The following is a 72,089-nucleotide window of genomic DNA, read 5'->3' as shown; positions in this document are numbered from 1 at the left end:
CATACATACATATATATGTTTATATTTTTTTACATGTATAGATCTAGGTGTTTATGTATTTACTTATGTATAACAAGTTTATAATATGAATATGAATTAATTATCTATATGTTACGCCTACACTTTATAGATCTAGTAGAACTCATCGGCTTATGAGGTTTAATTATCTGATTAATTCAGATAAACCTCAACTAAGGGATTATGATGAACCTTCTAGCTGCGTGAGGCCATATCAGATCCTGAATTTGAAAATGACTAGATTCTATGAATACAGATATGCAGTCCATGAAGGATAATCAAGTATGAGACTTGATTGATCTTCTACCCAATTATAAGACAATGAGGTAAAAATGGGTCTTCAAAGGAAGACTGATATGGACGGTAATGTAAACACTTTTAAAGCTCAATTGGTGACAAAAGGTTATGATGAAAGTTTTTTGCCAGTCGCGAGCCTTAAAACAATTATGATACTTATTGTCATGGTTACTTTTCATGATAATAAAATATGGCTAATGGATGTCAAAATCGCTTTCCTAAAAGGTGACCTAAGCGAGGACGTATATATGGTTCAGCCGGAAGGGTTTATGAATCCTAAGCATCCTAATAAAGTATGCAAGCTTCTAAAATCCATTTATGGATTAAAGCAAGCATCCAGGAGCTAGAATCTTAAGTTTAATGAGAAAATCAAAGTGTTTAATTTTTCTCAAAACCAAGATAAGCCCTGAGTTTACATTAGAGCTAGTGGGAGCAGAGTAGTCTTCTTGATCTTATATGTTGATGACATATTACTTATTAGAAATAACATTCCAACTTGCAAGATGTCAAGTCTTGGTTTGGAGAATGTATTTCCATAAAGAATCTTGATGAAGCTACTTATATTATTAAAATGAGGATCTATACAATAGATCCAATTGGCTTATTGGTTTGAATCAAAGTACATACATGATCTTGCAGAGATTTAGCATGCAAAACTCCAAGCATGGAGCTTTGCCAATGCAAAAAGGCATAATCATGAGAAAGTCTCAAAAGTCCTATCATAGCAGATGAGATGAGACAAATGAAATGTATAACATATCCTTCGGGTATATGATCCATTATGTATGCCATGATATGTACTATACTCGATGTTTCGTTAGTTTTGAGTTTGACGAGTCATTGTCAACATAATCCAGGTGAAGTACATTGGATTATTGTTAAGAATATTCTTTAGTATTTGCAGAGTACTAATGATATGTTCTTTATTTACGGTGGTTTAGAAGAAGAGTTAAGTATTAAGTTTTATACTGATTCTAGTTTCCAAACTGATCAAGATGATTCTCGATCCAGTCACGTTGTTTCTTTGTCATGATGGGCATGACAGTTGATTGGAAGAGCTCTAGGCAGAGCACTATTGAACAATCTACAACAAAAGCAGAATACATTGTTGACTGAGAAGCTGCTCAGAAAGCTGTCTGGATAAGGAAATTTGTAGTTATACTCAGAGTAGTACACAATATTTAATCTTCTATAATATGTACTGTAATAGTTCGAGTGTTAATATACTTTTGAAAGAATCACATGTACATTTAAGTATCCGGCACATTCTTCAAAAGTTTGACTACATTTCATTAAGTCATTAAGAGGAATGATATTAGTATGCTTAAAGGCTCATACAAATGATAATGTGGCTGACTCGTTCATGAAGCCCATGATGCACAACAAGCATGATGATCATTCTAGTAATACTGGACTTCGTTATGCTGCTGATCTTTTTCATTTGTAATTTTAGTATTTGGATATTCTTGGAACATTAAGCAGTTTTATATTAATGAATTGATATGTAGTTGGTATGATCGTTTTCATTTATATCACTGTGTTCTATATTAGCATGTTTAATCCATGAATAATTGTTGATTATTCAAAATCTCCATAATCGGTCTAGTTATGGAAATAACATGAATTAAGATTAATGTAAAATTTTGGTTATATTCATTGATGATGAATAGTTAACTTGTTGAGACCAAAATTCATATGTATTCATTGATGATGAATATTGGAATGACCCAACCATGAGATGTCACTACATGGATCGTAGTCAGTAGTAAATCTTTTAGTGATTATGTTTTTGTGTCCTTAGACTTGAGATGCACACCCGTCTTGATGAGTGTAGCATTGTACTTTGATATGGTTAAACGCTGTCCTGAATAAGGGTGTTATAAAGTCCAATATTGGGTATAATGTAAAGCTCGTGATAGACATGTGTATGCAATATAGGATTTGTTCCTCTAAAATGTTTGGAGTTAGATACTTTTTGAGCTCCTCGATGAATGAATAAGATATTTGTGTGGCCGCACCCAGATGTAATTAAGATGATACTTAATTAATTTGGTGATCTAATTCAGTTCTAATATCGAGAAACAAAATTGTTAAACAAATGAGAATGACCGATGATCCATATCTCGAGTTTAACTAAAGTATCTGAAATAAAAGGACGAATGACATTTAAAACTTACCACAAACAGTTTCGAGAAACTACCCTCACATGAATTTGGGGATAATGACTTGTTGCTAGACGCTTACCATTATTTGTATAGTTACTTGGTGTTGTGCCATGCACAAGTGGGAGTCTGTAGGATTAATGTGCAAGGTACAACATATAACTATATAGCCAACTTCATTTGAGCCTTCGGGGTCACACATATATACACCGAGACATCAAATAATATATATATATATATATATATATATATATATATATATATATATATATATATATATATATATATTACTCAAGTAACAAAATAGTAAATCGAAATTAATTCATTTACATGAATAGTAAATGAAACGAAATTAATTAATTTACTATTCACATGAAAGCGACATGATAGAAATTATTAATTATAAGTTACATAATATACCCCTAAAGTATTTGAGAAATACGACTTTAGAAATGATCTTGATTCATTTTGTTTTGCTACAAAACAAAAGGAGATTTGGATTGATTTTATCATATCTTAAAAGTAGATTTACTTATTTAAAATTAGATTTGAAAATCTAATTGTTGCACATGTGATTTCTTTCTGTAAAAGATATACGAAAGGTGACAAAACAAATATATAGCAACTAACCCACTAATAATATATATATCCATTCATGCACATTCTATTTGGTGAATGAGTAATACTCGGTCTACTGGACTACCATTTTTCCATGCCAAAGTAAAGCCTTATGAAAAATCTCCGCATTTTTTTTTTGACAAAGCAAACAAATTGATTTGTAATTGTTTCACAAAATTAATCAAGAGTTGATTAATTTATTACTTGGGTTTGGACTAGCATCCATTGATGGTCGTTTGAAGTGTAGTGTGGACTATCCAAAGAGACGGTCATACTTTTGATCGTAAGTTTCTCTATGTCTCATCAATTTCTCCAAGAAAGGTATATCGTTTACTCACTTTGGGAATTACATATTTTGACAATTATTAATGGTGTAACTGGATCTTTGAGATCGATAATCATGTGCATGTTTTATTAAATTTAAATATATGAATATTTAATTTTGTAAATGGTTTATAAAATAATAATTGATTATTATTTTAACTATCCACTGCTTTAATCTGATTTAACAGTACACACGATTTTCCAACATAATCAAGTTCGTTTCTACCATTATGGCCTTTCGAGTGTCAAGAGTATTTTCCTGTTTCGTTTTTCCTTTCATCTTTCCGTGGTGTTCTAAACTTACTGTATATTACCAATAGGTTAGGATGTATATCTCGTGAGCCCAAGTGGCATTCTCTTGTAATGTTTTTTATAATTTAATAAAATTTTGCCTTTTTTAAAAAAAAGGAAAAAAAAGAAAATAGGGGTAAACTAATCAAGCGTGTAAATAATGCAGTAAATACTCCGTACTACATATATAAAGTAGATGAATTTACATAATTTTTTCATTATTTTGATATATCAACTAGGTAGTTTATTTCTTTTAACTTTTACATATCATGTTATCACATTTATCATCAAATCCTTAGGTATTATTAAAGAATTACAACCTACACATTTATAACACGAATGTTTTATTAGAATGCGCTTCGGGATGATTTGATGGTTTCGCTAAAACATGTAGTCGAACTATCCAGTTACCAAGAGGAGCGGGGTCGACTTTTTAACTCTCATTCAAAAGGTACAGAATTCTTCTGTTATTAAAGGTTATTGTCCTATTTCCTTAGTTGGTGTGCAATACAAGATTATTACAAAGATCTTGTTTATTAATAAAATCTTTAGGTATTATTAAAAAATTACAACTTACACGCTTATAACATAAATGTTTTATTGGGATGCGCTTCGGGCTGATTTGGTGGTTTCAGTCAAACATGAATTCGAACAGTTTCGGTTACCGAGAGGAGCGGAGTCGGCTTTTATAACTCTCATTCCAAAGGTATCGAATCCTTCTGTTATTAAAGAGTATCATCATAATTCCTTAGTCGGTGTGCAATACAATATTATTACAAAGATCTTGCCTAATCGCCTTGCAAAGGTGATTATTTCAGTTATTTGTTAGGAGCAGTCTTCCTTCATTGCGGGAAGACAAATTTTGGATGGACTGCTGATTTTATCAGAGACTGAAATGTCCCGTTCATATTGATTATAAACATTCCATATTAATTGATTTTGTCGCGAGGTTTTGACCTCTATATGAGACGTTTTTCAAAGACTGCATTCATTTTTAAAATAACCATAACCTTTATTTTATCTATAAAAGTTTAAAAAGCATTACGTAGATTATCAAATAATGATAATCTAAAATATACCGTTTACACACAACCATTACATAATGGTTTACAATAAGAATATATTACATCAAAAATAAGTTTCTTGAATGCAGTTTTTACATAATATCATACAAGCATGGACTCCAAATCTTGTCCTTATTTTAGTATGCAACAGCGGAAGCTCTTAATAATCACCTGAGAATAAACATGCTTAAAACGTCAACAAAAATGTTGGTGAGTTATAGGTTTAACCTATATATTATCAAATCATAATAATAGACCACAAGATTTCATATTTCAATATACATCTCATACATAGAGATAAAAATCATTCATATGGTGAACACCTGGTAACCGACATTAACAAGATGCATATAAGAATATCCCCTATCATTCCGGGAAATCCTTCGGACATGATAAAAACGAATTCGAAGTACTAAAGCATCCGGTACTTTGGATGAGGTTCGTTAGGCTCAATTGATCTATCTTTAGGATTCTCGTCAATTAGTAGATCGGTTTACAAATTCTTAGGTTACCAAGCAAAAGGGGCATATTCGGCTTCGATCATTCACCCATATAATGTAGTTTCATTTACTTGTGTCTATTTCGTAAAACATTTATAAAACTGCATGTATTCTCATCCCAAAATATTAGATTTTAAAAGTGGGACTATAACTCACTTTCACAGATTTTTACTTCGTCGGGAAGTAAGACTTGGCCACTGGTCGATTCACGAACCTATAACAAATATGTACATATATATCAAAGTATGTTCAAAATACATTTACAACATTTTTAATACATTTTACTGTTTTAAGTTTATTAAGTCAGCTGTCCTCGTTAGTAACCTACAACTAGTTGTCCACAGTTAGATGTACAGAAATAAATCGATATATATTATCTTGAATCAATCCACGACCCAGTGTATACACGTCTCAGGCTAGATCACAACTCAAAGTATATATATTTTTGGAATCAACCTCAACCCTGTATAGCTAACTCCAACATTACTGCATATAGAGTGTCTATGGTTGTTCCAAATAATATATATACATGAGTCGATATGATATGTCAAAACATTTGCATACGTGTCTATGGTATCCCAATATTATATAATATATTAGACTACATGTATAATACAATATAAGTTAGCTAGGATATGATATGTATAGAATTGTTACAATATTTCCCGTAGCTACAACAATCAAAAAATATCCAATCTTGTTTTACCCATAACTTCTTCGTTTTAAATCCGTTTTGAGTGAATCAAATTGCTATGGTTTCATATTGAACTCTATTTTTTGAATCTAAACAGAAAAAGTATAGGTTTACAGTCATAAATATAAGTTACAAGTCATTTTTGTAAAGGTAGTCATTTCAGTCGAAAAAATGACGTCTAGATGACCATTTTAGAAAACATACTTCCACTTTGAGTTTAACCATGATTTTTGGATATAGTTTCATGTTCATAAGAAAAATAATTTTCCCAGAAGAACAACTTTTAAATCAAAGTTTAACATAGTTTTTAATTAACTAACCCAAAACAACCCGCGGTGTTACTACGACGGCGTATATCCGATTTTACGGTGTTTTTCGTGTTTTCAGGTTTTAAATCATTAAGTTAGCATATCATATAGATATAGAACATGTGTTTAGTTGATTTTAAAAGTCAAGTTAGAAGGATTAACTTTTGTTTGCGAACAAGTTTAGAATTAACTAAACTATGTTCTAGTGATTTCAAGTTTAAACCTTCAAATAAGGTAGTTTTATATATATGAATCGAATGATGTTATGAACATCATTACTACCTCAGGTCTTGAAGCAGAATCATGACACGAAAATAAGTTCAAGTAAGATTTCCACTCGAAATAAGATTGTTATAGTTATAGAAATTGAATCAAAGTTTGAATATGAGTATTACCTTGTATTAGAAAGATATCTTACTGTAAATAAGAAAGATTTCTTGAGGTTGGATGATAACTTTACAAGATTGAAAGTAAGCTAGCAAACTTGGAAGTATTCTTGATTTTATGAAACTAGAACTTATAGAATTTATGAAGAACACTTAGAACTTGAAGATAGAACTTGAGAGAGATCAATTAGATGAAGAAAAATGAAGAATGAAAGTGTTTGTAGGTGTTTTTGGTCATTGGTATATGGATTAGATATAAAGGATGTGTAATTTTGTTTACATGTAAATAAGTCATGAATGATTACTCATATTTTTGTAATTTTATGAGATATTTCATGCTAGTTGCCAAATGATGGTTCCCACATGTGTTAGGTGACTGAAATGGGCTGCTAAGAGCTAATCATTAGAGTGTATATACCAATAGTACATACATCTAAAAGCTATGTATTGTACGAGTACGAATACGGGTGCATACGAGTAGAATTATTGATGAAACTGAACGAGGATGTAATTGTAAGCATTTTTGTTAAGTAGAAGTATTTTGATAAGTGTCTTGAAGCCTTTCAAAAGTGTATGAATACATATTAAAACACTACATGTAAGTACATTTTAACTGAGACGTTAAGTCATCGTTAGTCGTTACATGTATATGTTGTTTTGAAACCTTTAGGTTAACGGTCTTGTTAAATATTTTTAACCCATTGTTTATTATATCTAAAGAGATGTTAAATTGTTACATTCTCATGATATTATCATATATAATATATCTTAGTATGATATATATACAGTTAAATGTCGTTACAACGATAATCGTTACATATATGTCTCGTTTCGAAACCAATAAGTTAGTAGTATTATTTTTACATATGTAGTTCATTGTTAATACACTTAATGATATATTTACTTATCATTTAACATAATTAACCAAGTATATCAATATCTTAATATGATTCATATGTACTTAGTAAGACGTTGTTATAACGATAATCGTTATATATATCGTTTTCGAGTTTGTTAATTTAATAGTCTCATTTTTATGTATATAACTCTTTGTTAAAATACTTAATGAGATACTTACTTATCATAAAATCATGTTAACTATATATATAACCATATATATGTCATCATATAGTTTTTACAAGTTTTAACGTTCGTGAATCACCGGTCAACTTGGGTGGTCAAATGTCTATATGAAACCTATTTCAATTAATCAAGTCTTAACAAGTTTGATTGCTTAACATGTTGGAAATACTTAATCATGTAAATAAAAATTTCATTTAATATGTATATAAACATGGAAAAGTTCGGGTCACTACAGTACCTACCCGTTAAATAAATTTCCTCCCGAAATTTTAAGCAGTTGGAAGTGTTGACGTATCTTATGGAAATAAGTGCGGATATTTCTTCTTCATCTAATCTTCTCGTTCCCAGGTGAACTCGGGTCCTCTACGAGCATTCCATCGAACCTTAACAATTGGTATCTTATTTTGCTTAAGTCTTTTAACCTCACAATCCATTATTTCGACGGGTTCTTCGATGAATTGAAGTTTTTCGTTGATTTGGATTTCATCTAATGGAATAGTGAGATCTTCTTTAGCAAAACATTTCTTCAAATTCGATACGTGGAAAGTGTTATGTACAGCTGCGAGTTGTTGAGGTAACTCAAGTCGGTAAGCTACTGGTCTGACACGATCAATAATCTTGAATGGTCCAATATACCTTGGATTTAATTTTCCTCGTTTACCAAATCGAACAACGCCTTTCCAAGGTGCAACTTTAAGCATGACCATCTCTCCAATTTCAAATTCTATATCTTTTCTTTTAATGTCAACGTAGCTCTTTTGTCGACTTTGGGCGGTTTTCAACCGTTGTTGAATTTGGATGATCTTCTCGGTAGTTTCTTGTATTATCTCCGAACCCGTAATCTGTCTATCCCCCACTTCACTCCAACAAATCAGAGACCTGCACTTTCTACCATAAAGTACTTCAAATGGGGCCATCTCAATGCTTGAATGGTAGCTGTTGTTATAGGAAAATTCTGCTAACGGTAGATGTCGATCCCAACTGTTTTCGAAATCAATAACACATGCTCGTAGCATGTCTTCAAGCGTTTGTATTATCCTTTCGCTCTGCCCATCAGTTTGTGGATGATAGGCAGTACTCATGTCTAGACGAGTTCCTAATGCTTGCTGTAATGTCTGCCAGAATCTTGAAATAAATCTGCCATCCCTATTAGCGATAATAGAGATTGGTATTCCATGTTTGGAGACGACTTCCTTCAAATACAGTCGTGCTAACTTCTCCATCTTGTCATCTTCTCTTATTGGCAGGAAGTGTGCTGATTTGGTGAGACGATCAACTATTACCCAAATAGTATCAAAACCACTTGCAGTCCTTAGCAATTTAGTGATGAAATCCATGGTAATGTTTTCCCATTTCCATTTCGGGATTTCGGGTTGTTGAAGTTGACCTGATGGTTTCTGATGCTCAGCTTTGACCTTAGAACACGTCAAACATTCTCCTACGTATTTAGCAACATCGGCTTTCATACCCGGCCACCAAAATTGTTTCTTGAGATCCTTGTACATCTTCCCCGTTCCAGGATGTATTGAGTATCTGGTTTTATGAGCTTCTCTAAGTACCATTTCTCTCATATCTCCAAATTTTGGTACCCAAATCCTTTCAGCCCTATACCGGGTTCTGTCTTCCCGAATATTAAGATGCTTCTCCGATCCTTTGGGTATTTCATCCTTTAAATTTCCCTCTTTTAAAACTCCTTGTTGCGCCTCCTTTATTTGAGTAGTAAGGTTATTGTGAATCATTATATTCATAGATTTTACTCGAATGGGTTCTCTGTCTTTTCTGCTCAAGGCGTCAGCTACCACATTTGCCTTCCCCGGGTGGTAACGAATCTCAAAGTCGTAATCATTCAACAATTCAATCCACCTACGCTGCCTCATGTTCAGTTGTTTCTGATAAAATATGTGTTGAAGACTTTTTTGGTCGGTATATATAATACTTTTGACCCCATATAAGTAGTGCCTCCAAGTCTTTAATGCAAAAACAACCGCGCCTAATTCCAAATCATGCGTCGTATAATTCTGCTCGTGAATCTTCAATTGTCTAGACGCATAAGTAATTACCTTCGTTCGTTGCATTAATACACAACCGAGACCTTGCTTTGAGGCGTCACAATATATCACAAAATCATCATTCCCTTCGGGTAATGACAATATAGGTGTCGTAGTTAACTTTTTCTTCAACAATTGAAACGCTTTTTCTTGTTCATCCTTCCATTCAAATTTCCTCCCTTTATGCGTTAATGCAGTCAAGGGTTTTGCTATTTTGGAAAAATCTTAGATGAATCTCCTGTAATAACCAGCTAGCCCTAAAAATTGGCGTATGTGTTTTGGAATTTTTTGGGGTTTCCCACTTTTCAACGGTTTCAATCTTTGCTGGATCCACCTGAATACCTAATTTGTTCACTATGTGACCGAGGAATTGAACTTCTTCCAACCAAAATGCACACTTTGAAAACTTAGCGTACAGTTTTTCTTTCCTTAACAACTCTAGCACTTTTCTCAAGTGTTCTTCATGCTCTTGGTCATTCTTTGAGTAAATAAGTATGTCATCGATGAAAAAAATGACAAACTTGTCAATGTATGGTCCACACACTCGGTTCATGAGGTCCATGAACACGGCTGGTGCGTTAGTCAACCCAAAGGGCATAACCATAAACTCGTAATGACCGTAACGCGTCCTAAAAGCAGTCTTTGTAGTATCATCCTCCTTCACCCGTATTTGATGATACCCAGAACGTAAATCAATCTTCGAATAAACCGACGAGCCTTGTAGTTGATCAAATAAGTTGTCGATTCTCGGTAGCGGGTAGCGGTTCTTGATGGTAAGTTTGTTCAACTCTCAGTAGTCGATACACAACCTAAATGTACCATCCTTCTTCTTGACAAACAAAATAGGAGCTCCCCACGGTGATGTGCTTAGTCGAATGAAACCACGCTCTAAAAGTTCTTGTAATTGGCTCTGAAGTTCCTTCATTTCGCTAGGTGCGAGTCTGTATGGAGCACGAGCTATTGGTGCAGCTCCCGGTACAAGGTCTATTTGAAATTCAACGGATCGGTGTGGAGGTAGTCCCGGTAATTCTTTCGAAAATACATCGGGAAATTCTTTTGCGATGGTAACATCATTGATGTTCTTTTCTTCGGAATTGACTTTCTCGACGTGTGCTAGCACAGCATAGCAACCTTTTCTTATTAGTTTTTGTGCCTTCAGGTTACTAATTAGATTTAACTTCGCGTTGCTCTTTTCTCCGTACACCATTAAGGGTTTTCCTTTTTCTCGTATAATGCGAATTGCATTTTTGTAACAAACGTTCTCTGCTTTCACTTCTTTCAACCAGTCCATACCAATTATCACATCAAAACTCCCTAACTCTACTGGTATCAAGTCAATCTTAAATATTTCGCTAACCAGTTTAATTTCTCGATTCCGACATATATTATCTGCTGAAATTAATTTACCATTTGCTAATTCGAGTAAAAATTTACTATCTAAAGGCGTCAATGGGCAACTTAATTTAGCACAAAATTCTCTACTCATATAGCTTCTATCTGCACCCTAATCAAATAAAACATAAGCAGATTTATCGTCAATAAGAAACGTACCCGTAACAAGCTCCGGGTCTTCCTGTGCTTCTGTTGCATTAATATTGAAAACTATTCCACGGCCCTGCCCATTAGTATTCCCCTGATTCGGGCAATTTCTAATAATGTGGCCCGGTTTTCCACATTTATAACAAACAGCGTTGGTAATACTTGCTCCGACACTATTCGTTTTGGCATTACTTGTTCTTACATTATTTGTTCCTTTAGTTCTGTTAAACTTTGGTCCGTAGACCTCACACTTTGTCGCGCTATAACCATTTCTTTTACACCTGTTGCAAAATGTCGTGCAAAACCCCTGATGATTTTCTTCACACCTATGACATGGCTGTTTTTGGTTTTTGTTGCCGTTGTTGTTATTGAGGTTATTGTTGGGATTTTTATTGTTGTTGAAACGGTTGTTGTAGTTGTTGTTGTTGTTGAGATGTTTGTTGTAGTTGTTGTTAGGATTGTGGTTATTGTTGCGATTATTGTTGCGGTTGTTGGGATAGTTGTTGCGATTGTGGTTGTAATTGTTGTTGTTGTTGTTGTACTGGTGACTCTTGTCACCGTTTTCCTCCCACTTCCTCTTGAGTTGTTTCGTGTTGGCTTCTTCGGCCGCCTGCTCTTTAATTCTTCCCTCAATCTGATTTATGAGTTTATGAGCCATTCGACTTGCCTTCTGTATAGAAGCGGGCTCGTGTGAACTCACATCTTCTTGAATCCTTACTGGTAACCCTTTTACAAACGCGCCGATCTTCTCTTCTTCATCTTCGAATGCTCCTGGACACAATAGGCACAACTCTGTGAATCGTCGTTCATATGTGGTAACGTCGAACCCTTGTGTTCGTAACTATCTAAGTTCTGCCTTAAGTTTATTGACTTCGTTTCTAGGATGGTACTGTTCGTTCATCAATTGCTTGAATGCCGACCACGGTAGTGCGTAAGCAGCATTTTGTCCTACCTGTTCAAGATAGGTGTTCCACCACGTTAACGCAGTACCTGTGAAGGTATGCGTAGCGTACTTAACTTTGTCTTCTTCAGTACACTTACTTATGGCAAACACCAATTCGACTTTCTCGGTCCACCGTTTCAATCCAATTGGTCCTTCGGTTCCATCAAATTCCAATGGTTTGCAGGCAGTGAATTCCTTGTAGGAGCATCCTACACGATTTCTTGCGCCGTTAGCTGCATTGCTAGATTCAGAGTTATTGTTGATATGTAGCGCAACCTGTACTGCGGCTATGTTTGCAGCAAGAAAGGTACGAAATTCCTCTTCGCTCATATTCATGGTGTGTCGAGTAGTCGGTGCCATTTCCTTCAAAATAGCCAACTGAATCGAGTTAATCATACAGAATATTAAGAGTAGTCAATAGTATTTCGTAGCATAATATGAACTCATTTATAAAAGCTTTTTCTTCATATTAGCGTTTTATAAGTTTAAATTCGGGTACTACTTGATGTTATGCGAGGTGTATATGAAATAGCTTATATTTTACTAGGAAATACTATTAAATACGATACAATTTTACACAAGATATTTATTTATTTATAGAATGGATATACCTAAACGTTGCTACAACACTTATAGGCAGTGTACCTAATCGTACAGTAGTGTAGTTTTTAGTAAGTCCGGTTCGTTCCACAGGGAATCTTTTAAACAAAGCTTAACGCTATATTAGTTTTAATTTATAAAAATACAAATATATATAAGTAATATTATTATTATAAAAGGGGGTTTTTACCATTTAATGACCGGTTTGTCGATTTTAAGAACTTTAGTCGCAGTTAAAACTTAATGTAAAATATTAAATAAATAAAAGACTTAATTTAAAGCGTAAAGTAAATAGTGATAATGAAATTGCAATAAATAAAAGTGCGATAATATAAACTTGCGATAATTAAAAAGTACAATAAATAAAAGTGCAATTAAATACAATAACAATAAATAAAAGTGCAATAATTAGAAGTGCAATTAAATATGAAAATAAAGGAATTATGCTTATTTAAAACTTTCGTAATCATGATGTTTGACGTGTTGATTTTAGTTTATTCTCATGGGTTAATTGTCCTTTGTCCTGGATTATTTAATATGTCCGTCTAGTTTTTGTCCATAACAGTCCATCAGTCATAAATATAAAGTACGAGTATCCTCGTCAAATTATCCTTATATCCGAAGTTAAATATTCCAACTAATTGGGGACTTAAACTGTAACAAGATCTTAATACTTTGTTTAATAATTACACCGGGATATCGACTGCGTGTAACCCAAGGTTTTAATACTTTGTTATCAATTATGCCAAGTGTCCTCGTACATAATTTCACCCCTGTTTTAATAATTCCATAGACTATTAATCCATTCCCGTGTCCGGTTAAATGAACGATTATTCGTACATATAAATATCCCGCCCATCGTGTCCGATCGAGTGTATATGGTTACTTATAGGTATGTCCAATTGTAAATCTTTATATTAAAATTAACAAACTATCATTTAGTTAAACAAATATAAAGCCCACTAATAGCCCATAGTCTAATTTCCACAAGTGTCGTTCTTTTGTCCAAACCCCAATTATGGTACAAAGCCCAATTACCCAATTTTAGTATTTTTAGCCCAACATCATGATTACTTCGGCTTAAATAAGCATAATAATAACTTAGCTATGAGACATTAATGTAAAAAGGTTGAACATAACTTACAATGATTAAAAATAGCGTAGCGTTACACGGACAGAATTTCGACTTACACCCTTACAATATTCACTAACATACCCTTATTATTAGGATTTAAAATTAAAATTAAAATTAAAATATATATATATATATATATATATATATATATATATATATATATATATTTTACGTATGATGAATGAGAAAAAGATATGTTAAATGATGCACCAAAGCTCGATTTTTATAGGCATGTGGGCTGAAAAAGTTAGCCATGCGATCGCATGGGATTTCTTCCTCCAGGCCATGCGATCGCATGGCCGTCGGTGACAGCTCAAAGTTCCTTGTTTTCTTGTTTGTCGACGTTTTAATTAAATAAATATAATATATAAATAATTATAAGAATTATTTAAATATTATATTATATTTATGTGCATAGTTGACTTGTAATTTTTAGTCCGTTGCGTCGAGCGTTGAGAGTTGACTCTGGTTCCGGTTCCGGATTTTCGAACGTCTTTGCGTATAATTTAATATCTTGTACTTTGTGTTTTGCTTCTTGTACTCTTGTAATTTTGAGACGTTTCTTATCAATAATTGGAACCACTTTGATTGTATTTTGTACTTTTGAGCTTTTTGGTCGTTTGCGTCTTCAATTCGTCGAATCTGTGTTTTGTCTTCACCTTTTATTATTTAAACGAATATCACTTGTAAATAGGACAATTGCAACTAAAAGCTTGTCTTTCTTGAGGGATAATGTGATGAAATATATGTTCGTTTTTAGCATTATCAAATATTCCCACAGTTGAGCGTTGCTTGTCCTCAAGCAATATAGTCTTGAATAAAAACATACTAGAATCACTTCTTTATTCTTCACACTTTGTACATCAGTGATTTCATTACGGTGGTATAAACAATGGTAGTAACGATGTGGTTTACAGTCTCACATGACTATAAAAGTTTAGATCCATTAAGGAAATTGGATCTTTATGAAAACATTTGATCTTTTGAAAATTAAATCTAGCTTTTACCCTAGATAAGTTTTCCGGGATAACCCTTCACCGGTGTTTGCAAATTGTTTTTGTGGATTTTGTGGATTTCAGATTTGAAAATTTTAGCTCAAAACTTATGGTTTTGTGTCACCCACTTGCTAACCTTGTATTAGGAAAGCAACACATCCAGTTTACTTGTCCCATATATTACCTTTCGGTAAACTACCGTCTGGTTGTAAAGGAAAGCGTTGAACAAGCAACTCTTAAGGCAATGTCTAATGACATGCAGATGTTCATGGTCTACAACGTGTCGGATGCAATTACTATCCTTTGTAGGAGCAATAGTAAAGATCACCCTTATAATTTTTCGGTCTAGCACAAGGTCCTGTCTTTGACCTTGCTATGCAACCACCGTTCTTACGGTTGACACCCAATTTGGTTCAGGTGACCTAATGAATTCTAGGTGAATTCCTAGGATTTTACGTTCAATGGTAATGAACGCATTGAAAATGGGTTTTCAAAAAACAAATCGGTTTGTAATTTTGATCAAAATATTTTCTCGTTCAAGCTCGAGTTTAGATATCATCGAATTCCATGAGTTTGTAATTCTCAATCTTTAAGGTCAATCTCTAGGATTGAGTAATATCAGTCTTAAAAGCTGATTTTTGATTCATTAGTCTTATCCAGCTAATTTGCACGGCGTCCTCCCCATTTTACAAGACAGATCCTCTCATGGCTAGGATAAGTCTGACCACTTGGCGACCCTGTTTGATGCTGAGGTCCGTGGATTTCCTGCTGATTTTAGAGATGACTTTTCTAGATTTTTCGTCAACCTATAGCTGGTCTGGACGACAACTTCATGACCTAAATCAAGAAGCGCGTTTCTTTTTCGGAAGACTTTACTTCCTTTTAAGAATGGAATTGATTCATCGTGTAGATCCATCTTTCTTACAGTAAATCGGGTAAAACTTTTTATTTTAGTCCAAAGCAAAAGTATCTTCAATTATTTGTTACAGAAATATGTGACATTTGTTTAAGATAACTTGGTAATTTTTCCCACACTTGGCTTTTATTTTCCTTTTTATTGTCCTCTATTCCATTTTAAATGAATTCTAACATTTTGGTTTGTTTCTCAATTTATGTCCTTTCCGAGGTAACAATAATTTCGGTGTTAACACCTAGTTTTATCGTTCATAAATATGTATAAACATGATTTTGAGTTCATTTAATTGAAAATTTTAAAATTTTTTACTAGAATTGGGTAGTCAGTATATAAGACTAGGGCTGTTCTTTATTATCAGAGAGCACTAGATTCTAATACAACTACTGCGTTACTAGTATTTTTAATGGTAACCAAGTGTTTAAATCAAAAAAATTTTTAAAATCCGAAATAATTTAACCCCTTCCCACACTTAAGATCTTGCAATGCCCTCATTTGCAAGAAATCAGTAACAATTTAAATTATTGAGGGAGATTAGCGTAGAAAACTGATTAAATTTTACCAAAGTTTCCAAACATATTGGCGTTTGTTTGCTAAATGATAAATAGTGCACATCATTTGTTCATTCCATCTTGTTGTTACATCACATTTGTTTTTCGTTTTGTCGTCTAAAGTACTAGCTTTTGCTGAACTTAATGCCAGTCTTTGAAAATGTGCTGTTTTACCCTATTTTGTACAATCGACAATATACATGCATGGCAATTTGAAATGGGACTTAATATCCCACTTTCAAATCCTAAAGGTAAAATATTAGTACACAATAATAATAAAAATGATAAAAATTACATAAATATATCCAATAACATAAGTTTAAACATGAATAATTAAAAAGATAAAAATATAAAAATCATAAAAATAACCAAATGGAACTAAATCAGTCTGGATAGGGGTTCTAGTTCATCTCGTCAGGTGGGTTCCATTGTTGGTTATAGGTGTTCTGATAGGCTTGTTCTGATAGGCTTGGTTATAGTCATATCGGTTAAAGGGTGGTCGGATGTCGGGGCTGTGTGGCAGAAAATGAGCAGGTCGAGTAGGCACGTAATTATTTGGTACCTGATATGATAGCTGGCTCATGATTTGGTGCTGATGAACTAACCAGCTATCGTGTTGGCGTCGCCTATAATCCTCGTATACTCGCTCGGAGTTCTACTGCTCATACATACTATGTCTGGTCGCGCTCGTCATTGATTCCTCATCTATACGAACGTGGACGTCAAGAATAGCATCTCGAAAGACATCCCTAATGTCGTCCGCTTCCTCCATTTCCTCGTCTGAGCCCCTTTCTACCTGTGGATGAGGGCCCTCATAGGGTACTGTCTGGTTGCGTCTACTTTTCAATACTTTAGCACCCACATAAACTTTCAATCCTAAAGGCTCAACCTGTTCTCTACAAAGCTGTAATGGACCCCCTTGGTTCCTATCAACACCTAAATACTCTCCAATGAGAGTAACAAAAATACCTCCTCCTATTATACTCCCGTCCTGCATTCCTTCTACCATTTTAGATAAATAAAAACCAACACAGTAAGGGATATTGACAAAGCTTCTAGGATCCCGAATACACTTTAGGTAGAATAAATCATGTAAGGTTATTTTTTCTTTATTGTTACCTCTTTGTGTAATCGAGTTAGCCAAAAATCTATGAATGATACGAAGCTCGGCTCTGTCAATATGTGTATAGGAGTGTCCTCCCACTCATGTAAAAACATCAAAATGTGACATACGCCTCCAAATGGCGTCAGTGTCAAAGTTGCTATCTACCCTTTCACCCTGATAAATCAAACTCATACAATCGGGTAGTAGCAATTCACTAGGAGTGTAAATCTGTAATGCCCTGGCCATGTCCATCATGGACATTCTGTACATCCTACCACCAAGGATAAATCTAAGAAAACTTCTATCATCTAACCTATCTACATCTACATTTAACGCTATAGTACTCATCAACTCAACACACCATTCCTTATATACAGGTCTACGAATGGTGAAGGCGTATCCAATCTGTAAAAGAAGAACTGCCATACCTTTGAATCATTTGCTGTCTAACATGGTCAGCCAGATGGACCGTTTCCAAAGGATTCCAATCAATTACCCTCGGTACCTCTACCTCTTTTGTTACCAATTTAAATTTATTACTTTGATATGCCGGGTAATCTCTCCATCGTCTATCGAATCTCAGATTAGGATGTAACGTGTGTTCCGAAATTGTTGGGTATTCGACAGGCGGATGCGGGGGAAATACTGTGAATTCATTAGGTAACTGTAGCGGATCATAATAAGGTACGTGCTGATCAGGCTCTTGTTGTGGTTCATGTTGTGGTTATTGTTCAGGTTCATATTGCATTTCTGGTTCTGGTTCTGGAGCTGGAGTAGGCTGTCTAGATGATGATGCTCCTGAACCTCCAGTATCGGCTTTCTGCAAAACACATTAAACACAAAATTTGTGCATCCAAATATGCATTAGTGTTAGCAAAATAACAGCTTAAAACAATCACAATAACATGTTAAATCAAAATTAAACTTATACACATTTTCACAATTTTTACAAGTCTATACTTTTTCAAATAAGCACATATGAAAATGTAGACAAAGTTCATAGGAATTTAACTCAAATAACATGTCAAAATAGTCATTACTAACAATTAAACAAGTCTCAAATGGCAACTATATCAAATTAATCAAGTTCATGAATTTTCGCCTAAAAAGTCCACTTTAATCTTTAAAAATCATGTTTAGGATCAATGTTTGGATCATTTAACTACCTAAACATGTTACACTACTCAATTTAGCAATAATTCATGACAAAAATCGGCCATAACCTGTTTATATCAAAAAGCCCCAAATTGCTCAAGAACACAAACCCTAGATTTCTAAAAATTTTGAAGTTTTTTGTCTTCAAATCATGTTAAATAGCATCAATCTAGGTTATACATGCATAAAATACTAACAATTTAACACTAATTACACTAGAAATCAACAAAATTGCATTAGGTAAAATATTGGTAATTATCACAAAAACTAGGAATTTATAGAGTTTAGGGGTGTAATTTTTACCTTTTTGCTGAAGAATGAGAATCTAGGCATGATTAGAGCAAAAAATTTGATGAATTACAGTGAATTTTGGTGAAATTTGGTGAGATTTTGAGAGAGTTTCTTGTATGTGTGTGTGTTGTGGTGTGAGGCAGAACAGGCGACTGCCTTATGATCCTGGCCAAATTTCCAGCTCCATGCGATCGCATGGAGTTGGAGTGCAATACCCATGCGATCGCATGGGGCTCCGGCTACAGTATTTTTGGCTTTATTTTTTTTATTTTTTTTAAAAACCTTATACTTTATAAAACTTATAATTAATTAAATTCTAAAAATTATGTTTTCCTTTAGGAGCGAGGGTGTTTCGGATCGTTGTCCTTGTCCGTCCCTCGACAAAATTTTAAAATTTCGTCAATTCAAAGCGCGGTTTTAAAAGTAAAGATTTTTGGGTTTTTTAAATGTTTTTGGCATACTTTAGTTCAATAAGATTAAAAATAATGATAATAAAAGTTCTCGTTCCTCCCTTGGGTAAAGCAATTTCGGTTCAACGACCTAGTCTTCAACTCACGACGAATTTTAAAAATCATATTTTTAAATTACGAAATAAAGTAAATTTTTGTTTTTAAATTCACACCAAACTTAAATTTAAAATGCATAAAATTAAAAATTCATATTTTTAAAAATTCACACCAAATTTATATTATATTTTTGTTTTTATACATACAAACTTATATTAAAAATATTAATTTTTCAAATATTTACAATTTTAAATATATTGATTTAAAAGTTTACAATAGTATTTTAATATTTATATATTAAATTTAAAAATAAAGTAAAAATAAAATTAAAAATCTTTTTGGTCTTTTATCCCACTTTAATCAATCAAATATTATCAAAAATATACGCCCCTCTTTTTGGTAAAGTAATTTCGGTTACATAACCTAGTTTAACTCATGACGAATTTTTGAAATATTTTGGGTTGATTGATTAAAGATATTTATACCTTAAGAATAAATGTTAAATTTCGCAGTGATGTAATAAATTTTTGTATGATATCAATAATTTCGGTCGCAAGACCTAATTTTATTGAATATCAATTTAATACTTTATAGCGAACAAATTATCGTTTATTATCAAAAGGTTAAAAATAAAAATAAAAATAAAAACTGTACAGACTTACCTGTGAGATAGTATTCTTAGTGATATGCTCTAGCCCACTCATAAGATAGTCAGACTTATTGATTTTCCATGGCTACATAGGCGTAACCTCGAGCATTTAACGTTTTTTCTTCTAAACATATGAACGGTCCATCTCTGCATTGAGTAACAAATTCAGTATTTGAATAGGTTTGATTATTTGAACATTTACCTTCGTGTGACCATTTTCCGCATTTGTGACATCTTTCAAGGTGTCGTGCTCTCCTTTTTACTGCGGATTTTGATTTTCCTTTATCAAATTGTAACTTATTATCTTTGCATCTGGATTCTTTTCTTACTCCGTCCAATTTTTCTCTGATTACTGATACTATTTCACTTGGAAGGGTGTCATTATTACATTTAGTAATCAAAGCGTGTAGCATTAGACCATGGTTTAATTCACAGGAAGTCTTCATTTCGTAAAACCTAAAAAAAATAAAAATTCAGAATGGGGGGAGAAGACTAGTTCTTTAGGGTCTGCTAGGGAAAGACCATTCGGGTTCCATTTTCGAGAACTACACGAAAACAGAAAATCTAACTCTAACATAAATACATATTATCCTTTAAAGACTTGATTCTCCCCATACTTAGTTAGCTGTGGTGTTGAAATTGTGATTAACTTCGTTGTCAACTTCCATCGGACTATCTATGTAATGTTTAACTCTGTGACCATTAACCTTAAATTCAATCCCATTTGAATTTATTAATTCTATTGTTCCGTATGGGAAAACTCTTTTGACTATGAATGGTCCAGACCATCTTGATTTCAATTTTCCAGGAAATAGCTTGAATCGTGAATTAAAAAGAAGAACTTTGTCTCCTTCTTTAAATTCTTTTGAACTTCTGATTCTTTTATCATGTCATTTCTTCGTTCTTTCCTTATAGATTAGCGAATTTTCGTATGCTTCTTGTCTTAATTCTTCTAATTCGTTTAATTGACTTAACCGTAGACGTCCAGCTTCATGTAAATCAAGATTACATGTCTTCAAAGCCCAAAATGCTTTGTGTTCAATTTCTACTGGAAGATGACTTACTTTTCCGTAAACGAGTCTAAAAGGTGTGGTTCCAATTGGAGTTTTGTAGGCTGTTCTAAAGGCCCAGAGTGCATCCTCCAATTTAATGGACCATTCCTTCGGATTTGATCCTACGGTTTTCTCTAGAATACGTTTTAAAGTTCGGTTGGTATTTTCAACTTGTCCACTTGTTTGTGGATGATATGCGGTGGAGATTTTATGAGTTACTCCATATCTTTTAAGAACTTTCTCAAGTTGATTATTACAGAAATGAGTTCCCCGATCACTTATTAAGGCTTTCGGTGTTCCAAACCTTGCAAAAAGACGTTTTAAAAAGTTGACTACAACTCGTGCATCGTTAGTTGGGAGAGCTTGTGCTTCCGCCCATTTAGATACATAATCAATGGCTACGAGAATATAGAGATTATTATGAGATTTTGGAAATGGACCCATAAAGTCAATACCCCAAATGTCAAATACTTCACATACTTGAATGACATTTTGTAGCATTTCATCACGTTGACTTATTTTTCCGGCCCTTTGACATGCATCACAGGATTTGCAAAGAAGGTGTGCGTCTTTGTAAATTGTAGGCCAATAGAATCCAACATCATAAACTTTTCTTGCTGTTAGTTGAGGCCCATAATGCCCTCCTGTTGGTCCTGTGACAATGGTTTAAAATTTTACTAGCTTCATTTCCGAATACACATCGGCGTATTATTCCATCGGGACAACTTTTAAACAAATGTGGATCTTCCCAGAAATAGTGTTTTATATCACTAAAGAATTTCTTTCATTTTTGGTACGACAATCCTTTTTCAAGGAATCCACATACTAAATAGTTTGCATAGTCTGCAAACCATGGAATTTCATTATAATCTATCTTCAATAGATATTCATCAGGAAAGTTGTCTTGTATGGCCGATTCATTTAGAACTTCTAATTCGGGATTTTCAAGACGAGAAAGATGATCAGCGGCGAGATTTTCTGCTCCTCTTTTATCTCGGATTTCAATATCGAACTCTTGTAAGAGTAAGATCCAACGGATTAATCTTGGTTTAGCATCTTGTTTCAAAAATAGGTATCTAAGAGCAGAATGGTCAGTATAGACCACCGTTTTAGCTAGAACGAGATATGAACGAAATTTGTCAAAAGCAAAGACAATAGCAAGGAGTTCTTTTTTAGTAGTTGTGTAATTTGTTTGTGCTCCCTGTAACGTCTTACTAGCATAATAAATAGGTTAAAATCGTTTTTCAATCCTTTGTCCTAAAACGGCTCCCATTGCAAAATCACTTGCATCGCACATTAGTTCAAATGGTAGATTCCAATTTGGAGTTATCATAATCGGCGCATTAGTGAGTTTTTCTTTAAGAATATTAAAAGATTTGATACATTCATCTGAAAAGATGAATGGAGCATCCTTTTCTAGGAGTTTATTCATAGGAATGGCAATTTTAGAAAAATCTTTTATGAAACATCGGTAAAAACCGGCATGCCCTAGAAAACTCCTAACTCCTCTAACATTGGTGGGATGTGGAAGTTTAGCAATTACATCTACTTTAGCTCTATCCACTTCAATTCCTTCCTTTGAAATTTTATGTCCAAGAACGATGCCTTCTTTAACCATGAAATGGCATTTCTCCCAATTAAGTACTAGATTTGATTGTTCACATCTAATAAGCATTCGTTCAAGATTAACTAGACATGATTCAAATGTATCACCGAAGACTGAAAAGTCATCCATGAAAACTTCCATGCATTCTTCTATCATGTCGTGAAAAATCGCCATCATGCACCTTTGAAAGGTTGCAGGGGCGTTGCAAAGTCCAAATGGCATGCGTTTGTAAGCAAAAGTAGCATAAGGGCACGTGAATGTGGTTTTCTCTTGATCCTCGGGTGCTATTGGAATTTGAAAATATCCGAAAAAACCATCAAGAAAACAATAGTAACTATTTCCGACTAATCTTTTCAACATTTGATCAATAAAAGGTAAGGGAAAGTGATCTTTTCTGGTGGCGTCATTTAATTTTCTATAATCAATACAAACACGCCATCCTATTACAGTCCTAGTAGGAATAAGCTCATTTTTCTCATTTGTAATGACAGTCATGCCACCCTTCTTAGGCACGCATTGAACTGGGCTTACCCATGGACTATCAGAAATTGGATAAATTAAACCTGCATCTAGCAGTTTAATAATTTCTTTCTTAACAACATCTTGCATATTAGGATTTAGTCTTCGTTGACGTTGCACATACGTTTTATGACCTTCCATAAGGATTTTATGTGTGCAATACGAAGGACTTATTCCTTTAATATCATGAATCTTCCATGCAATAGCTGGTTTATGAGCTTTCAACACAGAAATGAGTTGAGATTTTTCATTTTTAGTAAGAGAAGACGATATTATTACAGGTAATCCAGATTCACCATGTAAATAAGCGTATTCCAAATGGTTTGGAAGTGGCTTTAACTCTAATGTCGGTGGTTCTTCTATCAATGATTTATATCGATATCTGTCTTCCTCTTTTAGCATTTGAATTTCTTCTGTTGTTGGTTCGTATCCATTAGCCATAAGTGTAGCTAACATTTCAGTTTCATCAATTGGTTCAGTTCCTTCTCCTAAAGAACATTCTCCTATTCCTTGTAATTCTGGAAATTCTTCTAACAATTCTGCATGTGATTCTATAGTTTGAATATAATAACATGTATCATCTGCAGATTGCGGTTGTTGCATAGCTCTATCAACAGAAAAGGTAACACTCTCATCCTCTATACTTAGGGTTAGTTTCTTACCAAACACGTCTATCATTGCTTTAGCCGTGTTTAAGAATGGTCTTCCTAATATGAGAGGAACTTGAGAATCTTCTTCCATATCCAGAACAACAAAATCTACTGGAAATACTAAAGTACCAACTTTAACTAGCATGTTCTCCATTATTCCTCTAGGATATTTTACTGATCTATCGGCTAGTTGTATGCTTATTCTTGTTGGTTTTAATTCTCCAAGGTCTAGTTTAGCGTATAGTGAATACGGCATTAGATTTATACTAGCACATAAGTTTGCCAATGCTTCTATTGAACTAAGACTACCCAGAAAACATGGAATTGTGAAACTTCCTGGATCTGATAATTTTTCTGGTATCTTATTCAACAGCACTGCAGAACAATTAGCATTCATAGTAACAGCTGAGAGTTCTTCCATTTTCTTTCTATTTGAGATTAGATCTTTCAGAAATTTAGCATATCTAGGCATTCCTGAAATTACATCAATGAAAGGAAGATTTACATTTATCTGTTTAAACATATCCAAGAATTTGGATTGCTCGGCTTCGAGTCTCTCTTTTCTCATTTTACTCGGGTAAGGAAGTGGTGGTTGGTATGGTTTAACATAAGGTTTTGCCTTAACTGTGTTATCTTCATTAACCTTTTCAACTACCGGTTCTTTTTCCTTATCTTGATCAGGTTGTGGTTCTTGTGGAGTAGGAATATCTTCATTAGAAATTACAGGTATTTCAGGTGGTTTAAGTGTAATACCACTTCTTGTGGTAATAGCTTTAGCTATTTCATTCGGGAGGTTAGCATTTGTATCACTAGGTAGACTTCCCGATTTTCTTTCACTTATTAACCTTGCTAGGTTACTTACTTTTTGTTCCAGATTTTGAATAGAAGCTTGTTGATTTCTAAATGCTTGAGCATTTTGTTCATTGGTTTGTTTCTGAGATGTGAAAAATTGCGTTTGAGATTCAACTAGCTTTGTCATCATATCTTCTAAATTCGGCTTTTTATCATCGGTTTGTGGTGGTTTGTTTTGAAAATTTGGTCTTTGCTGATTGTAAGTATTATTGGATACTTGTTGATTGCTAGGACCTTGTTGGTTGTTGTATGGAACATTTCGATTATAATTCTGGTTTTGGTTGTAAATTGGTCTTGGCGGTTGATAATTATTCTGATAATTATTTTCAGGCCTTTGGTTTATGTATGAAACATTCTCTCTTTGTTCCATTGTTAGTTCAATACTGAGACAATCTTTTGTCAAATGTGGTCCTCCACACTGCTCACAACTAATTCGTATTGAGTGTATATCCTTAGTCATCTTTTCCATTCGTCTCTCGACAGCATCTATCTTTGCGGAAATGGAATCTAAGTCATGGCTAGAATCGACTCTAGCTGCTTTAGATGATCTAACGATATCTTTTTCTTGGTGCCACTCATGTGAGTGGGAAGCAGTGTTATCAATAATCTTATAAGCGTCAGTTTCGGTTTTCTTCATAATGGAACCACCAGTTGCTATATCGATGTCTATTTTTGTAGTGATGTCGCATCCTTGGTAGAATATTTGTACTATTTGACAGGTGTCTAAACCATGTTGCGGACATCCTCTCAATAACTTTCCAAATCTGGTCCATGCCTCATATAGAGTTTCATTTGGCTTTTGTGTGAATGTAACAATTTCTCCTTAAAGTCTTACGGCTTTAGATGCCGGAAAGAATTGTTTAAGAAATTTTTCAACTAAAACGTCCCATGTATCAATCGCCCCTTCAGGTAACGATTCCAACCAATCTTTGGCTTCTCCTTTTAAAGTCCAGGAAAATAACATGAGATATATCTGTTCATCTTCAACTTCTCTTATTTTAAATAGAGTGCAGATCCTATTAAAGGTATGAAGATGTTCATTTGGATCTTCCTTCGGTGCACCACTAAATTGGCATTGATTAGTCACCATGTGTAGGATTTGTCCTTTGATTTCATAATCTGGCGCATTAATGTCTGGATGAGTAATTGCGTAACCTTGGCCAGTGCGTTTAGCTCTCATTCGGTCTTCCATACTTAGAGGTTCCAGATTCTCCATGATTGAATTTGTTGAATCTGAATAACTAGAGGATTCTGATTTAATGGATCGTTCCTCAACAATCTCTGTTTGAATGATTGGTAGTTCCGGAGGAAAGATTAGTGGTTCAGGATCTATGAATCGTCCATGAATATTCTTCGAATTCTCAATTGTGAGGTCGGGTTCAAAAAATGGATTATCAGAAATTTGAATTGGAGTACTTGGTCGACTGGATGACGATTCTAAAGAAAAATCAACGGCGACAATATTTGCTAGATGTCTTGATCGAGTTACAGGTGGTGAACGTACAAAAGGTGGTGAACGTTTTGCTCGGTGCGTTCACTGAATATCCTATTAGTTTTTAAAAAGGAAGAAAAATTATATAAGTTATCCAATTAATAGACTTTTCTGATTTTGTCCACGTTTCGAATAGCCAAAAGATGCAGCAGAGGAGCAGGATTCGTTTGGTCTCAATATAATTGAGTACTGTTTGGCTCCAATAACCCGGTCCACGTACAAATCCAACTATTACTACGAACCAGAAAATTTTGAAGTCTATCAATTTAACCGCTTAAAATAATTTTTCGTAATTTAAAGCAATTTAGAGAAGAAGTAGAAAATTTTATGTCCTAAAAACTAGAATGGCGAGAAATAAGAAAGAAAAAGAGCGCGTCGGTATTAAAATTTGAGAAATAAGAAAGAAAAAGAGTGACTTATAAAACTTTAAAACACTCGACTAACCCAACCTTATTATTATCACTAACTTAAAATTAAAATTGCAAATTGAGATTACTAATTGGAGTGATAATTGATACATAGGTAAAAGGCGTCGAAAAATAAAAATAAGAAAGTAGCGCGTTGAAACTTAAAAAGGAACTAAAAACTAAGAATTTGCGTCTAAAAATATTAAAACTTAATAGAAAAACTATATTCCAAATGGCAATATCTTAAAAAGGAACTAAAAATTAAAAACGGCATCGCAAAATTCTAAAGCACCTAAATCTTAGTCTAAATAAAAAGCACTTAAGGGATTTTACGGCAAATCTTAAAAATCTAGAAATAAAAATAACTATGGCAAAAACTATGTCTTGAAAACTAAAAACGAGCGAAAAATACAAATATTACGCTAAAACGAATAAAAATGGTACAAAATATAAAAATATACTTAAAGTTATAAAAAGTATAATTTTTATAAAAATATTATTTTTATATTATTTATTTAATAAAACTATTAATTTGATAATTTAATTAACCTAAATAAACTAAAAATACAAATTAATTAAAATCTAAACTAACTAATTAAATATTAAAAACCTAATTAGGGTTTTAAATTAAATAATAATAATAATAACCCGTAATTAATGCTGAACTAGGGCTTCCTGTGACCTGTCAGAGACCCTCATGCGATCGCATGAGTAATTGCCTTCGGGCTCATACGATCGCATGAGCTTGGATTTTGGGCCAGGTTACGGGCTGCTACAGTACCAGGCCGAGAGTTTTTAATTTTTTTTTTTTGTTTTGCTGTTTTGATTTTTCTGTTTTAAATAAATACAAAATATTTAAATAAAATTTATATTTTTACAAACTTAAAAATAAAAATAAAGAAACTTTATAAAACTTATATATTTTTATAAAATAAAGATAAAGAAATTTTTTATAGAACTTAAATATTTAACAAACTCTTAAAAATATTTATATTTTTGTTTTTCTTTTTATATTTTAGAATATTTAAAACGTATTTTTACAAAAGCGTATTTTTTTATAAAAGTAAACTAAAAATTAAAAATCTTTTTTTTTAATAATAGCGTTGCGCTTCCGGGGTTTTAGCTAGTCTCCGGCAGCGGCGCTAAAAATACTTGATGTTATGCGAGGTGTATATGAAATAGCTTATATTTTACTAGGAAATACTATTAAATACGATACAATTTTACACAAGATATTTATTTATTTATAGAATGGATATACCTAAACCTTGCTACGATACTTATAGCCAGTGTACCTAATCGTACAGTAGTGTAGTTTTTAGTAAGTCCGGTTCGTTCCACAGGGAATCTTTTAAACAAAGCTTAACGCTATATTAGTTTTAATTTATAAAAATACAAATATATATAAGTAATATTATTATTATAAAAGGGAGTTTTTACCGTTTAATGACCGGTTTGTCGATTTTAAGAACTTTAGTCGCAGTTAAAACTTAATGTAAAATATTAAATAAATAAAAGACTTAATTTAAAGCGTAAAGTAAATAATGATAATGAAATTGCAATAAATAAAAGTGCGATAATATAAACTTGCGATAATTAAAAAGTACAATAAATAAAAGTGCAATTAAATACAATAACAATAAATAAAAGTGCAATAATTAGAAGTGCAATTAAATATGAAAATAAAGGAATTATGCTTATTTAAAACTTTCGTAATCATGATGTTTGACGTGTTGATTTTAGTTTATTCTCATGGGTTAATTGTCCTTTGTCCTGGATTATTTAATATGTCCGTCTGGTTTTTGTCCATAACAGTCCATCAGTCATAAATATAAAGTACGAGTATCCTCGTCAAATTATCCTTATATCCGAAGTTAAATATTCCAACTAATTGGGGACTTAAACTGTAACAAGATCTTAATACTTTTTTTAATAATTACACCGGGATATCGACTGCGTGTAACCCAAGGTTTTAATACTTTGTTATCAATTATGCAAAGTGTCCTTGTACATAATTTCACCCCTGTTTTAATAATTCCATAGACTATTAATCCATTCCCGTGTCCGGTTAAATGAACGATTATTCGTACATATAAATATCCCGCTCATCGTATCCGATCGAGTGTATATGGTTATTTATAGGTATGTCCAATTGTAAATCTTTATATTAAAATTAACAAACTATCATTTAGTTAAACAAATATAAAGCCCACTAATAGCCCATAGTCTAATTTCCACAAGTGTCGTTCTTTTGTCCAAACCCCAATTATGGTACAAAGCCCAATTACCCAATTTTAGTATTTTTAGCCCAACATCATGATTACTTCGGCATAAATAAGCATAATAATAACTTAGCTATGAGACATTAATGTAAAAAGGTTGAACATAACTTACAATGATTAAAAATAGCGTAGCGTTACACGGACAGAATTTTGACTTACACCCTTACAATATTCGCTAACATACCCTTATTATTAGGATTTAAAATTAAAATTAAAATTAAGATTAAAAAATATATATATATATATATATATATATATATATATATATATATATATATATATATATATATATATATATATATATATATATTTACGTATGATGAATGAGAAAAAGATATGTTAAATGATGCACCAAAGCTCGATTTTATAGGCATGTGGGCTGGAAAAGTTAGCCATGCGATCGCATGGGATTTCTTCCTCCAGGCCATGCGATCGCATGGCCGTCGGTGACAGCTCAAAGTTCCTTGTTTTCTTGTTTGTCGACGTTTTAATTAAATAAATATAATATATAAATAATTATAAGAATTATTTAAATATTATATTATATTTATGTGCATAGTTGACTTGTAATTTTTAGTCCGTTGCGTCGAGCGTTGAGAGTTGACTCTGGTCCCGGTTCCAGATTTTCTAACGTCTTTGCGTATAAATTAATATCTTGTACTTTGCATTTTTCTTCTTGTACTCTTGTAATTTTGAGACGTTTCTTATCAATAATTGGAACCACTTTGACTGTATTTTGTACTTTTGAGCTTTTTGGTCGTTTGCGTCTTCAATTCGTCGAATCTGTCTTTTGTCTTCACCTTTTATTATTTAAACGAATATCACTTGTAAATAGGACAATTGCAACTAAAAGCTTGTCTTTCTTGAGGGATAATGCGATGAAATATATGTTCGTTTTTAGCATTATCACTACTTACCCGTTAAGTTCATACTTAGTAGCTAATATACAATTCAACTACTACAATTCCATATGAAAAACTGATTATAATAATATATCACATATAAATATTCTTCAAACTTACAACATCGCTATATTACATATAACATGAAATATAGTACACTTTGATACAGGACAGTTTTGAAGATAAATCTAATTAATACGCAAGTTGTTCAGCAAAGGAAATAAAGACACGTAATTCATAAGTCCAGAAATAAGTCATGCATTCTGGTTTTACTAAGACGACTTCCCATCCCTGGTCTTGTGGAAAAATAACCGTTATGACCATTGGCTAGGCAGCATGTTGTAATGTCGTCAAAAGGACGAGGGTTTTGTAATGTCCAATAGCCCCGTAATAATCTAAAAACCTTGTTTCTCACCCCAACTACTGAATCTGTCACTTGTGGGAAGGTTCTATTTAAAAGTTGTAATCCGATGTTCTTTTTCTCACTTTGGTAAGAAGCGAACATCACTAACCCGTAAGCATAACATGCTTCTTTATGTTGCATGTTAGAAGCTCTTTCTAATTCACGAAATCCTATGTTGGGATATGTTGAGTCAAAATAGGTTCTTAACCCGTAGCCTAAAATTGCATTTGGGATCCCCGCATTTAACGCTTTAAAGAAAACACGGCGTAACTTACGGTCTCCCCAATGTGATATACCCCACCTATCAAAGGAAAGCCTTTTATAAACTAAGGCATTTCTGGAAAGTCTTTTAAATGTTTGACAAGTTAATTTCGCCATAACTAAATGTGCTGATGAATTCTGACCGACTCTAGACAAGATTTCCTCAATCATATCCTCTGGTAGGTCTTCTAAAATATTCGGTTGTCTACCCTTAACGTCCATTTTGTTTTTATACTGTAAAATAGACAAGGATTAGATTCGTAAAAGATAATTAACAAACAATACAAGCAATTTTTACATAAAACATAAAAGTACAAGCACACTACAATACATATAATACACAACATGATTACAACCCTCTAATCTGAATCACTGGTTTCTTCTTCTTCGGACTTGGTTCGTTTTCCTAATTTTCTAGGAATATATGGTGTTCCTCTAATATGAGCCGTCGTTTTCCATAATGGTTTAGAAAAACCTGGTGGTTTAGAGGTTCCCGGGTCATTGTTACATTTTAGGAAATACGGATGTTGTCGATACATATAAAGTTCATCGGGGTTGGAATCGGGTTTCTCTATTTTTATACCTTTTTCCTTATTATTTTCTTTTGCTTTATTAAATTGGGTCGAGGTAATTTCTATAACATCATCGGAATCCACATCGGGATCCGATTCATCGAAAAATTGGTAATCTTCCCAATATTTTGCTTCCTCGGCGAAAACACCATTGACCATTATTAACTTTGGTCTGTTGGTTGAGGATTTTCTTTTATTTAATCGATTTACTATAGGTATCAATATTTCTTCCTCCGGAACCTCTTATTCTTCTGGTTCCTCCTCTTCCGATTCATCCTCTTCTGGTTCCTCTTCTTTCGGTTCCTCCTCTTCCGGTTCCTCCTCTTCCGGTTCCTCCTCTTCCGGTTCCTCTTCTGGAATTTGTGAATCTTCCCAAAATATATTCGACTCTTCATTATTATTAGGTGAATCAATGGGATTTGTACTAGAGGTAGACATCTATCACACAATATCAAACACGTTAAGAGATTAATATATCACATAATATTTACATGTTAATAATATATAGTTTCCAACAAAAGTGTTAAGCAATCATTTTTAAAGAAAACACGGTCGAAGTCCAGACTCACTAATGTATCCTAACAAACTCGATAAGACACACTAATGCAAATTTCTGGTTCTCTAAGACCAACGCTCGGATACCAACTGAAATGTCCCGTTCATATTGATTATAAACGTTCCATATTAATTGATTTCGTCGCGAGGTTTTGACCTCTATATGAGACGTTTTAAAAGACTGCATTCATTTTTAAAACAACCATAACCTTTATTTTATCTATAAAGGTTTAAATAACATTATTTAGATTATCAAATAATGATAATCTAAAATATACCATTTACACACGACCATTACATAATGGTTTACAATAAGAATATATTACATCAAAAATAAGTTTCTTGAATGCAGTTTTTACATAATATCATACAAGCATGGACTCCAAATCTTGTCCTTATTTTAGTATGCAACAGCGGAAGCTCTTAATAATCACCTGAGAATAAACATACTTAAAACGTCAACAAAAATGTTGGTGAGTTATAGGTTTAACCTATATATTATCAAATCATAATAATAAACCACAAGATTTCATATTTCAATATACATCCCATACATAGAGATAAAAATCATTCATATGGTGAACACCTGGTAACCGACATTAACAAGATGCATATAAGAATATCCCCTATCATTCCGGGAAATCCTTCGGACATGATAAAAACGAATTCGAAGTACTAAAGCATCCGGTACTTTGGATGGGGTTCGTTAGGCCCAATAGATCTATCTTTAGGATTCGCGTCAATTAGTAGATCGGTTTACTAACTCTTAGGTTACCAAGCAAAAGGGGCATATTCGGCTTCGATCATTCACCCATATAATGTAGTTTTATTTACTTGTGTCTATTTCGTAAAACATTTATAAAACTGCATGTATTCTCATCCCAAAATATTAGATTTTAAAAGTGGGACTATAACTCACTTTCACAGATTTTTACTTCGTTGGGAAGTAAGACTTGGCCACTGGTCGATTCACGAACCTATAACAAATATGTACATATATATCAAAGTATGTTCAAAATATATTTACAATATTTTTAATACGTTTTACTGTTTTAAGTTTATTAAATCAGCTGTCCTCGTTAGTAACCTACAACTAGTTGTTCACAGTTAGATGTACAGAAATAAATCGATATATATTATCTTGAATCAATCCACGACCCAGTGTATACACGTCTCAGGCTAGATCACAACTCAAAGTATATTTATTTTTGAAATCAACCTCAACCCTGTATAGCTAACTCCAACATTACTGCATATAGAGTGTCTATGGTTGTTCCAAATAATATATATACATGGGTCGATATGATATGTCAAAACATTTGCATATGTGTCTATGGTATCCCAAGATTACATAATATATTAGAATACATGTATAATACAATATAAGTTAGCTAGGATATGATTTGTATAGAATTGTTACAATATTTCCCGTAGCTACAACAATCAAAAAATATCCAATCTTGTTTTACCCATAACTTCTTCGTTTTAAATCCGTTTTGAGTGAATCAAATTGCTATGGTTTCATATTGAACTCTATTTTATGAATCTAAATAGAAAAATTATAGGTTTATAGTCAAAAATATAAGTTACAAGTCATTTTTGTAAAGGTAGTCATTTCAGTCGAAAAAACGACGTCTAGATGACCATTTTAGAAAACATACTTCCACTTTGAGTTTAACCATGATTTTTGGATATAGTTTCATGTTCATAAGAAAAATAATTTTCCCAGAAGAACAACTTTTAAATCAAAGTTTAACATAGTTTTTAATTAACTAACCCAAAACAGCCCGCGGTGTTACTACGACGGCGTATATCCGGTTTTACGGTGTTTTTCTTGTTTTCAGGTTTTAAATCATTAAGTTAGCATATCATATAGATATTGAACATGTGTTTAGTTGATTTTAAAAGTCAAGTTAGAAGGATTAACTTTTGTTTGCGAACAAGTTTAGAATTAACTAAACTATGTTCTAGTGATTTCAAGTTTAAACCTTCGAATAAGGTAGTTTTATATATATGAATCGAATGATGTTATGAACATCATTACTACCTAAGGTTTTACTGGAAATGAGAAAAATAGATCTAGCTTCAAAGGATCCTTGGATGGCTTCAAAGTTCTTGAAGCAGAATCATGACATGAAAACAAGTTCAAGTAAGATTTCCACTCGAAATAAGATTGTTATAGTTATAGAAATTGAATCAAAGTTTGAATATGGGTATTACCTTGTATTAGAAAGATATATTACTGTAAATAAGAAAGATTTCTTGAGGTTGTATGATCAATTTACAATATTGGAAGTAAGCTAGCAAACTTGGAAGTATTCTTGATTTTATGAAACTAGAACTTATAGAATTTATGAAGAACACTTAGAACTTGAAGATAGAACTTGAGAGAGATCAATTAGATGAAGAAAAATGAAGAATTAAAGTGTTTGTAGGTATTTTTGGTCGTTGGTATATGGATTAGATATAAAGGATGTGTAATTTTGTTTACATGTAAATAAGTCATGAATGATTACTCATATTTTTGTAATTTTATGAGATATTTCATGCTAGTTGCCAAATGATGGTTCCCACATGTGTTAGGTGACTCACATGGGCTGCTAAGAGCTGATCATTGAAGTGTATATACCAATAGTACATACATCTAAAAGATGTGTATTGTACGAGTACGAATACGGGTGCATACGAGTAGAATTGTTGATGAAACTGAACGAGGATGTAATTGTAAGCATTTTTGTTAAGTAGAAGTATTTTGATAAGTGTCTTGAAGCCTTTCAAAAGTGTATGAATACATAATAAAGCACTACATGTAAATACATTTTAACTGAGTCGTTAAGTCATCGTTAGTCGTTACATGTATATGTTGTTTTGAAACCTTTAGGTTAACGGTCTTGTTAAATATTATTAACCCATTGTTTATTATATATAAAGAGATGTTAAATTGTTACATTATCATGATATTATGATATATAATATATCTTATTATGATATATATACAGTTAAATGTCGTTACAACGATAATCGTTACATATATGTCTCGTTTCGAAATCATTAAGTTAGTAGTCTTATTTTTACATATGTAGTTCATTGTTAATACACTTAATGATATATTTACTTATCATTTAACATAATTAACCAAGTGTATCAATATATTAATATGATTCATATGTACTTAGTAAGACGTTGTTATAACGATAATCGTTATATATATCGTTTTCGAGTTTCTTAATTTAATAGTCTCATTTTTATGTATATAACTCATTGTTAAAATACCTAATGAGATACTTACTTATCGTAAAATCTTGTTAACTATATATATAACCATATATATGTCATCATATAGTTTTTACAAGTTTTAACGTTCGTGAATCACCGGTCAACTTGGGTGGTCAAATGTCTATATGAAACCTATTTCAATGAATCAAGTCTTAACAAGTTTGATTGCTTAACATGTTGGAAACACTTAATCATATAAATAACAATTTTATTTAATATGTATATAAACATGGAAAAGTTCGGGTCACTACAGAGACGATGAGTTGCTTTAAGAGATGAATAAAAAATAACTCATCTTCAAGGTAGATTTTGAAAAGGCATATGATACGGTGTCATGACATTTTCTTGATCCATGTTTTGGGTTTCAGGGTTAGATGGTGAAAATGGATAAGTATGTGCCTTTCCAATGCTTGCACCACCGTGTTAATTAATGGTAGTTTAACCAACGAGTTTAGTATTCAATAGGGCTTAGACAAGGCGACCCAATAATCTCGTTCCTTTTTCTTATTGTCATGGAGAAGTTACATATTATGATACGGAATCGTATTATTGATGGCCGAATTGTTGGGGCGAATGTATGTGGGGTCCTGACCGTGAATATTTTTCATCTTTTCTAAGCGAATATAATTATCTCCGAGTGAAATATGGAAAGATTGGTCAACACTATCGACATTTCTAATGTGTTTTATGGTTTTACAGGACTTAAGATTAACGTGACGAAGTCTAACTTTTTTGAAATTGGATTTCAAGAGGCCGACTTTTATGATTTTATTTCGCATTCAGGGTGATCTCATGGCGCATTCCGTTTAGTTATTTGGGTCTCCCGATCGATACATATATGAATTGTATTAGAAGTTGAAAACAGCTAATTGGCTGCTTTAGAAAAAGGTTGGCGTTGTTCGATTTCGTAAACGGGGGAAACTGAATCCAAGATACATTGGACCATTCAAGATTTTAGATCGTGTTGGACCAGTAGCCTACCGACTTGAATTACCTCAACAACTCGCCAATGTACATAATACCTTTCACGTCTCGAATCTGAAGAAGTGCTTAGCTAAAGAAGATATCACTATTCTTTTAGACGAAATTAAAATCAACGAAAAATTACAATTCCTTGAAGAACCCATCGAGATAATAGATCGTGAGGTTAAAAGACTCAAGCAAAATAAGATACCGATCCTCAAGGTTCGATGGAATGCTCGTAGGGGACCCGAGTTCACCTGGGAGCGTGAAGATTAGATGAAGCTGAAATACCCGTACCTATTTCCAGAAGATGCGTCAACACCTTCAACTGCTTAAAATTTTGGGACGAAATTTATTTAACGGGTAAGTACTGTAGTGACCCGAACTTTTCCATGATTATATATTAAATGAAAACTATATTTGCATGATTAAATATTTCCAACATGTTAAGCAATCAAACTTGATAATACTTGATTATTTGAAATGAGTTTCATGTAGACAATGGACCACCCAAGTTGACCGGCGATTCACGAATGTTAAAACTTGTAAAAACTATATGATATATATATATATATATATATATATATATATATATATATATATATATATATATATATATATATATATATATATAGTTAACATGATATTATGATAGGTAAGTATCTCACAAGGTATGTTAACATCTCATTAGATTTATTAAACAATGGGTTAACTACATTAAATAAGATTGTTAACTTAAAAGTTTCAAAATAGCATTTACATGTAACGACTAACGATGACTTAACGACTCAGTTAAAATGTATATACATGTAATGTTTTAAGATGTATTCATACACTTTTGAAAGACTTCAAGACACATATCAAAGTACTTCTACTTATCAAAAATGCTTACAATTACATCCTCATTCGTTTTCATCAACAATTCTACTCGTTTTCATTCGTATTCGTACTCGTACAATACACAGCTTCTAGATGTATTTACTATTGGTATATACACTTCAATAATCAGCTCTTAGCGGCCCTTGTGAGTCACCAAGACATGTGGAAACCATCATTTGACAACTAGCATGACTTATGAGCATGAAAACAAAAACTAGTAACCTTATATTGACTAAGCATTAGGCATTTTTTTTCAAACAACACACACATCACATTTCTTTAAGTTTCTAATCCAAATTCTCTCCATCTTAACTCTCTCTAAGTTTAAGAACGTCTATACTTCAGTAATATGGATCATCTAGGTTAATCTAGCTTCAATTACAATCAAGAAACATCATCATTCAAGAACACATCAAGAACACTTCATAAATACTTTCAAGTTTACTAGCTTACTTCTAATCTTGCAAATCCATTTCAAATGATCATCCAATCTCAAGAAATATTTGTTATTTACAGTAGGTTATCTTTCTAAATCAAGTTAATACTCATATTCAAAATTTGATTCAATTTCTATAACTATAACAATCTTAATTAGAGTGATAATCTTATTTGAACTTGTTTTCGTGTCATGATTCTACTTCAAGAACTTTTAAGCCATCCAAGATCCTTTGAAGCTAGATCAATTTTTGTCACTTCCAATAGGTTTACCTACTAAACTTGAGGTAGTAATGATGTTCATAACATCATTCAATTCATATATATATATATATATATATATATATATATATATATATATATATATATATATAACTATCTTATTCGAAGATTTAAACTTGTAATCACTAGAACATAGTTTAGTTAATTCTAAACTTGTTCGCAAACAAAGTTAATCCTTTTAACTTGACTTTTAAAATCAACTAAATACATGTTCTATATCTATATGATATGCTAACATAATGATTTAAAACCTGGAAACACGAAGAACACCGTAAAACCGGACATACGCCGTCATAGAGAAACCGGGGGCTGTTTTGGATTAGATAATTAAAAGCTATGATAAACTTTGATTTAAAAGTTGTTCTTATGGGAAAATGATTTTTCTTATGAACATAAAACTATATCCAAAAATCATGGTTAAACTCAAAGTGGAAGTATGTTTTTCAAAATGGTCATCAAGACGTCGTTCTTTCGACTGAAATGACTACCTCTTACAAAATTGACTTGTAACCTGTATTTCTGACTATAAACCTATACCTTTTCTGTTTAGATTCATAAATTACAGTTCAATATGAAACTATAGCAATTCGATTCACTCAAAACGGATTTAAAACGAAGAAGTTATGGGTAAAACAAAATTGGTTAAAAATGGTTAATTTGACTACGGGATGATTTTACAAAAATCTATACTAACCATATCCTAACTAACTTATATTGTATTGTACATGTATTCTAACATATATTATGTAACCTTGATAGACCATAGACACGTATACAATGTTTTGACATATCATATCGATCCATCTATATATATATTTCGAAACAACCATAGACACTCTATATGCAGTAATGCTTGAGTTAGCTATACAGGATTGAGGTTGATTCCAAAATAATATATATACTTTGAGTTGTGATCTAGCCTGAGACTTGTATACACTGGGTCGTGGATTGATTCGAGAAAATATATATTGATTTATCTCTGTACATCTAACTGTGGACAACTAGTTGTAGATTACTAACGTTGGACTGTTAACTTAACAAACTTAAATCATTAAAACGTAATAAAAAATGTTGTGAATATATTTCGATCATACTTTGATATATATGTATATATTTGTTATAGGTTCGTGAATCGACCATTGACCAGTCTTATTTCTGGTATAGTAAAAATCTGTGAAAGTGAGTTATAGTCCCACTTTTAAAATCTAATATTTTTGGGATGAGAATACATGCAATTTTATAAATGTTTTACAAAATAGACACAAGTACGTGAAACTACATTCTATGGTTGAATTATCAAAATCGAATATGCCCATTTTTGCTTGGTAGCCTAAGAATTAGGGAACTGGCCCCTAATTGTCGCGGATCCTAAAGATAGATCTATGGGCGCTAACAAGCCCGAGTCAGAGAATTTGTACTGCTTTAGTACTTCGATTTTATCATGTCCGAAAGGAGTTCCGGAATGATGGGGATATTCTATATGCATCTTGTTAATGTCGGTTACCAGGTGTTCACCATATGAATGATTTTTATCTCTATATATGGGATGTATATTTATGAAAAAAAAAAAAGAAATATGAAATCTTGTGGTCTATTATTATGATTTGATCAATATATAGGTTAAACCTATAACTCACCAACATTTTTTGTTGACGTTTTAAGCATGTTTATTCTCAGGTGATTGTTAAGAGCTTCCGCTGTTGCATACTAAATTAAGGACAAGATTTGGAGTCCATGCTTGTATAATATTGTTTAAAAACTGCATTCAAAAACTTAAGTTGAAGTGTAATATTATTGTAAACCATTATGTAATGGTCATGTGAAACGCTATATTTTAGATTATCATTATTTGATGATCGTCGTAATGTTTTAAAGCTTTATCGATAAAATAAATTATGGTTTATTTTAAAAATCGAATGCAGTCTTTGAAAAATGTCTAATATAGAGGTCAAAACCTCGCAACGAAATCAATTAATATAAAACGTTTATAATCGATATGGACGGGACATTTCAGTTGGTATTAGAGCGTTGGTCTTAGAGAACCAGAAATTGCATTAGTGTGTCTTACTGAGTTTGTTAGGATGCATTAGTGAGTCTGGACTTCGACCGTGTTTTCTTTAAAAATGATTGCTTAACATTTTTTGTTGGAAACTACATATTATTAACATGTAAATATTATGTGATATATTAATCTCTTAACGTGTTTGATATTGTGTGATAGATGTCTACCTCTAGTACAAATTCCATCGACTCACCTAATAATAATGAAGAGTCGAATATATTTTATGAAGATTCACAAATTCAAGAAGAGGAACCGGAAGAGGAGGAACCGAAAGAGGAGGAACCGAAAGAAGAAGAAGTTTCAGAGGAAGAAATATTCATACCTACAGTAAAACGATTAAATAAAAGAAAATCCTCAACCAATGGACCAAAGTTAAAAATGGTCAATGGTGTTTCCGCCAAGGAAGCAAAATATTGGGAAAATTACCAATTTTCTGATGAATCGGATCCCGACGAGGATTCCGATGATGTTATAGAAATTACCCCAACTCAATTTAATAAGGCAAAAGAGAATAATAAGGGAAAGGGCATCAAAATAGAGAAACCTGATTCCGACCCTGATGAACTTTATGTGTATCATAAATGCCCGTATTTCTTAGATTTTAACAATAATTTGGGAACATCTAGGCCACCAGGTTTTTCTAAACCATTTGTAAAAATGACGGCTCATATTAAAGGATCACCATGTATCTCCAGGAAATTAGCCAAACGAACCAAGTCCGAAGAAGAAACGAGTGAGTCCGAATAAAGAGTTGTAATCATGATGTGTAATATATGTATTATTGTGTGCTTGTACTTTTAAGATATATGTAAAAATTGCTTGTATTGTTTGTTAATTATCTTTTACGAATCTAATCTTTGTTTATTTTACAGTATAAAAATAAAAATGGATGTTAAGGATAGACAACCAAAAATTTTAGAAGACCTACCAGGGGAATGATTGATGAAATCTTGTCTAGAGTCGGGAAGAATTCATCAGCACAATTATTTACGGCGAAATTAGTTTATCGAACGTTTGAAAGACATTCCAGGCATGCCTTAGTTTATAAAAGGCTTTCCTTTGAAAGATGGGGTATATCACATTGGGGAGACTTTAAGTTACGCCAAGTTTTCTTTAAGGCATTTAGTGCGGGAAACCTAGATGCAATTTTATGCTACGGGTTAAGAACCTATTTTGACTCAACATATCCCAACATAGGACTCCGTTCTTTAGAAAGAGCTTCTAACATGCAACATAAAGAAGCATGTTATGCTTACGGATTAGTAATGTTCGCTTCTCACCAAATTGAGAAAAAGAACATTGGGTTGCAACTTTTAAATAAAACATTCTCACAAGTGACGGACTCAGTAGTTGAGATGAGAAACAAGGTTTTTAGATTGTTACGGGGCTGTTGGGCATTACGTAACTCTTGTCCTTTTGACGACATTACAACATGCTGCCTAGCCAACGGTCACAACGGTTATTTTCCACAAGACCAAGGATAGGAAATAATACTAGTAAAACCCAAATGCATGACTTGTTTCTGGACTTATGAATTATGTGTCTTTATTGCCTTTGCTGGACGACTTGCGTATTAACTAGAATTGCCTTTATAGCTGCCGTGTAGCAAAGTTATTATGTGCTATATTTCATCCTATATGTAAAATAGTGGTATTGTATGTTTGTAAAATATTGTATAAAAGTGTGAGCGCGAAATATTATTATCAGTTTTTCATATAGAATTGTAGTAGTTGAATTGTATATTAGCTACTAAGTATGAACTTAACGGGTAGGTACTACCCGAATTATAAATTATAAAACACTAATATGAAGAAAAAGCTTTTATAAATGAGTTCATATCATGCTAAGAAATACTATTAACTACTCTTAATATTCTGTACGATTAACTTGATTCATTTGGTTATTTTTTGAAGGAAATGGCACCGACTACTCGAAATACTCTGAATATGACCGAGGAAGACTTCTGTGTTTTCCTTGCTGCAAATGTAGCCGCAGTTCAGGCTGCAATGCGAAATAACAACAATAACTCTGAAACTAGCAATGGATCTAACGCCACTAGAAATCGTGTAGGATGCTCCTACAAAGAATTTACTGCCTGCAAACCTTTGGAATTCGATGGAACCGAGGGTCCAATCGGATTGAAACGGTGGACGGAGCAGGTCGAATCGGTGTTTTCCATAAGTAAATGTACCGAAGAAGATAGGGTGAAGTACGCCACGCATACCTTCACAGGTACTGCGTTAACATCTCGGAATACCTATCTAGAGCAAGTGGGACAAGATGCTGCTTACGCACTACCGTGGTCAGCATTCAAACATCTGATGACTGAGCAGTACCGTCCCAGAAACGAGGTCAATAAGCTCAAAGTATAGCTTAAAGGATTACGAACACAGGGAATCGACATTACCACTTACGAACGCCGATTCACAGAGTTGTGCCTATTATGTCCAAGAGCATTCGAAGATCAAGAAGAAAAGATCAACGCATTTGTAAAAGGGTTACCAGAAAGGATTCAAGAAGATATAAGTTCACACGAGCCCGCCTTCATACAAAAGGCAAGTCGAATGGCTCACAAACTCATAAACCAGATTGAGGAAAGAATTAAAGAGCAGGCAGCCGAAGAAACCAACATGAAACAAGTCAAGAGAAAGTGGGAAGAAACCAGTGATAAGGGTCACCAATACAACAACAACAACAACAACAACAACAACAACAACAACAACAACAACAACAACAACAATCACAATCACAATCGCAACAACTATCCCAACAACCGCAACATCAATCGCAACAACAACAATCGGAACCCCAACAACAACTACAATAACCACCATAACAACTACAACAAACATCCCAACAAAAACTACAACAATTGTCCCAACAACAATAACAACCGCAACAATAACAATTCCTATAACAACAAGAATCAGAAACAGCCATGTCAAAGGTGTGAAGAGTATCATCCGAATGTGTTCTGTACGACATTTTGCACCAAGTGTAATAGAAATGGTCATAGTGCGATGAAGTGTGAGGCCTACGGACCGATAAATAACCGAATTAAAGGAACAAATAATGTCGGAACAAATAATGCCGCCGTAGTTTGTTATAAATGTGGAAAACCGGGCCACATTATTAGAAATTGCCCAAATCAAGGGAATACTAATGGGCAAGGCCGTGGAAGAGTTTTCAATATTAATGCGGCAGAAGCGCAAGAAGACCCGGAGCTTGTTATGGGTACGTTTCTTATTGACAATAAATCTGCTTATGTTTTATTTGATTCGGGTGCGGATAGAAGCTATATGAGTAGAGATTTTTGTGCCAAATTAAGTTGTCCATTGACGCCTTTGGATAATAAATTTTTACTCGAATTAGCAAACGGTAAATTAATTACAGCAGATAATATATGTCGGAATCGAGAAATTAAACTGGTTGGTGAAACGTTTAAGATTGATTTGATACCAGTAGAGTTAGAGAGTTTTGATGTAATAATTGGCATGGACTGGTTGAAAGAGGTGAAAGCTGAGATCGTTTGTTACAAAAATGCGATACGCATTATGCGCGAAAAGAGAAAATCCTTAATGGTGTACGGAGAAAAGAGCAACGCGAAGTTAAATCTTATTAGTAACCTGAAGGCGCAAAAACTAATAAGAAAAGGTTGCTATGCTGTGCTAGCACACGTCGAGAAAGTCAATTCTGAAGAAAAGAACATCAATGATGTTCTCGTCGCAAAAGAATTTCCCGATGTATTTCCGAAAGAATTATCGGGACTACCTCCACACCGATCCGTTGAATTTCAAATAGACCTTGTACCGGGAGCTGCACCAATAGCTCATGCTCCATAAAAACTCGCACCCAGCGAAATGAAGGAACTTCAGAGCCAATTACACGAACTTTTAGAGCGTGGTTTCATACGACCGAGCACATTACCGTGGGGAGCTCCTGTTTTGTTTGTCAAAAAGAAAGATAGTACATTTAGATTATGTATCGACTATAGAGAGTTGAACAAACTTACCATCAAGAACCGTTATCCACTACCGAGAATCGACGATTTATTTGATCAGCTGCAAGGTTCATCAGTTTACTCGAAGATTGATTTACATTCTGGATATCATCAAATGCGGGTGAAGGAGGATGATATTCCAAAAACTGCTTTTAGGACGCGTTACGGTCATTACAAGTTTATGGTTATGCCGTTTGGGTTGACTAACGCACCAGCTGTGTTCATGGACCTTATGAACCGAGTGTGTGGACCATACCTTGACAAATTTGTCATTGTTTTCATTGATGACATACTTATTTACTAAAAGAATGATCAAGAGCACGAAGAACATTTGAGAAAAGTGCTAGATTTGTTGAGGAAAGAAAAACTGTACGCTAAGTTTTCAAAGTGTGCATTTCGGTTGGAAGAAGTTCAATTCCTCTGACACATAGTGAACAAAGAAGGTATTCAGGTGGATCCGGCAAAGATTGAAACCGTTGAAAAGTGGGAAACCCCAAAAACTCCGAAGCATATACGTCAATTTTTAGGACTGGCTGGTTACTACAGAAGGTTCATCCAAGAATTTTCCAAAATAGCAAAAACCTTGACTGCATTAACGCATAAAGGGAAGAAATTTGAATGGAAGGATGAGCAGGAGAAAGCGTTTCAATTGTTGAAGAAAAAGTTAACTACGGCACCTATATTGTCATTGCCTGAAGGGAATGATGATTTTGTGATATATTGTGACGCCTCAAAGCAAGGCCTCAGTTGTGTATTAATGCAACGAACGAAGGTAATTGCTTATGCGTCTAGACAATTGAAGATTCACGAGCAGAATTATACGACACATGACTTGGAATTAGGCGCGGTTGTTTTTGCATTAAAGACTTGGAGACACTACTTATATTGGGTCAAAAGTATCATATATACCGACCACAAAAGTCTCCAACATATATTTGATCAGAAACATCTGAACATGAGGCAGCGTAGGTGGATTGAACTGTTGAACGATTACGACTTTGAGATTCGATACCACCCGGGGAAGGCGAATGTGGTAGCCGACGCTTTGAGTAGAAAAGACAGAGAACCTATGCGGGTAAAAGCTATGAATATAATTATTCGTACTAACCTTACTACTCAAATAAAGGAGGCGCAGCAGGGAGTTTTAAAAGAAGGAAATTTGAAGAATGAAATACCCAAAGGATCGGAGAAGCATCTTAATATTTGGGAAGACGGAATCCGGTATAGGGCTGAAAGAATTTGGGTACCAAAGTTTGGAGATGTGAGAGAAATGGTACTTAAGGAAGCACATAAAACCAGATATTCAATACATCCCGGAGCGGGAAAGATGTACAAAGATCTCAAGAAGCACTTTTGGTGGCCGGATATGAAAGCCGATATTGCTAGATATGTGGGAGAATGTTTAACGTGTTCTAAGGTCAAAGTTGAACATCAAAAACTATCAAGTCTACTTCAACAACCTGAAATCCAGGAATGGAAATGGGAAAACATTACAATGGATTTCATTACTAAATTGCCAAGGACTGCAAGTGGTTATGATACTATTTAGGTAATAGTCGATCGTCTCACCAAGTCAGCACACTTTCTGCCAATGAGAGAAGATGATAAAATGGAGAAGTTGGTGCGATTATACTTGAAGGAAGTTGTCTCTAGACATGGAATACCAATCTCTATTATCTCTGATAGAAATGGCAGATTTATTTCAAGGTTTTGGCAGACATTACTGCAAGCATTGGGAACTTGTCTAGATATGAGTACTGCCTATCATCCACAAACCGATGGGCAGAGCGAAAGGACGATACAGACTCTTGAAGACATGCTACGAGCATGTGTTATTGATTTTGGAAACAGTTGGGATCGACATCTACCGTTAGCAGAATTTTCCTACAACAACAGTTACCACTCGAGTATCGAAATGGCACCGTTCGAAGCACTTTATGGTAGAAAGTACAGGTCTCCGATTTGTTAGAGTGAATTGGGGGATAGACAGATTATAGGTCCTGAGATAATCCAAGAAACTACCGAGAAAATCATCCAAATTCAACAATGGTTGAAAACCGCTCAAAGTCGACAAAAGAGCTACGCGTACCTTAAAAGGAAAGATATAGAATTTGAAATTGGAGAGATGGTCATGCTTAAGGTTTCACCTTGGAAAGGCGTTTTTCGATTTGGTAAACGGGGGAAACTGAATCCAAGATACATTGGACCATTCAAGATTTTAGATCGTGTCGGACCAGTAGCCTACTGACTTGAATTACCTCAACAACTCGCCAATGTACATAATACCTTTCACGTCTCGAATCTGAAGAAGTGCTTAGCTAAAGAAGATCTCACTATTCTTTTAGACGAAATTAAAATCAACAAAAAACTACAATTCTTTGAAGAACCCGTCGAGATAATGGATCGTAAGGTTAAAAGACTCAAGCAAAATAAGATACCGATCGTCAAGGTTAAATGGAATGCTCGTAGGGGAACCGAGTTCACCTGGGAGCATGAAGATCAGATGAATCTGAAATACCCGTACCTATTTCCATAAGATACGTCAACACCTTCAACTGCTTAAAATTTCGGGACGAAATGTATTTAACGGGTAGGTACTGTAGTGACCCGAACTTTTCCATGATTATATATTAAATGAAAACTATATTTGCATGATTAAATGTTTCCAACATGTTAAGCAATCAAACTTGATAAAACTTGATTATTTGAAATGAGTTTCATGTAGACAATTGACCACCCAAGTTGACCGGCGATTCACTAACGTTAAAACTTGTAAAAACTATATATATATATATATATATATATATATATATATATATATATATATATATATATATATATATATATATATATATATATATATATATATATATATATATATATATAGTTAACGTGATATTATGATAGGTAATATTTCACAAGGTATATTAACAATGAGCTATATACATAAAAATGAGACTACTAAGTTAAGAAACTCGAAACGATATATATAACGATTATCGTTATAACAACGTCTTATTAAATACATATGTATCATATTAAGATATTGTTACACTATATTTAACATGATAAAATGATATTTATATATATTATTAAGTATGTTAACAATGAACTACATATGTAAAACAAGACTACTAACTTAAGAATTTCGAAACGAGACATATATGTAACGATTATCGTTGTAACGACATTTTAATGTATATATATATCATATTAAGATATATTCATACACCACGTTTTCATTATAATATGATAATTTAACATCTCTTTAGATTTAATAAACAATGGGTTAACTACATTAAATGAGATCGTTAACTTAAAAGTTTCAAAACAACATTTACATGTAACGACTAACGATGACTTAACGACTCAGTTAAAATGTATATACATGTAATGTTTTAAGATGTATTCATAAACTTTTGAAAGACTTCAAGACACATATCAAAGTACTTCTACTTATCAAAAATGCTTACAATTACATCCTCATTCGTTTTCATCAACAATTCTACTCGTTTTCATCCGTATTCGTACTCGTACAATACACAGCTTCTAGATGTATTTACTATTGGTATATACACTTCAATGATCAGCTATTAGCAGCCCTTGTAAGTCACCAAGACATGTGGGAACCATCATTTGACAACTAGCATGACTTATGAGCATGAAAACAAAAACTAGTAACCTTATATTGACTAAGCATTAGTCATTTTTTTTCAAACAACACACACATCACATTTCTTTGATTTTCTAATCCAGATTCTCTCCATCTTAACTCTCTCTAAGCTTAAGAATGTCTATACTTCAGTAATATTGATCATCTAGGTCAATCTAGCTTCAATTACAATCAAGAAACATCATCATTCAAGAACACATCAAGAACACTTCACAAATACTTTCAAGTTTACTAGCTTACTTCCAATCTTGCAAATCCATTTCAAGTGATCATCCAAACTCAAGAAATCTTTGTTATTTACAGTAGGTTATCTTTCTAAATCAAGGTAATATTCATATTCAAACTTTTATTAAATCTCTAACTATAACAATCTTAATTCGAGTGATAATCTTACTTGAACTTGTTTTCGTGTCATGATTCTACTTCAAGAACTTTCAAGCCATCCAAGATCCTTTGAAGCTAGATCAATTTTTGTATCTTCCAGTAGGTTTACCTACTAAACTTGAGGTAGTAATGATGTTCATAACATCATTCAATTCATATATATATATATATATATATATATATATATATATATATATATATATATATATATATATATATATATATATATATATATATATATATATATATATATATATATATATATATATATATATATATATATATATATATATATATATATAACTATCTTATTCGAAGATTTAAACTTGTAATCACTAGAACATAGTTTAGTTAATTCTAAACTTGTTCGCAAACAAAGTTAATCCTTCTAACTTGACTTTTAAAATCAACTAAACACATGTTCTATATCTATATGATATGCTAACATAATGATTTAAAACCTGGATACACGAAGAACACCGTAAAACCGGACATACGCCGTCATAGAGAAACCGAGGGCTGTTTTGGGTTAGATAATTAAAAGCTATGATAAACTTTGATTTAAAAGTTGTTCTTCTGGAAAAATGATTTTTCTTATGAACATCATGTAGTGACCCGAACTTTTCCATGTTTATATATATTAATTGAGATTGATATTTACATGATTAAATGTTTCCAACATGTTAAGCAATCAAACTTGTTAAGACTTGATTAATTGAAATATGTTTCATATAGACAATTGACCACCCAAGTTGACCGGCGATTCACGAACGTTAAAACTTGTAAAAACGACATGACGATATATATATGGATATACATATGGTTAACATGAAATTATGATAAGTAAGTATCTCCATAAGTATATTAACAATGAGTTATATACATATAAATAAGACTACTAACTTAAGGATTTCGAAACGAGACATATATGTAACGATTATCGTTGTAACGACATTTAAATGTATATATATCATATTAAGAGATATTCATACATGATAATATCATGATAATATAATAATTTAAAATCTCATTTGATATTATAAACATTGGGTTAACAACATTTAACAAGATCGTTAACCTAAAGGTTTCAAAACAACACTTACATGTAACGACTAACGATGACTTAACGACTCAGTTAAAAAGTATATACATGTAGTGTTTTAATATGTATTTATACACTTTTGAAAGACTTCAGTACACTTATCAAAATACTTCTACTTAACAAAAATGCTTACAATTACATCCTCGTTCAGTTTCATCAACAATTCTACTCGTATGCACTCGTATTCGTACTCGTACAATACACAGCTTTTAGATGTATGTACTATTGGTATATACACTCCAATGATCAGCTTTTAGCAGCCCATGTGAGTCACCTAACATATGTGGGATCCATCATTTGGCAACTAGCATGAAATATCTCATAAAATTACAAAAAATATGAGTAATCATTCATGACTTATTTACATAAAAACAAAATTACATATCCTTTATATCTAATCCATACACCAACGACCAAAAACACCTACAAACACTTTCATTCTTCAATTTTCTTCATCTAATTGATCTCTCTCAAGTTCTATCTTCAAGTTCTAAGTGTTCTTCATAAATTCCAAAAGTTCTAGTTTCATAAAATCAAGAATACTTTCAAGTTTGCTAGCTCACTTCCAATCTTGTAAGGTGATCATCCAACCTCAAGAAATCTTTGTTTCTTACAGTAGGTTATCATTCTAATACAAGGTAATAATCATATTCAAACTTTGGTTCAATTTCTATAACTATAACAATCTTATTTCAAGTGATGATCTTACTTGAACTTGTTTTCGTGTCATGATTCTGCTTCAAGAACTTCGAGCCATCCAAGGATCCGTTGAAGCTAGATCCATTTTTCTCTTTTCCAGTAGGTTTATCCAAGGAACTTAAGGTAGTAATGATGTTCATAACATCATTCGATTCATACATATAAAGCTATCTTATTCGAAGGTTTAAACTTGTAATCACTAGAACATAGTTTAGTTAATTCTAAACTTGTTCGCAAACAAAAGTTAATCTTTCTAACTTGACTTTTAAAATCTACTAAACACATGTTCTATATCTATATGATATGCTAACTTAATGATTTAAAACCTGAAAACACGAAAAACACCGTAAAACCGGATTTACGCCGTCGTAGTAACACCGCGGGCTGTTTTGGGTTAGTTAATTAAAAACTATGATAAACTTTGATTTGAAAGTTGCTATTATGAGAAAATGATTTTTATTATGAACATGAAACTATATCCAAAAATTATGGTTAAACTCAAAGTGGAAGTCTGTTTTCTAAAATGGTCATCTAGACGTCGTTCTTTCGACTGAAATGACTACCTTTACAAAAATGACTTGTAACTTATTTTTCCGACTATAAACCTATACTTTTTATGTTTAGATTCATAAAATAGAGTTCAATATGAAACCATAGCAATTTGATTCACTCAAAACGGATTTAAAATGAAGAAGTTATGGGTAAAACAAGATTGGATAATTTTTCTCATTTTAGCTACGTGAAAATTGGTAACAAATCTATTCCAACCATAACTTAATCAACTTGTATTGTATATTATGTAATCTTGAGATACCATAGACACGTATACAATGTTTCGACCTATCATGTTGACACATCTATATATATTTCGGAACAACCATAGACACTCTATATGTGAATGTTGGAGTTAGCTATACATGGTTGAGGTTGATTCCAAAATATATATAGTTTGAGTTGTGATCAATACTGAGATACGTATACACTGGGTCGTGGATTGATTCAAGATAATATTTATCGATTTATTTCTGTACATCTAACTGTGGACAACTAGTTGTAGGTTACTAACGAGGACAGCTGACTTAATAAACTTAAAACATCAAAATATATTAAAAGTGTTGTAAATATATTTTGAACATACTTTAATATATATGTATATATTGTTATAGGTTCGTGAATCAACAGTGGCCAAGTCTTACTTCTCGACGAAGTAAAAATCTGTGAAAGTGAGTTATAGTCCCACTTTTAAAATCTAATATTTTTGGGATGAGAATACATGCAGATTTTATAAATGATTTACAAAATAGACACAAGTACGTGAAACTACATTCTATGGTTGAATTATCGAAATCGAATATGCCCCTTTTTATTAAGTCTGGTAATCTAAGAATTAGGGAACAGACACCCTAATTGACGCGAATCCTAAAGATAGATCTATTGGGCCTAACAAACCCCATCCAAAGTACCGGATGCTTTAGTACTTCGAAATTTATATCATATCCGAAGGGTGTCCCGGAATGATGGGGATATTCTTATATATGCATCTTGTTAATGTCGGTTACCAGGTGTTCACCATATGAATGACTTTTATCTCTATGTATGGGATGTGTATTGAAATATGAAATCTTGTGGTCTATTATTATGATTTGATATATATAGGTTAAACCTATAACTCACCAACATTTTTGTTGACATTTTAAGCATGTTTATTCTCAGGTGATTATTAAGAGCTTCCGCTGTCGCATACTTAAATAAGGACGAGATTTGGAGTCCATGCTTGTATGATATTGTGTAAAAACTGCATTCAAGAAACTTATTTTGTTGTAACATATTTGTATTGTAAACCATTATGTAATGGTCGTGTGTAAACAGAATATTTTAGATTATCATTATTTGATAATCTACGTAAAGCTTTTTGAACCTTTATTGATGAAATAAAGGTTATGGTTTGTTTTAAAATGAATGCAGTCTTTGAAAAACGTTTCATATAGAGGTCAAAACCTCGCAACGAAATCAATTAATATGGAACGTTTTTAATCAATAAGAACGGGACATTTCACATCAAACTATATCCAAAAATCAAGGTTAAACTCAAAGTGGAAGTATGTTTTTCAAAATGGTCATCAAGACGTCGTTCTTTCAACTGAAATGACTACCTCTTACAAAATTGACTTGTAACCTGTATTTTTGACTATAAACCTATACCTTTTCTGTTTAGATTCATAAAGTACAGTTCAATATGAAATCATAGCAATTCGATTCACTCAAAACAGATTTAAAACGAAGAAGTTATGGGTAAAACAAAATTGGTTAAAAATGGTTAATTTGACTACGGGATGATTTTACAAAAATCTATACTAACCATATCCTAACTAACTTATATTGTATTGTACATGTATTCTAACATATATTATGTAACCTTGATAGACCATAGACACGTATACAATGTTTTGACATATCATATCGACCCATCTATATATATATATATTTCGGAACAACCATAGACACTCTATATGCAGTAATGTTTGAGTTAGCTATACAGGGTTGAGGTTGATTCCAAAATAATATATATACTTTGAGTTGTGATCTAGCATGAGACTTGTATACACTGGGTCGTGGATTGATTCGAGATAATATATATTGATTTATTTATGTACATCTAACTGTGGACAACTAGTTATAGATTACTAACGTTGGACTGTTAACTTAACAAACTTAAATCATTAAAACGTAATAAAAATGTTGTGAATATATTTCGATCATACTTTGATATATATGTACATATTTGTTATAGGTTCGTGAATCGACCAGTGGCCAAGTCTTATTTCCGGCATAGTAAAAATCTGTGAAAGTGAGTTATAGTCCCACTTTTAAAATCTAATATTTTTGGGATGATAATACATGCAATTTTATACATGTTTTACAAAATAGACACAAGTACGTGAAGCTACATTCTATGGTTGAATTATCGAAATCGAATATGCCCCTTTTTGCTTGGTAGCCTAAGAATTAGGCAACTGGCCCCTAATTGACGCGAATCCTAAAGATAGATCTATGGGCACTAACAAGCCCCTGTCAGAGAATTTGAACTGCTTTAGTACTTCGATTTTATCATGTCCGAAGGGAGTCCCGGAATGATGGGGATATTCTATATGCATCTTGTTAATGTCAGTTACCAGGTGCTCACCATATGAATGATTTTTATCTCTATGTATGGGATGTATATTTATGAAAAAAATGAAATATGAAATCTTGTGGTCTATTATTATGATTTGATCAATATATAGGTTAAACATATAATTCACCAACATTTTTTGTTGGCGTTTTAAGTATGTTTATTCTCAGGTGATTGTTAAGAGCTTCCGCTATTGCATACTAAATTAAGGACAAGATTTGGAGTCCATGCTTGTATAATATTGTTTAAAAACTGCATTCGAAGACTTAAGTTGAAGTGTAATATTATTGTAAACCATTATGTAATGGTCGTGTGAAACGCTATATTTTAGATTATCATTATTTGATGATCATCGTAATGTTTTGAAGCTTTATCGATAAAATAAAAGTTATGGTTTGTTTTAAAAATCGAATGCAGTCTTTGAAAAACGTCTCATATAGAGGTCAAAACCATGCAACGAAATCAATTAATATGAAACGTTTATAATCGATATGAACGGGACATTTCACTTGAGACCTCCCCACCCCCATCTCAATGCACAAGTGCAAAGGGGTGAACTACTGGACCACAATAATTCGTATATATTCTTTTAATTGAATTACAGATAGAGGCAAAGTTAATATTGGTTGAAACGATTGGCTAATCAATCCTTTGTAATGTTTTTGGTTGCGTCTCTCCCTAGTTTCTTGCTAGCGAGGCGGTAGCTTTAATAAATTTTAACGTTAGAAAATAATAACACGAATGTTTTCATAAATATTATATAATGTATTAGTGGATTCCTCAGACACAAACTTGATCACATGATCTCATAATGATAGGGAGAATTTTAGATATTTTTCCGCAATCAGTATACTCCATTATGTTAGCAGCCATTTTGCATTAAATTGTTTCTACTTCAACAACAGATGAACCAGCGAGCATGAGATCTTGCTCTAACAAGAATTAACGAAAGAGGACAAGTTTATTGGCCAAAAATGTCATGCTAGACCACTATTATAATTTTATCATGGATAAGGTAATTAGCAAAGAATAGTCGGCGTTTATTAAAGGCAGACAAGTATTGGATGGTCCTTTGATCGTCAATGAGTTATTTAATCTTTTATAAAAAGAAGAAGAAACAATTGATGATTTTTAAAGTTGACTTTGAAACGGCATATGACACGGTAAGTTAGGATTTTTAGGATCATATGCTATCGGTGTTAGGTTTCGGCAATTCTTGGAGAGCTTGAGTGCGTATGTGCTTGTATAATTGTCGGTCCTTGGTCTAATTAATGGTAGTCCGACTAGTGAGTTTCATATTAAACGGGGGTTGTGTCATGGGGACCCATTAAGCCCTTTTTTATTATTATGAAAGGTTTACACATTTGTTTGAGGGATAAAGTGAGGGCGGGGTTGATTAATGGTGTTCGTTTGGCAATTCGAAGGTTAAAGTGTCCCATTTATTCTATGTGCACGACATCATAGTGATTTCAGATTGGAATAGAGATAGCTTATTTAATACCATTCGGGTGTTTGATGATTTTATCGATATCCGGGTCTTAAAATTAACGTGGAAAAATCGCAGTTGTTTGGCTTGGGGATATATGGAATTGGATAATGCGGTTCACGATATTGGTTGTTCCGAAGGTAAGTTCCCTTTCACTTATTTAGGTCTTTCAATTGGCGCTGACATGAATGTAGCACGTAATTGGAAACCGTTAAGCGATAGATTTCAGAAAAAATTGTCGGGATGGAAAGCTAATATGTTATCGATAGGCGGGAGATTTACTCATTTTAAATCGGCTTTTGTAAGTTTGGGCATTTATTATACGTCATTGTTTAAATGTCCGAACGTGGTTATAAACGAATTAGAAGGTTTGTGAGCTAATTTTTTTTGGGTAGTTGTGAAGGCAATAAAAAAGATACATTATGTTAATTGAGATCTTGCTCTAAATTCGCTGGAAAAATGGTGCTATTGATACTAAAAGTTTGCGTGTTCAATCTCGGATTACTATATAAATATATGTGGCGTTATATTTCTAATCCAAATGCACTTTGAGTTGCGGGTTTGAATGCAATATATGACAATAATCATGTGTTCGAAGGGACAAATAGTCTGGGTTATGGAACCTAGGCAACCATTGTTTCCTCTTTTGTTAAAAGTAAAGATAAAGGGTTCATCCTGAAAGATGTACTATGGATGAAAATCTGTGACAGGACATTTATTTGGTTTTGGAAAGACTAATGGGTGGTGAAGGTTCGTTAAAGACAAATATGGAAGACTTTACCGTCTAGAAGGAGATGAAAATTGTACGTTAGCTACCAGATTCAATGGCGGTTTACGAAAGTGGAATTGGACTCGAGATCCTCTTTGAGCCAGAAATGAGGCTTTAATTCTAGAAATGATAGACTACATCGAGCCTGTGAGTCTAACAAGTGATAATGATTCTTGGTTATGGTCTTTATCGTGAGATAATAGGTTCACATTCAGCTACACAAGACAACATTTGGATGGTAAATTGCTGCCAGCTTCGGTCATTTATATAGTGTGGTTCAAAGCTCTTCCACGAAAAATTAACATTTTCTAGTGTGGAAAATGGCGCATAATACACTTCCTACGCGTACTAATTTTTTGCACCCTGGAATTGAGGTGACTCATATGTGTTGTTTGTCGTGTAATCGTGGGATCAAAACTCCGAATCATATTGTTTTTGAGTAACCTGTTACGGTGGCCTTATGGAGTAGAGTGAAGGTACGGACCGACATTGACTTGCTGAGATTCTCATATTGGAGTGAATGGATGGGTTGGTTTGAAGAATAGCGTGCATCAAGTAGCACGAAGACAAGGTTGATGGTCATTATCGCAACGTTGTTTTGACACATTCGGAGGTTCCGGAATTTATATTGTTTCAAAATCACACCATGAAGGAGGAATAAATTTTTGATAATATTCTTTAATTAGATGTATAGTAGAGGTAAATCAAATGTAATTTGAAACGACTAGTTCATGACGTTGTTGTAAAGTGTTTGACTTCTCTAACTTCTCGCTAGGTAAGTTTTTGTTTTTAATATAATGTTGTTGTTCCAAAAAAAGGATAATTTTATTTATATATTTGTCTATCGATTCGTTACAAGTATTAGAAAGTGTAATAATTCAGATTGTATGTAGTACAACAACAATAACAACAAAATACAATACCACATAAGTGGTGTATAAGGGAGGTGAGATGTAGACAATCTGTCCCCTATCCGAGAATAAAGACAAGTCATTTCTCCACCCAGAATGAAAACACTCTCAAAAGTAGAGAAAGTCATCTCTCTTTCTATTTGACGGATAGAGAGATTGCTTCCGAGTGGACCTCCGACCAATAAGTAGGAATAAATTTTAAAAAAATAAAATAAAAATTAAAAATAAAATTGAGACGCCATGAAAATGGTAAAATTAAATTTTCATTAGTTTTAAATCCCGCCTGAAATTTAATTTAGACTTTAAGAGTCAGTCAAATCAATCGACGCTTGCTATCGACTCAATAACTAGAGCCGTGTCAGACTATATGTAGCCTTTTTTATTATATATTCAACGGAAGATATAATACATTACAATAACCTAAAGCATCTTGTTATACTCCACATTACATACTTTTGAAACATTAAGGATAATATTAATAAAAATAAGTAATACTCCGTAGTATTTAACAGAGTTATACCAAACACATATGATTAAGATATATGCACCCGAGTTGGCCAACCCATTGGGTTGGTTGTTTGGGGCCTGGTGGTATATGGTTACAACTTAGCGGCTTGCTCTTATCCAAATGTCTTAAACTTCTCCAACACATATAAATTGTAAATTATGATAGACTATTTAAATATGTTAGATTTTACTTTAAACAAAAACATTATAATTCATTGTTTTGTTTTATTACTCTTTTTGCCTACTTGCCAACTATCATAAAAATATCATTTCTTTTATTATGTATTAAAACCACATACTTAAACACAACTCTTATTTCTCACTCACACACACACACACACACACACACACACACACACACACACATAGTGAATTTTAGGGACTAAACTCAAAGCCGTAAACCCTAAACTCTAAATCGGACTAAATCTTGAAGAAAAAAAAACCTTCACTTATGATGGAAAAAAAGGCTCGGGGAATAATATTCAGAAATAACATTACGCATGATACATGTTATCAGTTTTTTCTTCGAGCATTTTTCCGTCAAATTAATAACATTCATCACAAAGTATATTTTTTAAATGTTCATATTTTCGTGTGCTCTTAATGTTAGAAATTTTTTTTCGTAAAAAACGAAAAAATAAAAAAATTATATTTTACTTCCCCCTTCCCCCAGAAAAAGTGTTTTCCTCTTATATATATATATATATATATATATATATATATAGGGGCAGGATCAATGGAGAAGTAACCAATCGGGGGAAGCAAAAAAAAAAAATTTCGTTTTTTGAAAAAACTTTGTTTACGAACATTATAGATTGGATGAAAATAAGAACATTTAGAAAAGACAGTTCGTGATGAATGTTATTATTTTGGCGGGAAAACGATCGACAAAAATAATATTCAAGATAATATTGTTCGTGAAGAATGTTAACGTTTTTTTTTCTTCATGTTTTGTGAAGTAAAATTTAGCCCGATTTAAAGTTTAAGGTTTAGGGTTTAGGGTTTGGTGTTTTGGATTTATTCCATAAACCCAAAACACTAAACCCTAAACCCTAAACTCTAAACCCTAAACTCTAAACAGTTCGTGTTAAAAGCTCAATCTAAACCCTAAATCTAAACCTTAATGTCAAACCCCGTCCAAGTCCCCCTGGACGGAATCATCAATATCTGGTTCCATTGCGATGATCGACTCCAAGTAATATCTTTAGCATGAGCTAATGCACAGCGGAAGACTTAATTCGTACCTGAGAATAAACATGCTTTAAAACGTCAACATAAAGTTGGTGAGATATATAGGTTTGATGCTAGCAGCATTATAACTATGGACCACAAGATTTCATGTTTATACATAATACACTCCTCGTATATGAAAAGTCGTTGAGCACTTGGTAACCATACTTAACATTTAAATCATAGCAGCATATTCTTAAATAAACCCTACACCGTACCAAGTGTAGTAACGAAACGAAGTACTGTGCAACCGTTTAAAACTGGTCGTCCAGCCCGGTTGGGGTTGTCAGGCCCGATAGATCTATCAACAGGATTCGCGTTTACGCTCCTCACGTAAATATTAGCTACCAAGTATAAAGAAATATGCCATGGTACAACTCAACGTAGAATTTATTTTTGATCACTTGTGTCCATAACGTAAATCATTTATAAAAACAGCGCATGTATTCTCAGCCCAAAAATATTTAGAGTGTAAAAGGGACTATATACTCACCTAATGTATTTTGTAGTAAAAATACATATAACATCATTGAACACGTATAAGATTGGCCTTCGATTCACGAACCTATATCACGTATATATGTTAACACATAATTGAAGTCAACTAATTTCACCTATTAATTATGTAATACTTATATAATAATTGTTAATGTCTATTTAATATTTCATGTAATATTACGTATCAATATTTTTAGATGTATTTAGAAATGTTGTTAATAATAACAATAATAATAAAAAAAATAATAATAATAATAATGAAAATTTTAATAATAATAGTAATTTTTATAGTAATACTAATAATAATTCAAGTTCAAATTCTAATTTTAATTCTAATAATAATAAGGATAATAATAATAATTAATAATAATAATAACACTTTTAAATTTTAATTTTAAAAAAATAAGTTTAATAATAATGATAATTTTAATATTAGTCTTTATGGTAATACAAATAATTATAAAATTATAATATAACTACATTTATTGATTTTGATATAGATAACAATAATAAAAATAATACTAATAATATCAATTTATACCTTGTATCATTAAAAGATTGAAACTGCCCAAGACGGGACTCGAACCCTTGACCCCTCGCTCACCCGAAACCCTTCTTAACCAACCCGCCATTTCTGTCTTGCTGAAATATGTTCGACGTTTATTTTAATTAATGAATTTGTGTTACGGTTTCATTTCCTTTTTCCTCCCAACATCAACATCACTATTTTATGGTATGAATGACTCTTGTCATCATAATCCCGCATATCACGCACCATTATATCATATCATCTTAAATATATTACTCCTTTACCAGTTGGTTATAATTATACTGGATTACACACACACAAAAAATTGGACGGCAACTTGTGGCCCATCTAGTCAAACATGGAGGCATCCCACTTGATATAATATGTGACAATAATTTGAAAATGCGTTGTATAATTTATGCTCATCATATCCCTCCAACTTACTTTCTTTCTTTCTTTCTTTTTTTTTTTTTTTTTATTATCATCTTATCCATCGATGGTTGAAACAGAAACAATCATAATAGCATTAGTGGGAGAGTGATGATCGTTTCGATGATGGCGGTTGTGGTGGTACCTCGATGAAGAAGAGAAGTTGAAGGTGGCGAATGGGTGATGGGAATATGGTTGCAAACAGGAATAATAAGGTGGCGATGGTGATAAGTTAAGGTGGTGATTGATGATGTTTTATGGTGGTCTTAAAATGGTGAGGTGATGGAAAGTGGTAACAGGTCGTGAGGGCTAAGGTGGTGGTCATGGTGATTGATTAAAAGAGGAGACGAGGTGGTGATTTAGATGGGTTTGAGAGGATGGTGAAAGTGTTCGACGATGGATAGTGACGTTCGGTTCTGATCAAAAGGAGAGGGTGTTACATAAACTGGCGGTGGTGGTTTGCCATTGTGGTTTCGGTGGGATGAAGGTGATCTTAAGGTGGTTTGTCAGGGTGGTCGACACATAACTACTAGACGGTTTAATAGTAGCAACTGTTTCATGTGGCTCGATGGGGTGGGTTGTGGTGGTTCGAGTGATGGTTCTCGGTTATTAGACACAAACGAAAACAGTGATGGTGATTAAGTGGGTTTAGGGTCATGATTGGGTGTGGTTTGCAAAGGATATGAAACGGACATAGAATAGTGGTGATGACGATTTGGTTTCTTGTTTATTTGAGGTTGATGATCATGGTGGTTTGGAGGTGTTGAGTCGTGGTGGTAGTTATGATGATTGTGGTGGTGTTTAGAGACCGAGAGTGGTGGCGGTTTAAGGGAGATGTGATGGAGATGGTGATCGGTGGTCACGAGGTTGAAGGGTGGTGCTCCGGTGGTTGTAAAGTGGAGTTTCTAATGCATAAAGAGGATGATGGATTTGCTACCTAAACTACAAATTTTATTCAGAGTATTTATCTTTGTAATTGTTATTGTTGTTTGTTGAAGAAAGAAAGGAAAATAAATAAGTGGTGTGTGGTCTTGCCTAAAGATATGAGGGAGTTTTATATAGTTATTTTAATGTACTGAAAAGTTGAAAATAAACACAAGACACTGTAATATGATATGATATGGTAATCAAACGTGTTACAATAAAATAATATAATAATTAAAATATCAATCATCTTAATTGAAAAGTTATGAGGAAACAGTGAGCAGCCGTTTAATTTGGATGGTTATACCGACAGTTTTTCACAAACTGCAATATCGTACTCCGTTGATAAATCAGTGGCGGATAAAAGTTCCCAGAAAATTCTAAAATTTTAAATTAAATAACTTTATTTATTTCAGTCTTTTAGGGTGTAAAATTGGTCATTAATTACATACAATTATTTAAATAAAAATTAAATTAATTATGAGTTCCCAACCCCAAGTAAAAATACTAAATGTTAAAATTAGACAAATAGATTCTAATTATATATATATTTTTTTTTACAAAGCTATAATTCGTATAACTTATTTTCAAATCATATCTCATAATATTCATTAAATATATGTGTACCTATTTATAAATAATGGTTCGTGAATCGTCGGGCATGGTCAAAGGGTAATTGATTATCCGAATATAGATTTCAAACTTTCTAAACTTAATATCACAGATTTTTGCTTATCGTGTCGGAAACATGTAAAGACTAAGGTTTAAATTTGGTCAGAAATTTCCGGGTCGTTACACTTAAACCCTAAATTTCTAAACCCTAATATCTAAACCCTATAAACCCTAATATCTAAACCCTAATATCTAAACCCTAATGTCTAAAACCTCAACATACGCTCGAAAAATACGATAATTGTTATATATTACTTCTTTGAGCGTTTTCCCGCTAAAATAATAACATTCATCACGAAGTGTCTTTTCTAAATGTTCTTATTTTCATCCAATCTATAATGTTCGCGAACAAAGTTTTTAAAAAAAAAAAATAATAATTTGCTTCCCCCCGCTTCCCCCCCCGATTGGTTACTTCCCTCTTGATCCTACCACTATATATATATATATATATATATATATATATATATATATATATATATATATATATATATATATATATATATATATAATACTATCTTTTAAAATAAAAATAACAAGGTGTACGTGTTTAAAACAACAATAGGCTTGACTTACACTATTCTCCGTATGCTCAGGGACGGAGCTTTGTTAAGATTCAAAGGGGCCTGGGCCACCCCTTCAATCCTTGGAGTTGCTACCACTTCATAATTTTATGAGATTCAATATTGTAATATTTTCATAGTGACCAATTAAAATTAATAAAATTAAACTGTCCCCCACTCCCCTTCTTTTCGCTTCATGTATATAAGATTTATTAATTACGGAGTATTATTTAATTTTACTTCGGAGATTTAATCAATCCTCCTTGATTCCGTATGTGGTTTTTTTTTTTTTTTTTTTTTTTTTTTTGGGTAGAATTATGATTTGTAAATTCTTATATGTATTAAATTCAATTCAATTTTCCCTTTCATATTTCTATTAAGTATCTTAAATTTATGAATATGGTTCAATTCATCTTTATACTAATGTAGCTTGTTCATGTAGTCCAATCACATGTATGAAATTTTGATATATTAAAATGTAACATTTAATACTATGTTTAACTAGTTAAAATTTTTGATGATAAGAAAGTAACACAGAAGTAACTTACTTTAACTTTTATTTTAGTGCAACATAATTAATAATTAATTTCATAAAGGGGGTGTGATAAGAGAATGCGTATAATGCGCAATTCACTCGGTAACACATCTCGCGCTCTGGAAACTTGATTACTTGAGGTTTCACCTGTGGGGGAGCAATGTGCTCATTCATAAGGGATTTTCCTCGCTAATCTAAAAAAAAAAAAGATACGGAGAAATAATTAATTAACTATGTGTATCACCTTAATTGTTATCTTTTTTTTCTTGAATTATAATGGCATAATTGTAGTTCACGCTTTATTTCTCGAGAGAATAACCACACTTCGATGAGTTTGGCCCCCTCATTTTTAAGCTCCGTCCCTGCGTACGCTATAAAATTAACTGAACTATCTCTGTTTCGGGACAAATATAGTCTTCATAAATTAAAACCTTTATATGTTACATTTTAACCATTGCAGAGTTGCTTCGCTGATATCCCCACACTTTGTGAGGCTTAGATTTAGATCATTAGTTCGAGTCTCGGATTGTTCATCATATTAATTAATCTACCTGAAATTTGGAGCTCCATATTCTTCCGGATCCATTCAGGATTCAAACCCGGTCTACCAAGTGGCAAATATAGGATGAAAATTCAAAGGTGTCCAAAAAAAAATTTCAAACCAAATTATATTTAAAGGGTACTTTAATGGATGTTTACTTTCAAATAACACATAAATCTAAAAAATATACGGGGTCTTGTATTTAAATTTAGTGGTTTCCTAAACATTTTGAAAAGTACCTGAATTCTAAAGTAGTGGGCTCATCGGACACCACTCCTATATATGCACATTCGCCATTAAGTCCGCCTGTCCCTCGGGATGGTTTAAGGATTTGGTTTCTGCAATGCGATTCAAGTTTCCTTCCGAAAACAAGTGTGTACGTGACATATGATCGCAATGGTTTAAGTCTTTTCTGGGTGATGCTAACAACTTGCATTTCATAGAAGAAAAAAAAATTGTTACTTTTTATTTATCTTTAACAATTAATGATTATATAATACTACTCTATATTTATACAAGTCTCAATGGGTTATCTACTTCAAATTATTTAACTAAATCCTTCACATATAATATATATAATTAATAATTACCAACGAAGCATTGCTTCAATGGTACCGCGGTTACACTTGTGTACTCGCAGGGCTAGAGGTCTCGGGTTCGAGCCTCGTCACCCGCTCTAGGAATTGAAATATATTCCTTGAATGTGGCCCAAAGGGAAGGTTTTACCGACCCGCTCCGGGACTAAGATCCGGCCCGCCTGCCCCTCGGGATGGTTAAAGGGTCGGATCCTCAGAGTGTGGTTCGGGTTTCCTGCCCGAAAGCGCGTGTGTGTGTGCAAATGATGACTAGGCTTCGGTCCGGACTGATGCAAGCTTGCCTTTAAAAAAAAAAAAAAAAAAAAATAATTAATAATTAATTATATATTTTTTTAACTAGACTGGTTTCTGTACACATATATAATATAATAGGTAGTATAATATATATATATATATATATATATATATATATATATATATATATATATATATATATATATATATATATATATATATATTATAAATAAATAAATAAATACTTATATACCTAAAAAGCTACCAAAGATTCTGTTTCTCTTTTTCTTACCTTTTTTTAACGATTACTTAAGGTTCTCTCGTGTAGAATTTTGGGTATAATTTTTTAGAACCGTACGCTTTGTTGACTATATCCATTCATAAAAAGAGTAATTAACAATAATTAGACTTTGGATATTATGATTGGTTTTCAAAGCACTCAAATAAAGGATATATATATATATATATATATATATATATATATATATATATATATATATATATATATATATATATATATATATATATATACACGAGTAAAATGACCCATGGAATCACGGGTTTGTTTAAACGAAACAGTATAATGATATGTTGTAGATATTAAGTGAATGTAAATGTTAAAGTCATTTAGTTTAATGACCTGTGGAACACATATTTCGACTAAGAAACTTCTCGTTGTTAACTTGGTCAGAATAAATGAACTACATTCATTCTCCCACCACTTTCCTCTAATTTTCATTACAACTACTATTTTTCTTGTCATAAATGGAACTTATTTAACATTAAATGAGGGATTGAAAATACCAGTTCAACCTCGCAAAAATCATGATTATTTTTGAATTCTTCTATAATCTTATATACCTTCATTTTAAATAGTCACAATATGATATGACGTATGTAATCGATTTTCAGATTCTTGTTGTTTAACAAACATACAATAATAAAACATTCAAGGTGATAAATTTCATCATCAAACTACGAATAAATAGAATTAATATTATCGGCATTTATTTGTTTTTATTTTGTATCTTTTTTAATTAAAATTAATATTAATATAAAATAAAAACATCATCATTATGAAAATTAAAGTGTAATTACTGAAAAGATAACATAATCATTTTAGAGGTTTATATTTGTTTTTATTTTATATCTTTTTTAATTATAATTAATATTAATATTAATATCAAATAATGACATCAATATTATGAAAATTAAAGGGTAATTAGTGAAATAATAACATCATCATTTTAGAGGTTTATATCTGTGAAACAAAAATTTAAGGAGTAATAATTTATTTAAGGTATTAAATAATTAGTTACTATAAGTACAATTTGTTTTTAATTTTAAAATACTTAAAATTAATGACATCATCTAAGTGATCTAGATTTTTTTCTTTTTATTTTTGATTTTTTCTTAACAAAGGAATTAACTTTATAATGACATCATCATTATAGGATTTTAATAGAAACTATATATATATATATATATATATATATATATATATATATATATATATATATATATATATATATATATATATATATATATATATAATATTATATATACTATTATAGCAATTTGAATTTTGATCATTAAATTAAAATTATCACCATCGATCAAGATTTGAAACGAGAATTAACGAAAATTTTAAAATAAAGTGGGGATTTCAAAATGGGTATGATGTCCCATACGTTCAGTTATATTTATATTGTAACACCCCTTCAGAACACACTAACGGAATATTAACTTCTGGCCCCACAGTTAACGGTCACGCCCTCTATATGCGACGTTTTTTTCAAAAGTAATCGCATTTATTTCAAAAGCATTGTCATTAAAGTAAAATAATTCAAAATATTTAACGTAATGACAATAGTAAATAATCCATAAACATTATTTAAAAGAAATAGTTTAAAATGCGATCAATATTGTCCTTGACATAAAAACCCATGCTGGACACCAATTCAGTGTATGCACCACGTAAGCACATAGTCATCAAAGTATGCGGAAGCTACTACCTTTAAGAACCTGAGATAAAATATGAAAACGATCAACAAAAATGTTGAGTGAATCTACAGGTTTAAGTAAATCAGTTTATCATAGTTATACCACGAGATTTAGTTCAAAACAGTGAAAGTTATACAACAGTTATGAGCACTTAAATATAAAGCTTTAACCCGCGAATAACTTAAATGCGCTACACGTCTTCCTTTACCCCATATTGCAAACGTTGATCAAGCATTCGGTAACAAAGTTATCTCATCCCAAAAAGTAAAAGTGTATGGAACTGTAGACTCACCTTGAGTGCACTTGATAAACACAAGCAACAGTAGTCGAATTACAACGACCAAGTAATGCAACCTAAATGTACCATTTATAGTTACATAAGTTTTGTTTCAAAAGACAGACTCACAGATCAGTTGCCCTATTACTCAGGCCGATGTAATCGTATAGTAAAAGTCAACACATAAGTTAACTAGTCAAGCAAGTCAACAAAAAGTCAAACTTGGTCAAAGTGGTCAAACAAAGTCAACTACCTCAGTAGGTCATGCCAATGATGTCACAAGGTCAAATCAAGATATACTCATAAGTTTCACATAGTCGTTTAGCCAATTAACGCTCACTAGTTTAGCTAGCATACGTTTTCACAGTAGTTAAACAATCGGACAAACATAGTTCACAAATGACACATCAAACAATTATGAACAACTCCAGATCATTAGTCCATGTTATAAGCTTTCTAAAAAGACTAGGCACACTATCATACGATTCCTAAAACTCACGTAGCATGCAAGACAATCAAGTTCAGTTTCTGTTTGCGCATCAATTTTGTATTAATTCTCATTTAATCTAGAAAATAGCAATTAATGAACGTCCAAATGGAGATGAATCTAAACACCTCAAATTATCAGTGGTAAAATAATCAAAGAATTTCATGTAGCCAATTAGTACAGTTTTGACCGACTTGTCGGACTTTCTGATTTAGACAGAATTCAGACATTCGGTTTTGGCACACATGTATCACATAGCAAACAAAGCATTCAGAGCTTGCCATACAAATAAGATATGCTAAGTAACATATATACTACAACCAAGGTTGAAAAAGACGTGAGACGGGGCCGAAACGGTAGCGACCTCAAAACGTCGCAACGGAAAAAACGGGGCCAAGACGGGGTCGAAACGGATGTTGACTAATGTTGACTTATATATATATATATATATATATATATATATATATATATATATATATATATATATATATATATATATATATATATATATATATATATATATATTTACATATATTTTAGAGCTTAAAAACATTCGTTGACAAGTTCGTACCTATAATTGTTATTAGCGTTAATATAATACAAAATGGAATGCTAAACTAAGTCAATTTTGATTCATTTGACCAACTTATGACCGATTTTAACAGAATTTCTGACTTTTGACAGGCGTTGACCCAATTTTTCCTGCATTTGACATGACTTTTGACCGTTCACCGGCTTATAAGAAAACGGAACGAGGTCTAAACGGTTTAATCACCAAAACTCCACAACGGGCGTCGCAACGGACGTCGTTTGCAACAGTGACTACAACATACCAGAAGCACAAAGTCCAATTCAACTCCTACTTCATGCTAGACATTTATTTGTACAAAATAGACAGATTCGTTCCTATTCAGGTAGTCGTTTTCAGGTTTCAATATACGAACATCTAGAAACATATGAAGTCTACATGAATTATCAAGTACTAATCATGCACTTTACAAAATACAAAAGCTTGGTCATCAAAAAGTATGTGAAATGGTCGTTTGGTCCATGAACAAATTACTAGTCAACACGTTGTAGCACGAACATTCAAGTAATCATAAAACGACTTTTATAAATCCGTTTACTATGATATCCTAGTCCATTTTATGTGTTTTTCAATTCTCTATCCATCTAACATCAATTCATAAGCCAATTCATAACACACAAATTGCAGTTTTTGTTTTGTTGCATAATTACATACCGAAACTTCATACGATCATAACTTAGACTATACTAAATGAAATCATGCAATTCAAACGAGAAAATTCAATAGTTTTTCGATAGCTATCCATATAAACACTTAGGGGGAGTTGTTGATGCATTTTATGTAAGTTCCTAGACATCTAAGCCACGTCCATTGTAGGTACTTCAGTTTATGGGCTACCATGATCGCTCGTTATTATCCTATATGTGTTTATATGTGGTTACAGGTACTGCAGGAACACAAAAAGGATAAGTTGACATTGCTAGACTCTGTCACACGTACGAGTGAAGTCTCACTCGTACGGGTGACAAGCTCATACACACGGCTGAGCTGAGCTGAGTCATAAATCTAATCTGACTAAACATACACGAGTGAGTGATCACCCGTGCAGCTAAAGCTGATCACTCGTACGAGTGATAGCTGGCACGTGCAGTTGATGCAACAGCAGGGGTATATAATGTGTTATGTTCTTCATTTTAGGTTAAGCCTCACACACACACACATCACTCAGATCTGGTAACCCTAATCCGTTTATCTCTCAACCCAAATCACTCCAGTAGTGAATAATAGCTCTAGGCATTAATCTAATCACACAATTCTTGTTGTGGTTTGACTAATTTAATCCCAAAAAGTTCCTAATATTCACTAGTTATGGTTTGATTCACTAATTTCGCCTTTGTGTGAATTAAACCTGTTGATTTCGAAGTTCCTAGTCATTTTTCATCATTGGTATCAGAGAGTTGGTTGTGATTTCAACATCATCTAGTAATTTTTGGTGATTAATGAGTTTATTATTTTGGGTTTTTGAGTTAAAAGTGATTTTGATCAAAAAGGAATCATTTTTACGTGTGTAATTGTTTTTAGAGAGTGTGTTTATGTTAGTTTAGTGCTAATCCAGCTTGTGGACGAAGAAATTAAGGTTTAGCATCAATTTCTAGGGTTTTTGGGTGATTTCAGCTGAACAGCAACTCACACGAGTGGGTCAAAAATTTTGATCACACACGCGGTTGACCAGACGGTTGACTGTCACTCGTGAACTCATACGCACGGGTGAGCATAACCTTTTGAGGTTAAGTGACTAGTCTGATCACACTGGTGACAAAGCGGTTGACTGTGACATGTACGAGTAATCACACGGGTGATCATCACTCGCATGTCTGAGACTTATTGTTTGGTTCTTTTGCTTGATTTATCACATGTACGCTTAAGTAGTGACACATACGCTTGAAGTTGTGACACGTACGGTTGATACTATCACTCGTACGGTTGATATCCTGAACCGCACGGTTTACCTTTGGTAAAAATTTTCAAAATGTTTAATTCAAACGATTACGCGTTGGCTGCTCCGTTAGTTCAGAGCATTACAAATATGACTCAACGATTACTCCTTGCTGAGAGTGAATCAGGAAGTGGTACGAAATGTCCGAGGTTAATGAATATGGATAACTATTCTACTTGGAAGTCGAGATTTAAGATTTGGTCTGATGGTCAGGACACGAAGCTTTGGAAGTACATTGAAACCAAATTTCAATGGCCACCTTCACCTGTTACAAATGAATTGTATACGTTACATAACATGCCTTCGGAAGAACATGAAGAGTATAACTTGGAAAAGAATATGTACTGTAACTTGACAAGTGCTCTTGATGGTCCGATTTTCCATCAATTTCTGTGTCATGATAACTCATTCAAGATATGGGAAGCACTTCGTACTTTTAATGAAGGAAATACATCTTACAGAACTAGAAAAGGTTTAGAATTGAAAGCTGAGTTTGATCGTTTTCACTGGCAAGTTGGAGAGTCTATTATAGAATTGGTTGAAAGATATCGTCATTTGCTAGCTGAACTACACAAGCATGATGTGACCATTGCTGAAAAAGACAAAGTAACATGTCTAGCTGGAGCATTACCGTTAGAATGGAATGGTTTCGTATTAACTATGAAAACCAGTGGAGAACTAGCTACTGCTACAGTGAACTCGTTTATTGCAAGACTTCAGGAAGAAGAACTAGAGTTGTTAAATAAAGTCAAGAGGTCTAAACAAGTTCAAGACACGAAAATGTATTGTCCAAATGGTTACACACTGCCTAAGTCAGCTCATGCACCATTTCAAACAGCTTTTGTTCCAAACAATCAGAATATGTAAGGTTTGAATGTTAGCAGTGCACCTTTTCAACAACCTTCGCATCCACCACAAGTTTCACCATGTTCTCTCAATACTCAATCACATCCTACTTCCAATACTACAGAGTCATCTACACCGACTGCATCAGATGTTCTTTCTGCACTTAAGATTGATAACTTGAGAAAAGCTGGGAAAGAAGAGATTAGTGAAGATATAGCTTTGTTGTCGAGCCTTGTTAATTCTTATGATAGTTATCTTGATGGTCGTGTGGGTAACATTCATCTAACAACAGAAGATTATCATCAACTTGATAAAGATGAAGCAGAAAAGATGGATATTATGTGGGGTATGGCAAATCTTGTGAGACGAGCTAGAGATTACGAAGAGCAAACTGGAAAACCGATCAGTCTGACCAAAGATACCAAACTGGGTTTTGATATGAATACTGTTACTTATTACAACTGTGGAGAATTAGGTCATTTTTTAAGACAGTGCACAAAATAGAAGAAGCAGGGTAATCGTAATCCGTTCAAGAATCAGAACTACAGTTCTCAGAGTCAAACTACAAAGCATGAGATTTACATTACTGATAAAGTAAATGAAGTTGAAATAGCTGAAAGTCCGAACAAAGCTTTAGTTGTCATTCATGGAGACGATGATGCTTGATCTATCAAATTGAATGTTGATGATCAACAACCTAAAGCTAACATGGCCAAGATTACTGAAGTAAAAGAAGACTGTGTCATTGGTCAAAGTATAATTGAGAAGCTTACTGTTCGTGCTGAAAGAGCTGAAGAGTTGTCACAAACCATTTGGAGAGAGAAGATTCAGAAGATGGTTAAAGATAAATTCAAGAAGGCACGTGATTCAGTTCCTCGTACACCTGAATCTAGAAGTATTTCACCAACATCATCAGAGGACTGCTACTTCAATAGTTGGAAGGATAACTATGGTGATACCTCAGTGTTCGAAGAAAGTCTAGAGACTAATCAGAGTGAAGAGACATTGGTTGATGCTGATAAGGAACTAGAAAAATGGGGTAAAATGTTTGGTGCTGAATTAGAAATGTTAGTTCTTATGGGTGAAGGTTCAGATCTTGAGAGTGTAAGTTCAGTTGTTGATGATTCGGACAAGAAGTCAGAATCAGAGGTTGAAGATAAAGCTGATCATACTGGAGTAGATCAATCTGATTTTGAAGCATTGAACAAGCAAGCAGTAGAGTTACTGAAGATGTGCTTATCAGAAAGTGATCTTGAGAAGGTTTCCGGTTTGACAAGAGCTAAGGATATTTGGAACAGACTTGAGCAGATTCATTTGGGTAAAGATGCTGATACATCGGAGTTTCTTACAAACTCGTCAAAATTAGAAGATGAGCTCGATGATGGGAAGAAGACAGATTACTTTGCATTTATGGCTGAGACTTCCTCATCAAATAACGCTCAACAGGTATCTTCTGATCCATCTACTGTTATTGAATGTGTTAAATGTGTTGAATCTAAGGTAACAATAGATAATTTAACAAAGGCATATGCGGAGATGAAAGAAAAATGGCATGCTGACCATGTGACCACTAAGGTTGAAAATGAATTGAAAGAGCCGATCAAAGTTTATAAAAAACAACTTCACGATCTTAAATGTTATAACTTTGACATAAATCAAGCTTTAATTAAATGTGTTGACACAATTAATGAACTAAAGAAAGAAAATGAATGTGTTAAAGCATTTAGAGGTAATTTCAATCAAAATGAAATGTTGGGCAAGTGCGTCACAATGGAATGCATTAATTGTGGAACTTAATGACACCAATGGAAAGGGTATAGGATATAGTTCTGCATCTCCTCCTTTTCAGAACACATTTGTTAATGCAAACGTAGTTGACGGTCGACCAGAAGACTGTATCCCTCCTAGTTATGAAGGTTATGTTGAAAAGAATAAAAAAAGTAGTTCAACTAAGAATACAACTTCTGATGATACTGCTGAAGGTGCTCTAGATCATGAGGAAGATAGGAAAACTGGGTTTGGAGATAACTCTAAGACAAGTAGAGTTAGAACATCAAAAGGTCCTGTTAAAATTTTGAGAAATCCTAGATTTGCTAATAGATCGGTTCCTCCTGTTACACCTACACCTGTTCCAAGAAATAAAATAAATGATTCTCCTGTGTTTGTAAGAACACAAGATCCGTCATCTTCAAATTCTAATAACTTGTATGAATTTAGAGGACATAGGGAGTTTCGTCAATGTTTTAGTTGTGCTATTTTTGGGCACATTGCTGCTAATTGTCCTAGAAGATATAGATCACCAAGACAGGAGATTAATCTCACATATGATGATCGCAGATCATCTTATGCTCATAAAATAGGTTCACCTGTTAATGATGAAGTTCGTGTTAAAAATCATACGACAAAGGTTGTCTATGGAGAGTATAAGAGAAAGAACTTCAATAGGTCAATTTCTCCTGTGAAGATTAAGGTTCCTAAACAGGATACTGAGGCAAGAGTTGCTAAATCAAGTGATCATAGTAGAGCTTTTGAACCAAAGGCACGATCGCCTTCGCAAAAAGCTAGTCGTCGAAAATACTTTTCTCGTACCAGACCACGAGTGAATCACTCTGAAAATGAGAAAAATGTGAAAAACCAGAAGAGTAATATTGCTACTTCTAAACTGTCTAAGTTTACAGTTTCTAATGATGAGATTCCACCGAACTCAAATGGGAAATGGATGGAAGTTCAAGCTATGGGTGTTAATGGACAACCTACTGCCGTCCGGGCATGGGTTCCCATTATCAATTAATTTTCTTAATGTGATGTGCAGGGAACCAGGGTACCTGCAAACAACACCTGGATAGTGGATAGCGGTGCTTCAACTGCTGAACA

The sequence above is a fragment of the Rutidosis leptorrhynchoides genome, chromosome 9 (genome assembly GCF_046630445.1).
Source record: "Rutidosis leptorrhynchoides isolate AG116_Rl617_1_P2 chromosome 9, CSIRO_AGI_Rlap_v1, whole genome shotgun sequence".
Classification (NCBI taxonomy): Eukaryota; Viridiplantae; Streptophyta; class Magnoliopsida; order Asterales; family Asteraceae; genus Rutidosis; species Rutidosis leptorrhynchoides.
This window is presented reverse-complemented; position numbering follows the sequence as displayed.